This window comes from Acomys russatus, chromosome X (assembly GCF_903995435.1).
Source record: "Acomys russatus chromosome X, mAcoRus1.1, whole genome shotgun sequence".
NCBI classification, from domain to species: domain Eukaryota; kingdom Metazoa; phylum Chordata; class Mammalia; order Rodentia; family Muridae; genus Acomys; species Acomys russatus.
This window is the reverse complement of record NC_067169.1, coordinates 91205229-91277317: the sequence shown is the minus strand read 5'-3', so window position 1 is coordinate 91277317 and position 72089 is coordinate 91205229. Positions and strand designations below refer to the sequence as shown.

General features: G+C 37.5%; 2 protein-coding genes across 2 annotated transcripts; one reads left to right on the top strand and one right to left on the bottom strand.

Annotated features, from left to right (window-relative positions):
- Nucleotides 1–39085: 39085 nt before the first annotated feature.
- Nucleotides 39086–45132, bottom strand: L1td1 (LINE1 type transposase domain containing 1). Its single transcript, XM_051141870.1, is given in 4 exon segments — nt 39086–39120; nt 44401–44587; nt 44589–44658; nt 44660–45132. Coding segments are annotated over 4 exon segments (765 nt in total).
- A 3600-nt stretch (nt 45133–48732) lies between these two features.
- On the top strand, nt 48733–49703 carry LOC127185594 (Y-box-binding protein 1-like). The gene is given in 2 exon segments (XM_051142029.1): nt 48733–49324; nt 49327–49703. Coding segments are annotated over 2 exon segments (969 nt in total).
- The last annotated feature ends 22386 nt before the right edge of the window (nt 49704–72089 follow it).

Below are 72089 nucleotides of genomic sequence, written 5' to 3'. Positions count from 1 at the left end.
TATCTTAGCTGTCCTGGACTTGCTTTGTAGACCAGGCTGGCCTCGAACTTACAGTGATCCACCTGCCTTTGCTTCCCAAGTGCTGGAATTAAAGGCGTACACCACCACCGCCCTGCTGTGTGTGGAGGTTTTTGAAAGGATGAAATTAGAACTACAATATATCCAGATAAAGCATTCATGTGCATATAGCCAACAGGGTCTGTACCATAAGACACGGGTACCTGCATATCTATGTGTATTGCTGCCCTATTCATGACAGCTAGAAAATGAAATTAATTTAGAAGTCTACCAATTAATGAATGGATAATAAAATTTGGTATATGCGTTTTAATAGTATTCAAATCACTGATTTCCTTGGTGTTTGGCCTCTGTGTTAAATTGCTTTAATCCCTGCAATTCAAACTGCTTACATTAAATGTGCTCTATTTAGACAGGGTTTTTTTTATGCTGTGCCCATCACAAGCCCTCTACTTGTTCTATTGTGTACTGAAGTGTGTGCAGACATTGGTTCTGCTCCAGTTTCACTTGTATTTAATGACCCAGCCCTATGGCTTCCTTCACATCTGTGAGCTTACCCTTAATATTACTGTTGTTTATCTGCTAATGACTCTTGTCATCTCCCATCTCGAAACACTCAAGATTCTATCTCCTTTGTTTGTTCAAAGTAGATAGATAAAGCCATAACCACCTATATATTGGCTACATTTTTATGTGTGAAAACTAATTTTTCCTCCAATGAAGAGTTCTTTTCACCTAAAAATCTATCTACTTTCTGTTTTGCCCTTTCCTTGGGTGAAATGGCCTGAAGCTCTCTTTGTCCCACCTGATCAATAGCTTAGCTGGGTATTATATAAAATAAAGTTTGTATTCAATTGTTTCCATAGCAACCATCACACATAGGATTAGATATAAAACTACTTTCTGATATGAATGCTTTCTGATAAAAGACTTTAGAGTTGCCAAACTAAGCTTTCTAGAACAAAACTTTCAACAACACATTGAAACAGAATTTAGTATGGTTATGAAACAAGTCAAGAGAAAGCTCACTGTACTATATCCAAATGCAAATAACCTCAGGGGTATTTGTATTTTAATACTTTAAACCTTTTATCTAAGAAGAAAGCTAGATAGAGCTGCTATCTATGAAATGCTCCCTGCTTTTCAGAAGAGGCTGAGGCCATGTAACACCAACTCCTGAAAATTGCCTTGTCTCCACTTTGTGTTTTCTGACTCTATCCTATTTTTTCTTGAAAAACTACTCCTACATAGTAATTATTACCTTAAACATTTGGGGGTGTCCCTTGCTTGCTCTTGTTCCCTTCTTTGTTCTACCTAGCATCTCATTGTTCTTGCCCTCCTCTCTGCCTTCATAGCATCTCTTTGCCTCAGTCATCCAGTCATTGTTCTCCTTAGCACTGATTTTCCCCTTTGATAGTATACATATGCAAGTCTTCTTGGACAAAATAATTCCTTTCCTTATTCCCCACTTTTGTTTTCAAATTGTAGCTCCACTTTTCAACTTCCTTCAAGTTATTATGCATATATGACACTTGCTTCTGCTTCTTGAATTCCTCACCTCACATTCACCATTCAGAGACTTGCAATGTAGATTCTAGTTTAATTATTTTACTTGATTTACTCCATATTGAAATGTCTTCTATTATGTTTCCACTGAGAGACTATCCATGTTCCAGATGATAGTTCTACACCTTTGTGCATAGTAGCAATGCTAAGTGGACTCTGTGAATAAGAGAGAGACAGAGACACAGACCATGATGAAATGGAGGGGAGGGAGCGTAGGTGTAAACATAATCAAAACACATTATAGTAGGAAAACTATTCCCTTCACGATAGCCACAAACAATATAAAATATCTAGGAGTAACTCTAACCAAGCAAGTGAAGGACTTATTCGCAAAAAACTTCAAACCTCTGAAGAAAGAGATTGAAGATGACATGAGAACATGGAGGGATTTACCTTGTTCATGGATTGGGAGAATCAACATAGTAAAAATGCCCATCTTACCAAAAGCAATTTACAGATTCAACGCAATCCCTATCAAAATACCTACAAAATACTTTGAAGATATTGAAAGATCAATTCTAAAATTCATATGGAGAAATAAAAAACCCAGAATAGCAAAAACAATCCTATACAACAAAAGATCCTCTGGAGGAATCTCGATACCTGATCTCAAGCTGTATTACAGAGCAACAGTAATTAAAACAGCATGGTACTGGCAAAGCAATAGACTGGTGGATCAATGGAATCGAATCGAAGACCCAGAGATGAATCCACACACATTTTCTCACTTGATTTTTGACAAAGAAGCCAAATTTATTCAATGGAAAAAGGATAGCATCTTCAACATCTAACTGGATGTCTACATGTAGAAAAATGCAATTAGACCCTTATTTGTCACCATGCACAAAACTCAAGTCCAAGTGGATTAAAGACCTCAACCTAAAACCAGAGACATTAATTCAGTTAGAGGAAAAAGTGGGGAAGAGCCTGGGACACATAGGCACAGGAAACAACTTCCTGAACAGTACACCAACAGCCCAGGACTTAATGTCGACAATTAATAAATGGGACCTCATGAGGCTGAGAAGCTTCTGTAAGGCAGGAGACACTGTCAAGAGAACAAAGCAACAGCCTACAGAATGGGAAAAGATCTTCACCAACCCTTCATCTGACAAAGGTTTAATATCCAAAATATATAAAGAACTCAAGAAATTAAACACCACAAAACCAAACAACCCAGTTGCGAAATGGGGCTTGGAACTTAACAGAGAATTCTCAACAGAGGAATATCAAATGGCCGAGAAACACTTAAAGAAATGCTCGTCCTCGTTAGTCATCAGAGAAATGCAAATCAAAATGACACTGAGATTCCATCTTACACCCATCAGAATGGCTAAGATCAAAAACTCAAATGACACCACATGTTGGCGAGGATGTGGAGAGAGAGGAACACTCCTTCATTGCTGGTGGGAATGCAAACTAGTACAACCACTTTAGAAAGTTATCTGGCGCTTTCTCAGAAAAATGGGAATAGGGCTTCCTCAAGACCCAGCTATCCCACTCCTTGGAATATACCCAGAAAATGCCCCACCACACAACAGGGACATATGCTCAACCATGTTCATACCTGCTCTATACATAATAGCCAGAACATGGAAACAGCCTAAGTGTCCCTCAGTACAAGAATGGACTAAGAAACTGTGGTATATTTACACGATGGAATACTACTCAGTCATTAAAAACGAGGAATTCCCGAAATTTGTGGACAAATGGATTGATCAAGAAATTATCATAATGAGTGAGTACACCCAGAAGCAAAAAGAGACAAACGGTATATACTCACTTATATCAAAACACTAGTCCAAAGGATACGTACCATGAAAATCTTTACTTACCAAGAAAGTGGGTCAGAGGAGAGGATATCCGATTGAGACTTTAGGCAAGAGTAGCATGGAAGAAAGAGGAAATTGTAGGACCCACAGGGTCCTGGAAACCTACAAGAAGAACTTTATGACAGGCAGATCTGGATCCTGGGGTCCTCCTCAAACTAAGGCACCAGCCAAGGAGAATATAGGCAGTAAGCTTCGAACCCCTACCAAGACCTAGCGGACGAACATGATACTCTCCACCGTTGAGTGGAGAATGAGATCTGACTCTCACACGAACTCTGGTGCCCCTTTTCTGACCATGTCCCCCAGATGGAGAGACCTGGTGGCACTCAGAGGAAGGATAGCTAGTTACCAAGAAGAGACTTGATATTCTGAGAGCATATATAGGGGGAGGAGGTCTCCCTAGGTCACGGACATAGGGGAGGGGAGAAGGGGAGAAATGGTAGGGAGGGAAGAATGGGAGGAAACAGGGGAAGGGCTAACAATCGAGATGTAATATGAATAAATTAATAAAAAAATCTAAAAAAAAATAATAAATAATAAAAAAAACACATTATAGGAATGAAGAAAATTTTCACAAAAAAGTAAAACTTCTAATTAATGAGTCTAATGGTAACTTCTGTTCTTATCCTGTTTGTTCTATCAACTGTCAGTACAAATGGCTACTTCTGTCTGTCCTAGGTTCCTGTTCTCATCTCTGCATCCCTAATCACGTTGTGTCACTGTCATTGTAGGTTCACTCTATTGTCTGTTCCTCATGCTTTTTGCTGACCTCTCTTATCATTTCACATTTTTTCAACACTTTAGCCTCTCTCATGGCTTCACAGTCTTGATAATTCTTGCTTGGTATCTAATTTATCTAGTAAATTCAGACATGCTCATCTAAATGACTGCCACTTAGTAGGTCTACATATGTATCCCCAAAGCACTTTAGGCTCGAAATATTTTTCTGAATTTACAGTCTATCCAATTCACTTCATCCACCATACCAGCTTTGTTCCTTTGTGGCTTTTATTTTCTAAGCTAGTGCCAATATCAACCCTTGATGCACACTCAAGCTGAAATTCTAAGTTACTTTCAGCAATTCTTTTATTGATTACTCCCTTGCATCTAATCAGTATAAAATCATACTAATTATACACAAAAGGACAAATGATTTCCTCTTTCTACTTCCAATGAGGTTGTTTAAATCATTATCTCTTGGGAAGAAAAATTTTAGAAATAGATCCTAAATTCTTTTCCATACTCAATCCCTCCTGAGATTAAACCTATATGCCTATAAACCTATTCAGGATCACTTCCCTAAACAAAACTAATCATTACCTCATTCAAAACCAGCAGATATTACTTGTATTATGGTATATATGAAGTGCCTTCAGAACTCAAAGCAGTTATAAAACACTAGGGTATTTATAACAACCCAGATTCCAATATAGACACTGCTCTAGATATTGAGAATATAAATATAGCAGTGAAACAATCAATTAAAACACACCTTTTGTTTTCTTGGAGTTCTCAGTGTAGTGGTGAAAAATAACAGATAAGTGTGGTAATCAGATAACATTATCTCAAAACTAAAAAATTTTGATATCCTGTCACTAAAATAAGGAAAGCGATCATTTTTTATAATAAGGGTATCCATGTGTGTGATTAAAAGTCTTACCCTCTTCTGTGTGAGTTTTCTGTGCAATGCAGCCAAGCTAACACAATTCACTTAATTCTTCAATACATGTCTTACTCTATCCTATCATGCCCCTATATTTTTCTGCCCATCTTAATAACCTCCCATTTTAATTGTGTTCATATTCTAGCTACTTAAAAATCTACCTTAAAAGATATTTTCCAAAAGGTCTTTAATATTTCTATAGTTAACATATTCTATACTCACAAGGTACAGGTACATTTTTTAAAAATGGCCAAGAAGTGGTGGCACATGCCTTTAATCCCAGCACTTGGGAGACAGAGTTCGCATAGAGATCTCTATGAGTTAGAAGCCAGCCTGGTCTACAGAATGAATTCCAGGAAAGCCAGGCCTACACAGAGAAATCCTGTCTCAAAAATAAAAAAAAAAAAAGAAAACATAAGACATAGAAATTGATAGAACTAAGTGTGAATTTGAATTGTTTAAATAACACCTAAGACACTGGGACAGTGAATAAACCTCTTTGAGACCTATCTTTTTGTTTTGTTTGTTTGTTTGTTTTTCAAGACAGAGTTTCTCTGTGTAACCTTGGCTGGCCTGAACTTGCTCTGTAGACCAGGCTGCCTGGATCTGCCTGCCTCTCCCTTCCCTCCCTCGCTACTGGGATTACAGGCTTGTGCCACAGTGCCCAGCTGAGACCTCTGTTTTTTCTTTCTATTTTTTTCATTGTTGCTATGTGGGGTTTTTTGATAATTTATTTTTTATTTGAATAATTTATTCAGATTACATCTTAATTGTTATCCCCTCATTTGTATTTCCCATTTCTCCCTCCCTCCCTCTTTCATCCTATTCCTCTCCCATAGGCCTGTGACTGAAGGGGACCTCCTCCCCCACTATATGATCACAGCCTATCAGGTCTCATCCAGGTATTGCTATGTGTTTTTATATTACGTTTTTTAGATTTATTAACTTTACATCCTAATTGTAGCTCCCTTCCTACTCTCCTTTGGCTCTCACCCTCACTCCTTCTTTCTGTCCTCCCCCTTTACCTAGCCCTCAGAAAGGTAGAATCCTCCTCCTCTACCATCTGACCTCAGCCTCTCAAGTCTCATCAGGACTACCTGTATCCTCTTCCTCTGTGGCCTGACAAGGCAGCCCCACCAAAGGGAAGTGATCAACAAGTGGGCACCAGAGTCCATGTCAGAGGTAGCCACTACTCCCCATATTATGGCACCCACGATGAGACTGTGCTGCCTGTCTACTATGTCTGAGCAGAAGGTCTAGGTCCTCACCATGCATGGGCCTTGGTTGGTGCACCAGTCTCTATATGTCACCCTTGGCCTAGATTTGCTGGCTTTGTTGTTCTCCTTGTGGAGCTCCTCCTATCTGTCCCCTTCAGGTCCTTCTATCCCCCAACTCTTCCCTAAGTTACCTTGTTCTCTACTCCAAAGTTTGGCTGTGAGTGTCAGCATGTGCTTCGATCCTCTGCTGTATAGAGTCTATCCTGTTCCCTCTCTTCCAGCACTTCCAGTGTCTAGTCTGTCTTATTCTTTAATTCACTGTACACCCCAATGGTAGCCTCCTGCTTCCTCTCCTTCTGGTCCAATCCTCCCTTGCTCTTTCCTCTCCCCCTTCCCTATGCCTCAGAAAAGGGGCAATCTCCCACCCAACCCACTGTGGCAAGTACTACTCAGATATTAAAAACAAAGACATCTTGAAATTTGCATGCAAATAGATAGAACTAGAAATAATCATCTGGAATGAAGTAAGCCAAACCCAAAAAGATATGCATGGTATATACTCACAAGTGTATTATAGCCATATAGTACAGGATATCCATACTACTATTCACAGACCCAAAGGAGATAAGTAACAAGAAGACCTGTCTTAATTACAATTTTATTGCTGTGAAGAGACACCATGACCACTGCAACTCTGATAAAAAAAAAACATTTTATTGAGGCTGGCTTACAATTTTAGAGATTTTGTCCACTAATGTCTCTGGTGGAAAACATTGTGGCATGCAGGCAGAGATGGTGCTGGAGATATAGCTGAGAGTTCTACATCTTGATTTGTAGTCAGCAGGAGACTGTGAACCACACTGGATGTAGTTTGAATATACATGATCTCAAAGCCCACCTCCAAAGTGACACACTTCCTCCAACAAGGCCATACCTTGTAATAGTGTCACTCCATATGGCTAACCATTCAAACACATGAATCTATGAGGGCCATTCCTATTTAAACCACCACAGGACCACAAGACCTCAATTTCTTAATATGCATAATTGTGGTGAAAATATATCTTAAAATTTATAATACACACAGCATATGCATCAAGTGTGCAATAGCACTACTATGCATACTGCTGGTATTCAACATCAAGTGTAGAAATAGCACTAAGTATACAGCAAGCACTTAGCAATTGAGAATTATTTAGAAACTGATGGTGAAGGTTTCAAATGACACCCTCAGCTATTTAGAAACTGTGTAACATTGACCATGATCCCTAATCTTCCCTCTACTTCCAGAAATTCTGTCAGCTCATCCATACAGACAGTCACACATAAGTCTCATCTTGTCTTGAATTCAGCACAAAGGAGACATTGAAGAGAGGGGTCTTTACTGAGCTGTGACTGAAGTCATAATGGTTTCCATATGTGCATCTACATGTCGTCACCTCCCAACAGTCTATTTCTCCCACTTAATTATGGATTCCATTCTTCAGGTCCAGTACATTCACCCAGCTTTCTGTTGTCCACATTACTCCTTACAGTAGTTCAAACTTGGGAGTGTACTCCTTTTTGTTGTTTTTATGTTTCGTGCCCAAGTCCTCATTTTTTCACTAACCCTTTCTCTCATACTGTTGTCAGATAGGTTACTAGGTGTTTGAGTAACAGACATCATGGAGATAACTCTATTCCATTTCATCCCTGGAAAGAACCTTAAACTGAGAGCTTATGTAGTAGGGCGTCAATATTTTGGTTAATTTGAATTTAATTCTTATAACATAACATAAAGTCTTCATGAGAATCATAGCTAGAGTTAACCATAGGAAGTACAATGTCAGTAGATAATATAAAAAGTACACTTTGATAGAACAGATCAATCATTTGGACTCAAATATCCTGAGTATCTGTATGATAAGTGATCGTTTTCTTAAATATCTTATACAGCTCAACTGCACAGAAAAAAAATAAATGTTCGTGACATTTATTTCCACATTCCACAAGCCCAGATCTAAGAGAGTACTTTTGCTTTTGTCCATCAGCTCTAAGGTTCATTAAAGTGGTTACAGAAAAGATTATTCAGACAAAAGCCATTAATCTAACCGAGATATCAACTTCAAGATAAAGAATTGCAGTAGAATTTGATTATGCTCCAGCTCTCCTCTGCTTTCTTCCTCATGAGTTTTGATCATGGTGTTTTATATTAAATTCACGTCAAAAGTCACAAAGGTGACAGATTCTCATTTGGGCTTTACATCTAATATATAGTCTAAACTGCTTTGCTAAGATGCTCTGCACAGATCCATTTAAAGTCCCAGCCCACAACTGACAGATGTGCTGACATCTGATAAAAATGGCCCAATGTATTTTGCTTCATGTTACTTAGTTTTGTATTAGATGACAAAAGGACTAATGATTCTGCTTTGGTCAGCAATGAAGTTTATTGTGACATCCATTCTGTCCTCTCATAATAAAATAATAATAATAATTATTATTATTATTATACAACTCCAGGAGTCAGTGTGATGAAAACAGAAAAGGTCATGCTGAAGATTGTCAATGAAATAGAAAGTTAGCAGATGAGAAAGTGACCTGAGAATTCCATATCAAATCCTTTTATCTTGTCTTTATTTTATTGGATCTATGTAGATGGTAGAAAACCTAAATTCCATGCAATTGGATAGAATTTATATAAATGGTGATATATTCATAAAATGCTATGAAAACCTTAAAATGATATGTGTTTTCACAGAGAATTCAGTAAATAAAGTGGCATATACATATTATATATGCTCTATTTGCTGGTTTTGTGTTGAAAAGTAGATTTTTCTCTGCATGATTTTGTAACTGGAGCTTATGAAAGTTAAAGGCAATGAAGGGGAACTATTGAAACATGACCTGAAAATGAGATGAAGACAGAAGCTTTTCCCCTATTGTGTTTCCAAATGTTTTGTTGAGTTAGTTCTTTGACAATTCATACGTGTTTATAATATATTCTGGTCACTGTTTCCCCTCAGCCTGACTTCTCTTCCTCCATCAATAACCAAGCAAATCTGGAGGAGGGACTAAGGGGGATGCTAAACTCTCACTACAGAACTGTTTCTTTCTTTATTTTTCTTTTCTAAAAAATGTTTTTAATTAATTTATTCAGATTACGTCCTGATTGTTATCCCCTCACTTGTAATCTTCCTGTTCACCACTCCTTCCCTCTTTCACCTTATTCCCTTCCCCTAGAACTCTGACAGAAGGGGACCTCCTCTCCCACCATATGATCACTGCCTATTAAGTTTAATCCACATAGCCTGCTTCCCCTTCCTCTGAGATCCACCAGGCCTCCCCACCAAGGTAAAGTGGTCAAATAGGGGACACCATAGTTTCATGTCAGAGTCAGTCTCTGCTCTCTCCACACCATGGAGAATGAACTGTCTATGAGAAAGATCTGAATAGAGGGTCTAGGTTTACTGCATACACTGTCCTTGGTTGATACAACAGTTTGTGCAGGCCCTCCTGGGTCCAGATCAGCCAGCCTTGATGGTCTTCTTGTGTGGCTCCTGGACACTCTGGGTCCTTCTATCTCCCAATTCATCCATACTCCTCTCATGTGGAGAGCAACAGTGAGTCCTCTCAGCATCTATCCTGTTCCCCCACTGAGTGAACACTCTCAGAGGACATCCATGTTGGGCTAATATTCCAATTATAAGTGAGGATATACCACATGTATTTTTCTGGGTCTGGGTTATCTCATTCAGGATGATCATTTCTAGTTCCATCCATTTGCTTGCAAATTTCAAGATTTCCTTGTTTTTCATAGCTGAGTAGTATTCCATAGTGTAAATGTACCACCCTGATCTCAAACTGTACTATAGAGCAACAGTAATTAAACAGCATGGTACTAGCATAGAAATAGGCTGGTTGATCAATGGAATCAAATAGAAGACCCAGAAATAAATCGACACATCTATGGACACTTGATTTTTGACAAAAAAGCCAAATCTATACAACGGAGAAAGCATAGCATCTTCAACAAATGGTGCTGGCCTAACTGGACGTCTACATGTAGAGAAATGCAAGTAGATCCATATTTATCACCATGCACAAAAAAGTCCAAGTGAATTAAAGACCTCAGCATAAAACCAGATACACTAAATCTGTTAGAAGAAACAGTGGGGAAGAGCTTTGAACTCATTGGCACAGGAGACAACTTCCTGAGGAGAACACCAACAGTCCAGGCTCTAAGGTCAAAAATTAATGAGTGGGACCTGATGAAACTGGAAAGCTGATGTAAGGCAAAGGACACTGTCAACAGAACAAAATTACAGCATACAAACTGAGAAAAGATTTTCAACAACCCTACATCTGATAAAGACCTAATATGCAAAATATGTAAAGAATTCAAGAAATTAAACACTACCAAACCAAATAATCTAACTAAGAAATGGGGTTCAGAGTTAGACAGAGAATTCTCAACAGAGGAATATTGAATGGCTAAGAAAAATTTACAGAAGTGCTCTAAATCCTTAGTCATCAGAGAAATGCAAATCAAAACAACTCTGAGATTCCATCTTATATCTATCCAAATGGCAAAGATCAATAACTCAATTGAGTGTGCATGCTGGTAAGGATGTGGGCGAGAGGAGCACTCCTCCATTGCTAGTGGGAATGCAAACTTGTACAACCACTTTGGAAATCAATCTGGTGCTTTCTCAGAAAATTGGGAATAGGGCTTCCTCAAGACCCAGCTATTCCACTCCTGGTCATTATACCCAAAAGATGATCCACCACACAACAAGGACATTTGTTCAACTATGGTCATAGCAGCCTTATTTGTTATACCCAGAATCGGGAAACCTAGATGTCCCTAGTTGAAGAATGGATACAGAACTGTTTCTTAGTGAAAGATTCTGGGAAGGAAAAATCATTGCATTCATCCATGTAAGTACAAGGATCTAGAGGATAGTCACAAAATGGCCCTTGGGTTACATAACAAACCTAAAACTGGTTTTGTTACTATAAATTGCACAAGATAATGGGTTTCATTGTGACATTTTTATGCATGCATATAATGTATTTTGCTTTTACTCATACTATATTACCCTCTTTTGTCTCCTGTTCCCATTATCTTTCCCAAAATTGTTTCCCTTCTAGTTTCATTTTTTGTTTTTAAAAATCTAGATTTTTCTTTTGTTGTTTTAAATATTAAAAATAAAAGGAAATTTTTCTTTTTTATTATTTATAACAGATTTTTATTTTTAATTATATTTTACATATGCATGTATATTATCACATATAAATACAGTACATATAGCAAGAAGAACCATGAAACAATCAGGAATTATATAAATGTTACATTCATAGTGTTTGGTTATTTGTGTTTTGCAACACTGAAGAAAACATCTTCCCTATCTTATTGCATATGAAAACATACAGTGTTTTCCCTTCTATGTTTGAATTAATTGTTCTTTTCTTGAAGATGGCACACTTATCCTTTATGATAAAATAATATGCATTGTGTGTAAGTAGCACATCTTCTTTGTTTATTCATCTGTTTATAGATGTCTAGTTAATTTCCATGACTTCTCAATTAGACTAGGACAAAAATGAGTATACTGGTATTGATTCCTGACAGGAAATAGAATATGATAGTAGTATCATGATTTATTAGGCATACACTATCAGACTCTATGCCACCTTTATGATACAGTGCTGAAAGCAATAAACAGTCATATTAAACATTCAGTGAGTAACACATATAGTAACAGGTATAGTTTACTACTGAAAACATAACAAACATTTATTCTCTAGGAGTTCTATGTCAATATTCTTTGAAACAAAAAGTTAAATTTAAAGAAATTAAGTTTAGAAAAGGTAGCACACTAGCTCAAAGAGGCAGAAGTCAATCACAGCTGTTATTCCAAAACCAGTGTTCTCTGCAACACTTAGCTGCCACATTTAAATAATGGCAGCATCTGTGGAAAGCAGATAGAAACTTCAGCTAGCTATTTAGAGGCTTTGGAGAAACCTATGTTTAACACTTGGAAAATATGGCTATGAATATGTAAGTGGAATTTAAGTAATTCACAGCCACTAATTTTTACCTAACATAATAATTTGATAATTTGGCACAAAATTCAGTCTTTTTTAGTTTTATACAATGGCTTTATATTTTGGTCCCTATCAACTTGAAGAAACTATTCAATATTTCTATATACAATACTCATAGGTAGAGGCTTTTTCAGCCTTGCCACATTTAATCCATTCTTGTTTCAATGGCCATTGGGTAAAAAAGGGTATACTAGGTTGCCAATTTGATTCCTATTTCAAATACAATGTTCTCATCGAGTAACATTGTGTGCAGTATTTGTTTTGAAATATTAATGACATATAATTTTCACAACAAACTTATTCAATACATTTTTAGGAAAATAAGAGAGCTATGTAAATACCATCAAAACTATTTGCTGAACACTTTTATTTTTTCAAAACCAAACAAACCCATCTGTTGGCTGTTGGTCTCCTAACCCTGCTCACATGAGACTGTGGCCAATATTAATTTACTTTGTCTCTATGAATCAGAGTTTCATTGGTTCAATTTTAATTCTTTTCTGGCTTCCAAGAGCTCAGTCATTATAAGGAGAGCCATATGAAATTAATATCTGAATTGACCAACATTTGCCAAAGTGAAGAAAGAGGGAAAAGAGGAAAAGAAGGACCGCATTTTCTGGAGTCAAGACTTTTCAGTTTTCCTGTTTTAGTTAGTAGGCACCCTTTCTATAGGTTGTCTTTCAAGAACGTGTAGTGTTGACATGGGCAGAGTCATGACAATGACTAAAGCCTTAGACCCAAGGGAAATTGGCAAAGCTTTTCCCACGTGAATTAGACTCAACGTTACCAAAACCTTTTGATTCATGTGTGAATATTTACATATAATTCATCAGTGTGTACAAAAACTAGCAACTGGAACTTCTTCCTTGATGTTTATAGCCTTATCCTGCTGTTTTACAGCCTTCTCCCTGTGCTGTACTTAACAAACAAGAGATGGTGGTGATAACATGTGTGACTTCATCAGAGTGCAACAGTTCTCCTGACCTCATGTCCTTACCGTCCCTAGTCAGTATTTCAGACCCAAGCTGCTTAGGTCATGCCAGAACCCTTAGCCAGTGACAGTGGTCAGACCCATTGTTAAATTTGTGATATCACACTCATGGTTAGGCTGCTTTGCATGACAGATGAAAGGAGTTTTATTGACTTAAATATGGCTCCAAATAAGTTGATTTTGGGTTACTGAAAATACAATGTCCTGAATTGATGGAACCTCATCAGACTAATTTATTTGAAGAAGGTATAGACTTCAGAAAAAGTCAGAGAACACCTCTTGTTTGTATAAAGTAATAAACTTTTATAATTTTTTACATGTATGAAGAAATGAATCCCACATTTTACCAATAGCCATGTAAACCTGGAAGTGGAATGCTTGCTTCTGATCAGACCTCAGCTCTGACTAATATGTAGATTATAGCCTTGCAAATGATCAAAGTAAACCACACCCAGAAATTAAAGCCTTGAATAAAATGTTGTTTTACACTGATAAATCTGTGTGATTTTGTTAGGCAGAAATGTAGTACCAGCATGGTAGGTTGTTAGGAGACTACAAGCTGACTGCTGCTCTATATCTATATCTATATCTATATCTATATCTATATCTATATCTATACGTTTATCTATATCTATACCTTTATCTATATCTATACCTTTATCTATACCTATATCCTTATCTATATCTATACCTATATCCTTATCTATATCTATATCTTTATCTATATCCATATATATACATATACATATATCACATAAGTATGCCAAGATTCAGAATGAAAACATACTTAGACTCACACAGCAGAGTATTCTTTTATTAGGACTTCTTGAACTTTATGCAGTTTAATGACTCTTCATCCTTGGCTATGAACTCCATTTTCCAAATTTGATTCATAGATATCTTGTGGGAAATCTCCACTTACACTTCCAGATATGTATGTGTACTCCCAATTAGGATTTCACTCCCTTTGATTTTGCTATTCACACAGGAAAATTAAGTAGATTTTAATCAACTGTAAACACAGAGAGGTAATTACCATTTTATCAATTCAATCAAATCCTTTTTAACTACACTAGATATTCCTAGTAACAGGATTTTAATGGGTACACTTGAAAATGTTAAATAAGCCCAAAACTCATCTTGTTTCTTGGTTTTGTTCAACCTGCAGTATTATCAGAACAATTTTTCAGCATCTTATATTTTAAAACTACCTTATGAAGATATGAAAGTATAAACACTTTGAACATACATAGTTTTTATAAGTCAGGGAGTTTGGAGAGAACCACCACCATCAAGCCATAGTCATGTAGATTGATTTAAAGCAGTCTTGAGAATTATTGTTATTTTCATGATAGGACTATTTAGTGCTCTGATTTGATCACTACCCCTTGGCGGGGTGGCCTTTCAGCACACGGAGGAAAGGGAGGCAGGCTATCCTAATCAGACTTGATAGGCTGATGTCAGATGGTAGAGGATCAGGACAGATGTTGAGACTTGCTGCTGGACTTGCTGGTGGAAGAATAGGGGGATGTAAAGACACAGAGGGGTCAGGAGCCCAACAAGGAGATCAACAAGGCTAGTGGATCTGGACTCGGGGGCCTAGAAAAACTATTGCACCAACCAAGGACAATGCACAAAGTAAACCTAGACCCCTTGTTCAGATCTAGCCAATGGACAACTCATTATCCGTGGTTGTAGGGAAAGCAGAGACTGCCTCTGACATGAACTCTGGTGCCCTCTGTTTGATCACTTCTCCTTGGTGGGGAGACCTGACGGCACACAGAGGAAGGGAAAGCAGGCTATCTGGGTGAAACCTGATAGGCTGTGGTCATATGGTGAGGAAGGAGGTCCCCTTCTGTCATTAGTCTAGGGGAGGGGAATAGGGTGGAAGAGGGAGGGTGTGAATGGGAAGATACAAGTGAGAGAATAACAATCTGGATATGATCTGAATAAATTATAATAAATAAAAAATGTTAAAATATCTCCAAAAAATTACATATCCCATCCACTATTGTTAGGTATAGACATTCCATTTGATTGATGGAATTTATATTGCATAAATGTGCCTTATAACCCTTTGATCAACATCTTCCCATTTCTCTTACTTCAAGTCCCTAACAACCACAGCTTCTATAATTTGACTGTTTTGGAGTCTACACATGACTTATACCATGCAGAATTTATTTTTATATTTCTGTCTTATTTCATTTAGCACAATATTCCCCATGTCCATTAATGATGCTGCAAATAGCAGGAGTCCTTCCTTTTCTAAGTTAAATAGTTAATTGTGAGCACCATACTGTAGCTTATTGCCTGTATTCATCCATCAGAAGACAGAAGGAGTTTTTCCAGTATCATAGATGGTGGATATAGTTATCATGAAAATGGGTATACAGGCATCTCTTTGAGACCATCAATTTGAAATTGGGGAGTGTGGAAGTAGGCAGAGTGAAGAAAGGGAAAAATCATCACATTTGCTATAATGTCTGACTACTGAAATCTAAAAATCATTGATAAAATAAATGTATTGAAGAATACAATAAAAATGAAAAGAATTCTCACATTTACAGATAAGGTAGAGTAATAGTATGGAAATATTCATGTAACCCAAAGTAAACTACAGCCTCAAAGACAATGGCAATTTTCAGAGAAACAGGAAGAAGAATTACCTTTAAATTCACTATGGTGCCCCATATTTGACCACCTCCCCTTGGTCGAGAGGCCTGGTGTCATTCAAAGAAAGAATAAGCAGGCTACTAAGATGAGACTTGATAGCCTATTAACGTATAGGTGGGAGGAGGTCCCCCTCAGCCATTGACCTAGGGGAGAAGAATAGGATGAAAGTGGGAGGGAGGGCAGAACAGAAGGATACAAGTGATGGGATAATAATTGAGTTGTAATCTGAATAAATTGATTAAATAATAAAAAAGAAAAAATAAATTCACAATAAACACTGAATAGCTAAAGTTATCTTAACCAAGAAAAACAAAACGTGGATAATTCATTTTCTGGTTCTAGATTATATAACAAACTACAGTAAGCTACAGTATGATTCTCACATGAAAACAAACATAGCATGATAAGACTGAATAGGTATTCTTTCATCATGTACATATATAAATTGAAAGCAAAACAGACATTTGGTCTATAGACCAAAATCCTGAATCTGCAACCAAAGGAAAAGAAGTGATTATCTTGTGGTCATTAAATCCATCACTCAAAATGCTACAAATAAGAAAATAAATAAGAAAAAGGCTGTTTGCTGATGAGTAGAGGTCATGTGTGTACAGCAATATTGGAAAAACTGAAAACAGACATGCAACTGACTTCATAAAAATAAAGGCAAACTCAGTCAAATACACTTAAATACAAAATCTGAAACTGGTGAAACCACCAGGGGCAAACCTCATTGACATTTCCGTATATGATGAGAGTGTGTGTGTGTGTGTGTGTGTGTGTGTGTGTGTGTGTGTGTGTGGTGTTGTGTTATATGTATATCTGTGTCTGTGTATATGTTATTAGAGACAAACTGGGAGTGAGATTAAGTAAATTTTCTTCAATTCCATACCCTACAGTAATACTTTTTGGACATAATGATATAAACAAAGGCAGCAGCCAAGGATAATTACGTCAACTTAGAAGCTTTTTAAGCAAATTATCCTAACAATGAAATTGCAAGCCTGTTTGTGTCCTTTGGATCAAACATCACAGGATATTATCACTGTTCTTTGTTATCCTTCAGAACTTGACTGTATAACCCTATTACTGAAGACAACCCATACTTGCACCATAGCACATGGCAAAAAACAAGCTAATACAAACATGGCAGTGGCAGCCTACTGGCTAGAATTCATGGTGCTGGAAGATATTATGGAAACTATCAAAGGAGTAAAGAAATGTTTAGTCATATATCTGACTTTAAACACTATGCACTAAAATAGTGGCAAAACATACCTATTGGTGCCTTAGTGGTATGAACCTCATGAGGAAAAAGACAAAAAAAACAAAACAAACAACAACAAAAATTACTTTCTGGTGGAATATAAGTACTGCTCATAAGGTGACACCCATACATGGCAAAATTGCTGGACCAAGAACCTTTGACTAGACAGGTCATAGGCACCAGAGGACAACCTATTACTATTATGTTGTTAAATGGACATTATTACACTGATCCCCAATGATATAATATTATACACACAGATTAATTCATCTCTCATACTGCCTCTGAAAAATATCTATTTGCATTAAATGGTGATTAACATAGAAACTCACAACTGATTAGGGTGCGGAGAATAAAAGAATGCAGAATGATGAGACTTAAATGGAAAATACATTACATTCTTCCCTCCAACAACAAAGTGATCATTGTGGAAGAGGGTGTAGAAATAGTATAAGGGCCAGTGGCAAAGGATACAAGGAAACAGTATCTTCTGGACACATAAAGACAGCTGTATATGAGAATTCACACTGGTAATCATAGCATGTCCAAAACCTGTGCAAGCCCAAGCTAGACAATATCCCAGCACGGAGAGGGGAAATGGAGCCAAGGTTCCATCCCTTGCCAAGGAGCAACTGGTATCTTTAACCCTAACCCTAACCCTGAGTTAGCTGCTGGGAAACACAAGGTCAGTTTTCATTAGCTTCTGATAATTTGAATATGGCCCAACTTAAGACCACACATCCAGGAATAGGGAGGCAGAACACAGTGGTTTTCATGAGTGAAAAGCAAAAGGGCACAAAGGTGAGTAGGCAGGGATAAATTTGTGAAGAGTTAACGGTAGGGTGAATATGAGTAGAACACATTGTATAAAACTCAAAGGACTAATAAAAAAACAATTTATTTGTGGTAGAAAATATTTATAAGCTTACATCTAATAATGTGGAATGTTTACAAATAACATAATTGTAAATAATGACAAAATATGTGAATAAATATTCATTTCTGAAGACAAGATGTACAGATGACTAATACATAAACATATGTAAAACATTCTCAACTTCGCCAACATTCAGGGAAATGCAAATCAAGACTGTCATAAAATATAACTTCACATCCATTCTGATAGCTGTTCAGAAAACTAAGGTAACAGGTAATAGATCATAGGGGAAAGGAACCATGGGACACCATGGATAAGAAAATATGGGGTGTATATACCCTGTGAACCGATGGCCAAAATGCAGAGAATTTAAGGGAATATGAGGGGGTTGGCCCAGTTGATACATGTGAGGCTGAGGAACACTGTATAAGATAAGGTGGAAAGTCTGTAAGACCCAAAGGGTCAGGATACCTGCTGCAAGTTAGTGTCTTATAGACATGATATAAATGCTGAACCCATTAAATATCAACAATGTGTTTGCCTAAGAAAGATCTGCATAACGCAATATCAGTACACATGCCTATGAAGACATAGGAATTTAACAAGTCCCCACCCATAGATGAAGAGATAGCTGTTGAGAAAAAGATGGCTGTTGGGGGGGGGTCAGTTTTCTCTGATGATACAGATTATACAAATCCCTTACAGATTATACAAATCCATTAGATATTATACAAATCTCTTACAGATTATACAAATCCATTAGATATTATACAAATCCCTTACAGATTATACAAATCCATTAGATATTATACAAATCCCTTACAGATTATACAAACCCAAGTGGTCAAAACTGAATAAATAAGAATTAATGACTTTGAAACAGAATAGAGAGGACATGGGAGGAATTGGAGAGTGGAGATGAAAGGGTGACAATGAGGTAAGAACAGTAGTCATTTTAAAAAATATATAGAAAGGACATATTTATCTACATGTAACTAGAGAGTCAACATCCCTTATCCAAAATGTTTAGAATCAGAAGCATATATAATTTAGGGTGAAATATGATAGTGGATAGCTTTTCATTCTTTTTTTTTTTCAAATTTGAAATATTTGCATATGAATTACTAAGGAAAAACCAAGTTTAAAGATGACCTTCATTTTGTGTTTTATTTATAATATATACAAATAACGATGATGACTATATATAAAACACTTGATAAGTTTGTACATGAAGAAAAATATCATGACATAAATATGTCTGTGTGATTATGTCAGTGCTTAAAAAGATTCAGATATTTTCCAAGAACTGCAGCATTCTCAACCCTAAATGGGACATTTATAGCAGCGCCTTCTCCATGAGGTTTAAGAATCATAAGCAAAGAAGAAAGACTGTAAGATAAAGAGGTAGTAGAAGACATAAGCAAAACACTGCTTTTCAGACACAAGGAAATCATTGTACATATGAACTTACAGAACTGTGACTGCAAGCACAAGACATGCACAAAATGAAGCTGACGAAAATTTAAGCATGGAAAGAGGAAGGGCTCATAAATTCACAGCCCTAGCTGAGGAGCGTTGACAGTTGACAGATGCTGGGGGAAGGGAGAGGAAATTGTATTCAGCGCTGTGGACTGTGGTAGGCTTCCCATGCTCTAATAAATGGCCCTTATCTCCATTCACGTACTACTAGTAGCACTAAGTGAACTAACTCACTAGGCAGAAAAAGAAGGGCGTGGGAAACTGAGAAGACATGTGACAGAGAGTAATGAGAAGGGGGAGGTGAGGGGATGTGGGGTAGATGGTTTCAAAACACTTTATATAAGATGTTTTTCATATCTGTTATTCATGTAGGAAAATTTTCAAACAAAAAAGTTACAGATTTTGGAACATTTCAAATTTTAGAATTTTGGATTACGTATGCTCTCCTATACAGATTTCAGTATTGCATCTGCTGATGACTTCAGTTTTGGAGGAGTATTTGTCTGCAGCTGACCTCTGAATCATTGCAGGCAGAACAAAAGAATTAAATTGTTGCAGATCTCTTTTAAGGCATTTTATCTGAAAACAAGAAGTCATTTTCTCTCTGGAACCCTTACCTTGCACTTGTTAAATGGAGTGTACTGAACTTTCAGCTCAATTCACATTTGAAAACTATACATTCGGGGATATAGGGAGGAAATAGGAGGAGTAGAGGAAAAGGAAAGCATAACCAGAATATATTGCATGAAAAATGATGAATTTTATTGAAAAAATATTATCAATAAAAGAAAAGAAATAATTAAGAATGTTTATTGCTGGAGGGAGGGAAGAACGTGAGGATACATGTGATGGGATAACAAGTGAATTGCAATCTGCATAAATTAATAAAATAAAAAAACAAACAAAAAAAGAATGTTTATTGCATCATTGTCCTTAGTAAGTTAATAAGTTTGATAATTATAGTTATTGTTATCATTATATAAAATGATTACCTGTGGAGGTTGTTTGCACTAATGCCCTCATACAGTGAAGTACAATATTGCCAATAAAAAGTATAATTCATGCCATAGCCACTATCTCGAAGGTATTTCAATGAACTATTGTGAATAAACAAAACTATATAGCTATGTTTATAAAAAATAAAATTATCTGTTTGATAATAAATTGATTTCCTAACATATAGAAAAGCAGGCATTATGAATCACCTATTTTTCTTTCTTTTGCATGATTTTGATGTAGAGGGAATACACAATAAAACATGTAATTATGATATAATGTGATAATTATCGGATTAATACATGTCACTGAGTTACACGAATGAGACAAGTAGAGTGCTTTGCAACAGAAAGAAAAGTATATCCTATGTATGCAAGAGCAGAAAATAGAAAAGTCGGTGTGATTAAAGCATAGGTGCAAACAGAAAATAAAAGAAATCTAGTTTTTAAATTGTTATGGCTAATTAGCCACATAAAAGAGTTGAGACTTTAACCTAAGGCAGCACTTATAAATATATGGGTGAAAAGGCTATTCTTAACATGTTGGAGAAATCCAAAGAAGTTTTTGTATGTGTTATAAGTATCAATACTCTTCATACTAGAAATTCAACTTAGAATAAATTCAAAATACTGTTTGTTCAGGGAAAAATGTCCATTTCATTTCCATTACACATTAACAACCACAAAAGATGTACTCTATGCTTCTCTTTAATCTTTCTATATATCCCAATTCGAACATTTGAGAACTAAATTGATAATAACTTCACACTCTGGAACATTCAACTCCCAGGCAGTAAACTCCAAACCCCTACCCAGATCTAGCCAACGGACAGAACATTCTCTACAGTTGAGTGGAGAGTGGGGTATGACTTTCACACGTATTCTGGTGCCTCATATTTGACCACGGCCCCTGTGGGGGGGAGACCTGGTGGCACTCAGAGGAAGGATAGCAGGTTATCAAGAAGAGACTTGATACCCTATGAGCATATACAGGGGGAGGAGGTCCCCCTCAGTCACAGTCATGGGGGAGGGGAGTAGGGGAAAAGTGGGAGGGAGGGAAGAATGGGAGGATACAAGGGATGGGATAACCATTGAGATGTAACAAGAATAAATCAATAAAAAATTTAAAAAAAGAAAAAATGTACATGACAAAGAATGTCTTAATATATTATGAACATGCTCTTGACTTGTGAACCAAAATAATTTACAAACTTTTAGAGGTCACTGCAAGAACAATTTAAGAACAACATTATAAGCAGATTTGGGCGCAGGGGTCCAGCTCAAACTAAGGCACCAGCCTAGGACAATACAGGCAATAAACTTTAAACCCCTACCCAGATCTAGCCAATGGTCAGAACATTCTCCACAGTTGAGTGGAGAGTGGGATATGACTTTCTCATGTACTCTGGTGCCTCACATTTGACCATGTGCCCTGGAGGGGGAGACCTGGTGGCACTCAGAGGAAGGACAGCAGGTAGCCAAGAAGAGACTTGTTACCCTATGAGCATATACAGGGGAGGTAATCCCCCTCAGGAACAGTCATAGAGGAGGGGAGTAATGGGAAAATGGGAGGGAGGGAAGAATGGGAGGACACAAGGGATGGGATAACCATTGAGATCTAACAAGAATAAATTAATAAAAAAAAATAAGACAGAAAAAAATAAAGGGTTCAAAGAATGGAAGTAGACAATATCACAGTCATCTTTACAAACCTACTATATAGAGAACAAAGGCTATTATATGAGCTACTTCATATGCTGCTGTGACAAACACTGTGCAAGAACAGCTTAAAGAAGCAAATATTTATCTTGCTAAATAGATGAGTAGAATTAGTGACAAGTAAATAGTTTGTACTAAGGTAATTGTTACTTTGAGTGAAATAGTATTACTGTGGACCCTAAAACAAGACATTTGAAGGAATATAACTTGTTCTTAAGATGGTTAGCACTATTTTGAGTACATGTGTATCTTGATGATTACCAAACATACAACTGTTTATATTTTGGTTGTTGTTCAAAAGCTTTAATATACTCATTGCTAGTCAGTGGGACGCTACACAATAAAATCAAAATCTAAACATATAACTTTGAAATCCACCTCTCACTATATATGACTTCAAGTACATGATTATCCCTCCTATACATCATTTTCCAAACCTATAAAATGAAGGCAATGACAGCATCTAATTGAAATGGTGGTTTATTTAATCAAATTCTATTGCTATATCAAGTATTTATAACAAAAGATAGTACAAATCAAATGATTAAGCATGTTAATTACATAGTCAAATATCACTCAAAAATATTCTCATCACTTGTGGTGCTACTTAAGGACTACCTTTTTTTTCATAACTGGTTCCAAGAAGGATCATGGTGGCCATGATTTCCCAATCTTTAGCAACTGGCGCTACTAAAACTCTGTAATAAAGACCCTTGTCACCTATGCGACCACTTGATTACCGTGTCTGCTAGTCCTTGTTGATGCTTTCCTCTACTGATACAGCTCCACAACTAAGCTACTAGACCTTCTCTGAATCCAGAAATGACATGTCCAACAGCAGGCTGGCATGCATGAACACCCTCACAAGTGAAGTCTTTTTCTTAATCAAACCCAGCCCATAAAATCTGGAGGAGGTAATTGTTTTCTTCAAATATGCAGATACCAATGTAACACTTCAAGGAAAAATACAAGCTTGGTGCCACCATTGGAATATGACTAATTACAATGTATGATTTTTCCATGAACCCACTCCAAGGAAATGGATATCTAGTAATTTCAAATATAAAATTAAAGCAATTATTTTATTGAGGTCTGAAAGATATAATAAAATACAGATTCATAATGGAGTAAAATCAGGAAAGAATAAATAAAAATAGACATTCAGAAAAGAGATAAAAGCTACATAGAAGAAACCATTCAGAAATTTTAAATCATACAAATTCGGCGAAAAAACTAAAACACAGAAAAGAGATCATTGCTTAATTTTAAGTTTTATAAAGGAACCTGTAAACTAGAACAAAGCCATATATATGTGAACCAAGAGAAATAATAGTAGTGAACAAAAAGACATGAATAACAAGATACCATCAAATCAAATCATAATCACAATATAGAAAATCCCAAAGTAGTAGAATAAGAAACAGGGTGTTGAAAAGAATAATGTCAGAAAATTTACTAAAACTTAGAGACTATGGATCTCAAGATACACTGACTTCTACATTCTAATAAAATTTCAACTTAATTATAATTTTAGTGCAAAAAACATTACAATCCACCCAGCAAAAGTTAAGACAAAGAGAAATTTGAAAGCAGGGTGAGAAAAGGAGTTTATCTCATACAAGAGAATTATCACAAGTTTATTTCTCCGCAGGAATCTTACAGACCAGCAGAGAATAAATTTTATCTTTAAAGTAGTGAAATAGAGACTGCCAAGCCAGAATATATTACCAAGCAAGACTCTGCTTCAAAAATGAATAAAAGGTTCCTGGAGAGATGGCTTAGTGATTGAAGGCACTGGCTGTTCTCTCTGTGAACCTGAGCTCAAAGCCCAGCACTTGCATGATGGTTCTCAGCCATCTGTAACTCCAGTTCCTGTAGATTCAGTGTCCTCTTCTGACCTACATAGGCACTGCATATGTATGGTACAAACACATTACATGCAGGCATAACACCAGTTGACATAACAAATAATTTTTTAAATGCAGTAATGATAAAACAATGTTCAATAGTCAACAAAGACTGAGGAACCAGAAGCAGGAGATTCCAGAGTTAAACATTAGCCTGGGTTACATAGTGAGTCAAAAGCCAGTTTATGCTGCAAACCAACACCTGTGACAAACAAAGCCCTGTGCAATTCAGTCAGCTAAGAAATGTTAAAGAAGTCATACAAGTCAAAATAATGAGAGTGGTACCAGTAACACAAAACATTTGTAAAGATAATAAAATAAAAATTTCATTGATAAAGAGAAGGTATACAGTCAGATTCAGAACATTATGATTCTGCAATAATGGTGTATATATTAACTGCAGAATAAATGTTAAAAGACAAGAGTAGTAAAGATAACTACTATCACAATAATGTGTGTGTGTGTGTGTGTGTGTGTTTAGCACAGAAATGATTTGTTCCCTGCCCACTCTTTTTTGATCCATGGTTTGATGAACTCACAAATACATATAGGACTTGTGGCCACAAATGGCAGATGGCACAAAATTTTATTCATCAATTAAAAAGGCCAAAATAATGAGCCAATATTTTTAAAGGGCATATATTATAACACACCTAAGTAATGACACACAAAGAGGTGTGTAGTATTCATGGAAGGTTCAGGCTTCGATGGGGTTAGGGCAGCCTAAACACCCTGTGCTCCTCCTGCGTGGACACAATAGAAGCAGTGTCAAAATGATCAAAACATTCATTGAAATGAAAGTGGTGCAATTCTAAGACCAAACCGCAATCAGTGAAGGGACTAAAGTTTTGATAAAATGTACTGGAGATTTTGGTATAAAAAACAGGGACTAAATTTGGCAAGATGAGAATAATTTTTGAAGAACTTGAAATAGAATAGAATTTACTGAGAAGTGAACTCTGAATGTCAGGTAATATAATCTTCATCTTCCCTTCAACACTGGAAAAGTTGTTAACTTACAGAAACTCTTTTTTTTTTTAAGGAATACCTAATCATATATTTTGGAAAGATAATTTCTCCCAAATTTATAGACATGCATACATGTTCACATGTACACGTACCTCAGGTACCTGGTTCTTAACTGAGGATGGTATTTACTTTTCATATGTTGTACCTGAATCCATACATATGTAACTGTAGATTCTCTGATTTGTAGAATTTATGGGAGATAAAACATGTTATGTATATACTCATAACACAGATGTAGAAGTGAGATTATCTGGGGGATGGAAACAGTGAGGGGGAAAGAGGGAAGACGTTAGAGTGAAGGGTAATGCAGTCAAAATACATGATAAACTTCTAAGCAGACATCCTTATTTAATTCCTCATTATGTACAATGAGTACAAACCATGGACAAAGATGTAAAGTTTTCATCTTAATTTAGTTGATACTTATTTCACCAGTAAGTCAAGAATTATTTTCTGAGATGCAGTTGGAAGGAACTGAGCCATATGCAAACCTGAAATAAATGTGTTCCTGTTAATATATTCAAATAAAAAACTAAAATCTATTTTAAAAGATTTTCTTAAGAAAATAAAAGTGGAATGAGCACATCAGGCACATGCCTTCAATTCCAGTGCTATAGTAGGCAGAGGCAGGAGCATCCCTGATTTTGAGGCCAGCCTGGTCTATAGAGCCAGTTCCAGGACAGCAAGAGCTACGCAGAGAAACTCTCAAAGAACAAAAAAAAAAAAAAAAAAAAAAAAAAAAAAAAAAAAAAAAAAAAAAAAAAAACAGTTCACAAAAAGATAAACAGAGCCAACTAACTAGAGGGGCTTTCTGAGAGTGAAGCACCAATCAAGTGCCATTCATGAACTGGAGCTAGGTCCTGTACATAAATGTAGCCAATGGGCAGCTCAGGCTTCATGTGGTTCCCCTAGTAAGGGGAGCAGGGGCTGTCTCTGACATGGACACTGTTGCCTGTTTTTTGATCATTTCCCCCTGGCGGGGCTGCCTTGCCAGGCCACAGGGGACATAGACATGCTCAGTTCTGATGCGACTTGCTGAGCTGGGGTGGATGTGAAGGATGGCTCTTCATTTCTGAGGGAAAGGAAGCAAGGGTGGAACTAGGAGGTGAAAAGGGATAGGGCTAGGACCAGGAAGTAAGGTAAATAATAAACAAACAAACAAACAAGCCAGTCAAAAGAAAGAAGGAAAAGAAAAAGCAAAAGAGGGTGGAAGGGAGAGAGAAATAAAGCAAGGAGTCCAAGGAAGCTAATGTGTGTAGAGCTCACAAGGGAGACCAGCACTAAGTATACAGAGCGACTGGAGAAATATTTACTTATATCATATATAAGGCTTTACTCTAAATATATGTTACAGAGGCTTGCTTATACCTCTACAAACTATGGCAAGCAGTCCATTCAAAGGTTGTTGATAATACTTGAAGGAACACATCTCAAAAGCAAATGAATGAACAATAACAAAATAAGATATTTAACATCAGGGGTCATAAAAGTAAAGAACAATTAAAATATCAATAATCCTAGTGCTTAAAATAAAAAATGACTGTCAGTTCAAGGATATTGGAGACTGTATGGGACAATTTGAATATTCCTGATGAGGATGTATAATTTTACAACTATGACAAACTTATTTTTTCTTACACAAAGAAATGATATTCATTGCTCCATGTTAATAAATATATGCAATTATTCTATGTTCTTATTCATTTCTTATTACCCTTCCTTGTTCTTCCTCTAAACCTCTTAATGGTCTTTCTCCCTCAAAAAAGTTCTTCCATTCTTCTTTCACAGTCCCTGTGATACATAATATCTATTGTCAAGTTGATAAGATCTGGAATCAGTTGGGAGACAGATCCCTGAGAATGCCTATAAGGAATTACTTTAATTATGTTAAATGAGGTGAGAAAATCTGTCCACTGTGGGTGACTCCATTCCTTTGGGAAGACTGTATAAAAAGGAGAAAGCTAGCTGAACACAAGCACTCATTGGTCTCTTTTTACTGACTGTGCATGCAACAAGACCAGCTGTCTTAAGCTCATGCTGGTATGAATTCCATCTCATGAAGGAATGCAATCTTGAACTGCAAGTCAAAATGGCCCTTGCTCCTTCTAGCTCCTTATGTTAGGGTATTGCATCACAGCAGCAGAAAAACAACCAACACAGTTCTCTTTCTGTTTGCATACCATCCATATAATAAATAAATAGTAAAACCCAAACTCAACACATGACAGAAACATGATATCTGTTTTTATAGGTCTGCCTTATTTTGCTTAACATAAGGATCTCCTGATTCATGCATTTTCCTGAAATTTTCATTTTCTTCTTGGTTGAATAAAATTCCATTGTTTGTATGACATTGTCTTTATCTATTTATCTTTGATGACTACCTATTCTGCTTTTGTATTCTGGCAAATGTGAGTGATGCAGTAACAAACATGGACATGTGGAGGCTTCCTCAAGGATATTGAGCATCCTTCCCTGCAAGAAGCCACATTGCACCTATTGTACCAATGTGTACATCTTCTCTGGCAGATTATTATTGTAAGTATTACTGTAGTATTGTAAGACCACTGATGCCTTCCATACCCCAGCAGCATAATGAAAACTAGCCAGCAGGAATTTAATATCCTGCGTCAATTCATTATTTATCTAAGTGTTGCACTTGAAGTATACAGTTTGTTCAGCAAAGGATCTTACTCTCTAGTTATGCCGTGCAAACTAATAACAAGGCAATAGCCTGTCTTGTTTTGGAGGCCTCTAAGATTTCACTGACAAACAACTTGTAGGGAGGTAACTTGTGCATGGCACTGAGGTTTTCATTTAAAACCCCATTTCTTCAGGGAGTGGCATTCATCCCATGTGAAACACCTCTTTTCAAACTCCTTTTTAGAAGAAACCATGGCTTAATTAGCTTAGGAAATGATAGGGTTTCAGAAGGATTCATCATACATCTTTAGCTCTGGTAAACTCACCCCCATTTCAGCACTCCTTTCCCCCACCATCAGAAAATCTTTACTTACCAGTATCCCCATAACTCTGCCTTATCATATCACATACGTTCTACTATCACATTTTTGTATTATTTAACTGTGTTACAAAGCCATAGGATCCCATATAAGTTCTTCGTGCATATTATATTTTTTCAGCCTCTTGCTTTCTCTTCCTGATCACTTCAGTACCTTATTGAACATTTCCACCCCCAATATTATCTCTATTACTTTCCTTTCACCTCAACCATAATTTACTATCCTCACTCTAAGTTCCTGATGAGCACATGTGCTCTGAGATAAACACACAAAACACACAACTTGAGGTTAGCATATACATTTTTTCTAATTGCTATTCTTTAATGAAATCAGTATTTATAGTTTCTCATCAACAAAACATCTTTTTTAATTAAACATTTTTCGTTTCTTACATATACATTTATATTATTACACATATATACAATAAACTACCTATAGCAAGAAGAACCACGAACAATCAGAAATTATATAAATGTTACATTCTTAGTGTTTTGGCTATTTGTATTTGACAACCTTGAAGAAAACATCTTTCCTATCTTGGTGGGTTTAAAATCTCAATATAAATCACTCTCCATTTGAAAGAGAACACTGTATTTGTCTTTGGGGTTCTGCACGACTTCACTAAGAATAATTCATTTTGACTTCCAACAATTTGCTTGTGGATTTCATGATTACATTTTTCTTTACAGGCAATATTATAATATGCATATCTAACACACTGAACTTTTTGAGGACACTGCAATAGAACAGAAAATAATTATAAGACCTGAGAAATGGGAATACATGAGATGAAAGAGATGCCCAAGTGGCAACAGGAACAATAATCAAAATCTGGAGGCAGGAGTCCTTTCTTTTAAACCGTTATCATACAATCTAAAACTTTCATCACTGTGTACATTTTAATATAGTGAAACATATATATACTAATATTTCTAAATAAATATTAATGACAGATTTATTAAAAAATAACCAAATTTTCTTTCAAATGGTAATGGGTAAAAATTGTTCCCATCCAAAGAGCAGATTACTACTGGGCAAGAAAAAGGGAAAAGAAAAATAATTCCCAATTTAATAATAAGAGAAAATAACAGAGACAGTTTGCCGCCTGAACAGTCACCCATAGCTCTCTAAAATGTTGAAGCATCATCTTTAGTCTTCTTGTCCAATATATATTACAGACAAATTTGTGAGGCAGGAACTATTGAGGACTTCATTACCTTGTCTTGGCAGAGTTTGGCCATCATCAACTCTGCCTGCATCAAAACTTGCCAAGTTTTAGGCAGAATTCTGTCACTGGTCAAAATGAGGATATTTTGCCCCGTGACTGGTTTGCCATATTTGAATCCACCTCCATGAGGAGGTTCTTTGGTACTCATCATCCTCTTTGAGGTAGGCTGGGTGTTCTCAGGAGTTAAAATGTTTTGTTGTCAAATAATCATTTTAGCAATATAGACATATTTAAGCCGTATTCTGTAGGACTCTGAGGTTTTTGAAGACCTTAACTATTTTTCCTTATCTGTCTATAAAATCATACCTATCTGTTACACCTAGGGTGAATATTCTTGTGGTATAAATAGACTAGTAATTGACATGACCATGATTTGATCAATTGACAATTAACTTGTCTAACTTATTTATCCTAAACAGCCTGCAGTAGCATTTTCAAAGTATTGGAGGTAAATCTTGTATTCTACTTGAGTGGTATGGGTACAATACCTCACATTAGAGTAGAAATATGTATAATGTGTGTGAAGAATAATCTTAAATTTGAATTCTAAACCAATGTATCAAAATTAAACTTATTTTGCATTGATATATAAATTTCTATACCAATGAATTATAAATAACCTTGTGTGCACAGTTAAGGCCTAAAAGTTGTGGGGTTTACTCAACAATCCATTTTTTGTCACATCTTCCCCACACACCTCCACCTTTCTTTCCCCTTCTTTCTTTTCAGTCCCCATCTCCAAATCCAAGAAAGAATGATAAAGGAACAAAGAGAGATCTCTGAGTCCAACCTCATTATAGCAACTTATAACCAACTCCCAGTGAAAACAAACACCTAAAGCCCAAGAAAGCATCCAAAAACCTACCCAACCACCATTAAGGGGAAATGGGGTGTCGTTCTCTTAGGGTTTCTTCCAGCTGATTTGGGACAAATAATATCCCCCATTTGGGGAAAATGGTTAAACAAAGTAGGAATATCATTTGTGGTCCAGTTTCTAAATGTTGAGAACTTCCAGGCTTAATAAAAGTCCTGTGTGGGACAGTCTGAAATGCTGGACCAATTGGGTACAGAACCTTTCTTCGAAGCTGTCTTGGGAGCTGTCCTGATGGAGACCAACAACTGACATACTTGAGTTTGAAAATTAAGCCTAGTTGTTTAGGGATTAAGATATCTTTAGGTATAGATAAATGTTTTAAGTTGATAGAGATGAGATATAATAGATATTGAGTTACATTCAGAATTTTAGACTCAACAACATATGAAAATGTTTTATTCAAGGTTGCCAAATACAAACAACCAAAACACTATGAATGCAACATGAATGTAATTCCTGAATGTTCTGTGGTTCTTTTTCTGTATGTATTTTATTTTATATAAGTGTAATAATATAAATCAACATATAAAAATGTAAAAAATTAATTAAAAAAAAAGAAAACTAATTCCTGTACTGGTATATGCAATAGCTTTGAATGAGTCTCACAAAAATTTTGTGACCAAACACATCAGACACAAAAACAAAATTACTGGCTTTTAGAAGCCAAAGAAAAATTAATCTAAGCTTTAATACTATCAAATGAATTACTGTTCATCTTGGACCACCACTTAAGGTAGGAAATGAAAGAAAAACCTATCAGAAGACCCTCAGAAGTGGTGTTATGTTATGTGGAGGCCAGTTGTATACTTGTATTTCTACCTTTTCACAATCACGGACAACATGATCAACTTGAAAGTTAATGTTTTCCTCATGAAGAACCATGTGCTAAACATTTTCAGTAATATCACTGTTTTAGGGAATTCCTTTCCTGAGGAGAAATAAACAGTGCCTACTCCTTATACTCTAACAATCAAGTGAAGTCCAATTTGGATAAAGAATCTCAGTAGGGAAGAAGAGTTTATTGGGTGTATTTACCCATGCTCTCACTGGTGTGGTGCTGCTTACAGGAATGCAAGGGACATCAAAACAGCTGCTCCAGAAAGTCTATACCCAGCACCAATAATGGCTTACCCATAACAGCTTATATGGGGTTCCCCTTCAGTTAACTTGTCAGACCCTCTACTACTGTAACTCTTGAAACCCTAAGACCAAATAGCAAAGAACATATGTCTGGAACATACAAAAGATAGTCCTGGAACTCCCTAACTCTGTCCCTACTTCTATAATGGAATATCAGTGGTCCATAGTCTTTACCTTAAGGGTCTCTTAAATGAGGGCACAACTGATCTGATGAGAATGGCAGCTGTTTCATTATGATAACCACATACTGTATAGAAAGTAAAAGAATATACTATATCCGGACTTAATTTTTGGTGACATTGTTACAAGAAATTGTCCAAACTCCTACTATATACTTATAATGTATATATTATTATATTGTGACTTTTTCAAAAGAAGCAACATTTACAACAACCACATCATAAAAAGGAGTCAAGTCACTTCAAAAATGCTCAATAACATCAGTCATGAGTAATACGTAAATTGAACACATAATCTGATAACACTTTCCATTATGACTGTCTCAAACTTAAGTTATGCCTCCAATTATATGTCCTGCCCAGAATATGGAGCAGTTAGAACCATCTTATGTTACTCTGTGGAATGAAAAAATGAGGTCATCTTTTAAAAACTGTCTGACCATGTCTTATAAAGCTATAGCTACACCTATCCAAAGTATATGTAAATATGGATAACCCTCACTAACATTTTGATGAGTTGCAGAAGCTAGATGAGAAAGAGTATAGCCTATGTGCTTGCACTTACAGCAAGAGCTAAAAGAAGCCAAAATAATTTATGATAAAAGATATCAGATATTTTCCTCAGGGAAAGGAGTCTCTCAGATAGTAAATTTGCCAAAATTAATGGTGCTTTATGTTGAGTGAACTTTACTGTGTAAAAATTAAAGCTCATTAATGAAATCAACAAAGGAAATTTCACTGAATTAAAAATTTTCAAACATCAACAATGTTATAATTTTATTAACACATTATAAATGCTTGAGAATTTTTAAGATATGCAGTCTTGTGCACTATTGCCAAATATTGAGAACTATTGGACTGCTGCACAACCATTCTTTTATTAACTGGAGAATATTGGCATAATGAGATAGTTTCAAGGAACCAGTCAGAACACAAATCAATCTCCATGCTCAACTATACTGTTTAATGCCTTCTTTAAACTGATTTGATACTAGTGGAAATTTATATAGTAGTTAAAAACTGGGATTGAAGAGATGGATCACTGGTTAACAACACTGGATGCTCTTGAAGAGGCCAAGGTTCAACTCCCAGAACTACATGGCAGCCTTGAAACCAATAGTTACTCCAGTTCCATGGGATCCAATGGCCTCTTCTGGCCTCTGCCAAGATCTGAACATATACAGAAAGAACAGCAATAAGAAGTAAAAAAAAAAAAAAACACTTTTTAATTAAAAATTTGTATCACATATTCCAGAAACTGTCTAGTCTACAACAGTTAGTTATAAAACCAAAATATGGCCTTTATTCATTTTATTTTCTTCTAATGGCACATAAGAAATACTGCCAAAATAGCAACAGTGGTCATTAGCAAGATTTTTGAATAGAGAGAAATAGTTGAAAAAAATATACTGGATTCTAAAGGATGAAAAAGGAGGTGACCATAAGAGAAGGAAGCAAAAACAAATAGGAAACTGGATTGGAAGTTAATATTCTTTGGCTAGTAAAGGTCATTAAGGCCTAGGAATGATACTCAGAGCTCATTATTAAAGCAAACTGAGCTACAATAGCAAAAGCTATATAATTTAAATAAGTAGTGTAGGAGAAAGAACCTATGACTAATTCTCTAACAATCTAAGTCAAAGACTAATTCAAACTACTTTTGGAAAATTCCTTTCCTTCTTTAGACAGCTTCACCTTAATGAAGTAAAAGGTTAGAATTTTATGACTTCTAAGCCTGGACTCCTTAAGCATTTGTTACTTAATTTTAAGTATAGGACATAATATATTCCAGGATGTAGGAGATCTTACAAGGGCATATTTCAGGATTCTGAGAATCAGAAATTTCCAGAACTAGAAAGGCCAAAAACTTTTATTTTATGTATCAGGAGCAAAAGAAGCTAAACAACCACGGAACAAATGAATGTCATCTCCAGTTCAACTTGTTTATTTATCATCATTCTCTGTGTCTTGCACCTATGAATTTCTCACAATCAAAATGATTGTGTCCACTTATGGTCTGTGTTAAAGCTTTGCTCAATCCATTTCTGTCTGTACCTTCCTCTCAGGGGTTATTAGTGTGCTTGAGAAGAAGTGATGCTACACATTCACTAGAGAATATTCTAGCATCACATTCTGGCATGTATTTAAGAATATTAGCATTTTTATTGGATAAAAGTATGTATTAAAGATAAAGAACATTTTATGCTCTGACTGAGGACCTGGGTTCAGTTGCCCCCAACTCATATTGTCTTATAGCCAGTCCCAAAGGATCTGACATCCTCTTCCAACCTCAGTGGCTGTCAGGCATTTGCATGGTACACTGGAACACATGCAAACAAACACACAAATATATAAGAAGAAAGTATAGCCTTTGGGGTAGACTTATTGTCAAAGTTCCAATTAGACTTAAATGTGATATGAACCTTACTGTGATAGTGAAAACTATCTCTACAGCTGATTGACACAGCTTTAAAATTATAAAAGGAACAATTGTGTTTGCACTTTGTAATCAGAACTTCCACATCAAAAGATCAGACTTGTTGCAGTTAAATTAGTAACAATTGTGCTATTTAAGTAATCTAAAATTATTTCCTACCCAGAAATACTAGGCTAAGTAAGTATATTTACTACCATCACTTAATGATCTTAGCTCAAAGGAGATCTTAAGCTTGTCCTGAAACATGGGCTGTAGAAGAAAATCAATGAATTAAAAATAAAGCAAGGCTGAGGATATGTCTCAATTGTTAAGAGTCATTCACACATCATGAACAGTGAAAAAAATGTGATTTCTCTTTCTCTTGTTGCATGTTTAAAAAAAATATTCCATATAAGTCAATAACATCCTACACACAAAGATTTCATTCATCTAAAACAGTGATAAGTAAAAAAGAGTCTCCAACCTGTGCAAAGAGATCCAACAAAAAAGATGGGTGTGTTGCTACATGCTTGTAATCTCAACTATTCAGAAGGTTGTTGTAGTCCTTGAACTTTTTCAAACCTACTTTATTTGGAGTTTTTTAATGGTTATACCTCCCTACCAACCCACCTACCCTTGAAAAAAGACAAAATAAACTAATGGGAACAGGAGAAGTAGACTTTTTTAGACTCAGATCCTTGGAGCAATTCCACTCTTCGTAGTCAGGATTTCAGCAGACAAATGTTAAACAGCCAAACATCAATTCAGCAAAGATGATTTCAAACACAGCCACCAGAACATGGAGCAACAACCAGAACCCAGAGCACCAGCCAGAACCTCCGAAGCCTTCACTGGAACAGTTCTCTCTAGGATCATCTCAAAGGGGAGTGATGAACAGCCAAACAGTAGAAAATGATGCCAAGACCAAAATCCCAGCCTCTTGTTTCTTGTTTTGGGCAGAGACCATGCCTCCGAAAGAGGCAGTTCCTCTTCTAGTGGACAAACTTCACCTGTTCTCTCACAAGTGTGTTTCCAGTGGAAAATCACCGTACACCTGTACACCCTCACACAAGTCGGTTTTGCATCCCACACTTGGGATCAAAACAAAAACATATTTACATCCACTACAGGTTGTAGCAGGAGTAAACTACTTCAGGTCCTGCCTTTATTACATAGTGAGACCTTGTCAAAAACAAAAACAAACAACATAAACAGCACCAAAATTGTGATCAAATAAACACAAACAAACAATTAAAACAACAACTAAAAACTCAGTTAAAAGAACATGTAGAAATAGCTCATAAACACATATATAAACATATAAAGCATCAGAAACACCGAGAAAAGAAAATCCACAATTAAATAGTATAGTGAAAGTGGAGCTTAACCGGAGACATGTAAGGGCTAAAAAGAAATCCATATTGGCTAGACCATCATTGACTAAGTAGAAACATTCCACTAGTATGTTAGTGGTTGGTGTGCAAATTCTGGGCAGTAATCATGCTACAGACCAGGCACAGAACACTCAACTAGCCAGGAGGCTATGCAGGAAAGCTCTGGGCTGTCTAAATGAGAGACTGCATGACTACAAATATTCATTCTCAACTGGCAAACACGATTCCTTTCCATTGGAATGAATGAGGCTCGTAAAGCCAAGAGTTTGATTATACACAAGGAGATTGCTTGGGTGTTGATCCACAACTTAGATTCCTCTTACGTAAATGAGGAATTTGCCTGAGTTGCTGACAGTGCTGATAAAAAATAGCCTCTAGCTATAGAGAGCTGCCTTTATTCAAGGACACACCCTTTACTGGGCGGCCTGCATCGAATGAACCACTCAGTAATATTAAGGCATAGTAAAAATCTTGACCAACTAGGAGGTTGAGAGTACAAGATGTTTGGAGTACATTACAATTAGATTTATCTTATCTTGCCATTCCATTATTCATTGCTTCTAACAACTCTCATTAATAAACATCCTACCTACTAAGGTAAACCAAGTATTAGAGTCAGCACCTAGAAAAGCCTAACCTATTGCAAACTTTGAAAAATGTTAGTAAAACTGAAAAAAATTGAAAACATTAGATGTGAGATACATATTAACTATAAAGAGGAGATATTGAGTAGGTACTATGCACAATGAAGGACTCATTTTTTTTTTTTTGGAGCAGCTCAGTAGGTGAGTGTACCTTACTTAAAATTGCTATCACCTATATGGAAAACTGAGTGCAGAGGTCAAATGTATCACCCCAATTTTCTGGGTGGGACATGGAGACAGGTGGGCCTTTACAGTGCATTAGCCTGGCAATCTAGCTCAATTAGTGAACTCTAAATTAAATGAGAGTTTGATGTCCCTCAAAATAATATGGACAGAGGTAAAGAAAGATACCTAATGTTAATCTTTGGTCTTCACACATATGCTTGTAGATGAACACACTAGTGGCCTCCAGAATACACAAACAACAATAATAGCACTAGTACTAATAAAGAGAATAATGTGCACAGACATTTTGGATGGTCACAGATATAGACTCCTCTTTCCCTTTCAGAGAATATGAATGATCAGTAGAGTCCATGAGAAGAAATCCCATAATAATCCCAGATGATTTATCCAGGTTGTTATGTGAATCAATCTTTCATTGACTTTATTCATCTACCAAGACTCCCACAAAAAGTAGTCCAAGCCTCCCTTCATCTGTACAGATAAAGGATCTGCAAAGCAAGCTGTGGATCTAGGAGCCACTTTCAGACCCCCAAGGATAAAAGGTATCCTACAAGCTCCTAGATAGAAGCAAACTTTATTACAGTGAGCCACAAAGCCTTTTAAGGGCACCCTCCTTTAAGGGTACCAGAAGACTCAAACTGAAGGACAGCCTTCTATTGCCTCAAGGTAGCACTAGCAGAGGCTGGTTCTACCAGATAAACCAAACACACTAAAATAGTTATACAACATCCATAAAAATGATTATATCATTAAATCTACAATATACTAACTCAAATCATTAACAGGGGGACTGCATTTTCTAAAATCAAACATTTTAAAAGATCTGGACTTTCCAGGTTTTATTAGATTATTTGTTCAGAACACAGCAAAACAATTAAGAAAATAACAATAAGAAAAAAGTTGAAATCAATACTAAAATGAATCAAAACCTAAATATTTCATGTTTGTTTAACTAGGAAATGTGAAGGAATAAAATTTTAAAAATTCATGCCTATGACTCAGAAGGGAACTCAGAAAAATCATAGGGTACAGGCTAGTAAAAACAAATCACATTTTTATCTTTAACAGTATGCAAAACAAAACTTTAAAAACTAGTATCAGTTCAAATTACCCAAACCTGGAAGCAAACTCCATTTCCTTGATCAGTTCTTTACTGATGGAGACATTGTTCAAATGTCATCAATCATGATTATTAAATACTAAATTACCTTCTCTATCATCACATGTTTTCTTGAAAGAAAATACTTTGTTCATTGCTGTCATACCAGAACCTACAGTAATACCTACCACATAGCCATAATAAATAAAAGTTGGTTTAGGAAATTAATTTAAGAAGGGATTTCATTTTTATTAGAGTTAGATATCTCTACTTTACCACTAATTTATTAAAAAACTGAAAAAAAACTTGCATAGTTAAAGGAACTATTACCATTTTAAGCACACCTTTGTACCCAAAAGTAATAATAGTTAACTTATTTCTGAAAATAGAAGTGTCTTGAGAAGGATCTCACTGAGAATATATCAAGAGAAGAATGAACATGTGTTTCCAACTCTGGGTATGACATGAAATTGTGGATTAAATTACCCATGTTAGCCACTGGAACCTACTATATAGTGTCCAGTTCCAAATGAAGTGCATAGGATAGAACCTTGTTATTTAATGCATACAAACCTTCCTAGAGTACTAGAATCTTCCTCATAGACCCAAATTGAATCTCCTTCTATGGGTCACCAAACATGCTTTGCTTGGAACATGTATAATGCTGAAGGAAGCCACATCCATCAGAGAAGCTTTTCAAAGCATATGAAGATTTCCCATTATTATGGTCATTTTTAGACATGCTACAGATTCTGTGGTCAATGTAGTGACTGGTAATAGGTAATTTATTGTAGCATTAGTTAATATAGATTGGCGCATCACTTCCACGCTCTTCTCCTTACATATGCTGTTGGATCTAGAGGAGATAAATCATGCCTTACTATACATTGAGAAGTAGAAAGAAGGAAACTTACATTATACAGTAAGTCAACTGCTAGTTGTTTCTGGGGGAAAAAGTCAAGTCCAGCCATATGCCAGTATATTACCCCCAAGAATAAGCTATTAGAGTTGAGATAAGATAGATATTGAATCTCATTTGGAAATCTAGACCCAACAAGACAGGAAAAACACTTACTTCAAAGGAGACAAATGCAGATGGCCAAGTCACTATGAGTGTAACATATATAGTACTCAGTATTCTCATGATTGTCACATGATTCTTCCTGCTGTATGTAGTTTGTTTTACACATGTGTAATAAAATAAAAGTATATAAAAAAAGAAATCTTTAGTGTGCTTCATGAATAACACTTAAGGTAAAAATCTCAACCACTTATAATTGATTATAAACCATGAGTGTCTTTCTGGGTCTGGGTTACCTCACTCAGGATGATCATTTCTAGTTCCATCCATTTGCCTTCCAATTTCATGATATTCTTGTTTTGATTAACTGAATAGTATTCCATTGTGTAAATGTACCACAGTTTCTTTATCCATTCCTCAGTTCGGGTACACCTAGGTTGTTTCCAGGTTCTGGCTATTACGAATAAAGCTGCTATAAACATAGTTGAGCATATGTCCCTGTTGTATGATGGAGCATCTCTCAAGTATATGCTCAGGAGTAGAGTATCTGGATCTCTAGGTAGCAGTTTTCTGAGAAAGTTCCAGAGTGACTTCCAAAGTCATTGTACAAGTTTCACTCCCACCAGCAGTGGAGGAGTGTTCCCCTTTCTCTACATCCTCACCAACATGTGCTGTCACTTAGGTTTTTTATCTTAGCCTTTCACATAAGTGTAAAATGGAATCTCAGAGTTGTTTTGATTTGCATTTCCCTCATGTCTAGGAATGTTGAGCATATCCTTAAGTGTTTCTCAGCCACTCAATATTCCTCTGTCAAGAATTCTCTGTTTAGCTCTGTACCCCATGTTTTAATTGGGTTATTTGGTTTGGTGGTATTTAATTTCTTGAGTTCTTTATATGTTGTGGATGTTAGCACTTTGTCAGATGTGAGGATCTTTTCCCAGTCTGTAGGCTGTCACTTTGTTCTCTTGACAGTGTCCTTTGGCTTAGAGATGCTTTTGAGTGCCATGAGATCCCATTTATTAAATGTTGATCATAGAGGCTGAGCTGTTGGTATTCTGTTCATGAAGTTGTCTCCTATGCCAATGAACTCAAGGTTTTTTCCCACTTTTTTTTTCTAACAGATTTAGTGTGTCTGGTTTTATGTTGAGGTCTTCAGTCCATTTGGACTGTAGTTTATTGCATGGTGATAAATATGAATTTATTTGCATTTTTCTACATGTAGCCATCTAGTTAGACCAACAATCACTTATTAAAGATGCCATCTATTTTTCATTGTAGGAATTTGGTTTTTTTGTCATCAATCAAGTGTCCATAGGTGTGTGGGTTTATTTCTTGGTCTTTGATTCGAGTCTACTGATCAACCAGCCTATTTCTATGCCAGTACCATGCTATTTTTATTGCTGTTGTTCCATAGTACAGCTTCAGATCCAGGATGGAGATTTCTCTGGATGATCTTCTATTGCTCAGATTTTTTTTTAGCTATTCTGGGTTTTTTGTTTTTCCATGTAAAGTTTAGAATTGATTTTCAAGGTCTGTAAAGGATTGTGTAGGATTTTTTGTTTGTTTGTTTGTTTTGGGATAGGGTCTCTCTGTGTAGCCCTCGCTCTCCTAGACTCATTTTGTAGACCAGGCTGGCCTCAAACTCACAAAGACTCACCTGTCTATGCTTCCCAAGTCCTAGGATCAAAAGCATGTGCCACCATGCCTGGCTTTTTGTAGGAATTTTTATGGGTATTGCGTTGAATCTGTAGATTGCTTTTGGTAAGATGGCTATTTTTACTATGTTGATCCTCCTGATCCATGAACATGAGATATCTCTCCATCTTCTGATATCTTGTTCAGTTTCTTTCTTTAGAAATTGGAAGCTTTTTTCACACATTTTTTTTCACTTGCTTGGTTAGTATTACACCAAGATACTTTATATAATTTGTGGCTATTGAGAAGAGTGTACTTTCCCAAATTTCTTCCTCAGCCCAGTTGTTATTTGTATGCAGCAGGGATATTAATTGTCTTTTTAGTTGATTTTGTATATAGCCACTTTGCTGAAGGTATTTATCAGCTGTAAGAGTTCCTTGGTAGAATTTTTTGGGTCACTTAAGTATACTATCATATCATCCCCAAATAGTGATAATTTGACTTCTTCCTTTCTAGTTTGTATCCCCTTGGTCTCCTTTAGTCTTCTTGTTGTTCTACCAAGGACATCAAGTACTATATTGAAGAGATATGGAAAGAGTGGGCAACCTTATCTTGTCCCTGATTTCAGTGGAATTGATTTAATTTTCTCTCCGTTTAGTTTGATGTTGGCAATTGGCTTGCTGGATATTGCCTTTATTATGTTTAGGTATATACCTTGTATCCCTGATCTCTCCAAGACTTTAAAAATGAATAGATATTCTGTTTTGCCAAATGTTTTTCTGACATCTGATGAGATGATCATGAGGTTATTTTTTTCCTTTCAGTTTGTTTATATGATGTATTACATTGATGGATTTCTGTATATTGCACTTCCCCTGCATGCTTGGGATAAAACCTACTTGGTCATGGTGAATGATATATTTTTCCAACAATAGGTAACTTATTTTTTTAATTTTATTAATGTATTCAGATTAAAACTCAATTGTTATACCATCACTTGTATCCTCCTGTTCCTTCCTCTCTTCTGCTTTCACCCTATTTCCCTCCCTTAGGTCTAAGACCAAAGGGGACCTCCTACCCCACTATATAGTCATAGGCTACCAAGTCTCATCTTGGTAGCCTGCTTATTCTTTCTTTGAGTGCCACCCAGCATCCCCACCAAGGGGAGGTGGTCAAATATGGGGCACCAGAGTTCATGTCAAAGTCAGTCCCTCCTCTCCACATAACTGTGGAGAATGTCCTGTCCATTGGTAGATCCAAGTAGGGGTTCGATGTTTACTACTTGTATTGTCCTTGGTTAGTGCAATAGTTTGAGCAGAACCCCCTGGGTCCTTTAATTTCCCCATCTCCTATATTTGTCTTACCTAGAGTCCCAGTGGGATGTCCTCACATCTATCCTAATCTCCTGGTAAGTGAAGGCTTTTATGGGACATGTCTTTTGGGCTAGTGCCCAATTATAAGTGAGTATATACCATGTGAGTCTTTCTGCTTCTGGGTTAACTCACTCAGTATGATCATTTCTAGTTCAATCCATTTGTCCACAAATTCCAGGAATTCTTTGTTTTTAATAGCTGAGTAGTATTCCATAGTGTAAATGTACTGCAGTTTCTTTATCCATTCTTCAACTGAGTGACATTTAGGCTGTTTCCAGGTTCTGCCTATTATGAATAAGGCTATTATGAACATAGTTGAGCATATGTCCATGGTGGATGATATTTTTGATGTTTTCTTGGATTCAGTTTGTGAGTATTTTACTGAATATTTTTGCATCTATGTTCATAAGAGAAATTGGTCTGAAATTTTCTTTCTTTGTTGGGTCTTTGTGTGGCTTAGGTATCAAGGTGACTGTGGCCTCATATAAACAGTTTTCTAATGTTCCTTCTGATTCTATTTTGTGGAATAGTTTGGAAAGAATTGGTAGTAGGTCTCCTTTAAAGTTCTGGTAGAGTTCACTGCTGAATCCATCTTGGCCCTGGGCTTTTTTGTTTGGGAGACCTTTGATGACTGTCTCTTTCCTTAGAACTATTCAATTTGTTTACCTGATCTTGACTCAATTTTGGTAGTTGGTACCTATCAAGAAAATTGCCCATTTCATTCCAATTTTCAAATTCTGTGGCACATGGGCTTTTGAAGTAAGCCCTAATAATTCTTTGGATTTCCTCAGTATCTGTCATTAGGTCTCTTTTTCATTCCTGATTTTGTTGATTTGAGTACTCTCCCTCTGCCTTTTAGTAAGTTTGCCTAAAGGTTTGTGTATTTGTTGATTTTCTCAATGAACTAGCTCTTGGCTTCATTGGTTCTTTGAATTATTCTCTTTGTTTCAGACTTATTGATACCTGCCCTGACTTTCGTGATTTCCAGCAGTCTACTCCTCTTCAGTGTGTCCACTTCTTTTGTTCTAGAGCTTTCATGTTATCTGTTAAGTTTCTAGTATGGGATCTTTTCAAATTCTTTATAAAGGCACTTAGTGCTATGAACTTTTCTATTAGAACTCCTTTCATTGTGTCCCACAAGTTTGAATATGTTGTGCCTTCATTATCATTGATTTCTAGGAAGGTTTTAATTTCTGTTTTTATTTCATCCCTCACCAAGATGTCATTGAGTAGGGCATTGTTCAGTTTCCATGTGCTTGTAGACTTTCTGTTCTTTCTATTGTTGTTGAGTTCCAGCTTTAATCCATGGTGATCTGATAAAATGCAAAGGATTTTTTCAATCTTTTTGTGTCTATAGAGGTTTTCTTTGTGATCAAATATATGATCAATTTTGAGGGAAGTTATGTGAGGTGCTGAGAAGAAAGTATATTCCTTTTTGTTTGGGTGAAATGTTCTGTTGGTATCAGTTGGGTCCATTTGATGCATGACGTCTATCAGTTTCATTTTTTCTCCATTTAGTTTCTGTCTTGATGATCTGTCTACTGTGGAGAGTGGAGTGTTGAAGTCTCCCACTATTAATGTGTGGGGCTTGATGTGTTAAATTTTAGTAATGTTTCTTTTATGAATGTGGATGCTGCCACATTGGGGGCATAGACATTCAGGATTGAGACATCATCTTGGTGTATTTTTCCTTTGATGAGTATGAAGTGTCCTTCCCCATATCTTTTCATTAGCTGAGGTTGAAAGTCTGTTTCATCAAAAAACCCAGAATAGCTAAAACAATCTTGTACAATAAAAGATCCTCCAGAGGAATCTCCATACCTGATCTCAAGCTGTACTATAAAGCAACAGTAATTAAAAGAGCATGGTACTGGCACAGCAACAGGCTGGTTGATCAGTGGAATCGAATTGAAGACCCAGATATGAATCCACACACATATGGTCACTTGGTTTTTGACAAAGAAGCGAAATCTATTTAATGGAAAAAGGATAGCATCTTCAACGAATGGTGCTGGTCTAACTGGATGTCTATGTGTAAAAAAATGCAATTGGACACATATTTGTCACCATGTACGAAACTCAAGTCCAAGTGGAAGGATCCAGAGGGTGCTAAAAATCTACAAGAAGAACATGATAGGCAGATTTGTGCCCAGGGTTCCTGTTCAAACTATGGCTCCAGCCAAGGACAATACAGGCCGTAAACTTCAAACCCCTACCCAGATCTAGCCAACGGACAGGACATTCTCCACAGTTGAGTGGAGAGTGGGATATGACTTTCACAGGTGCTCTGGTGCCTCATATTTGACCACGTCCCCTGGAAGGGGAGATGTGGTGGCACTCAGAGGAAGGATAGCAGGCTACCAAGAAGAGACTTGATACCCTATGAGCATATACAGGGGGAGGAAGTCCTCCTCAGTCACAGCCATAGGGGAGGCGAGTAAGTGGAAAGTGGGAGTGAGGGAGGGAGGAATGGGAGGATACAAGGGATGGGATAACCATTGAGATGTAATAAGAATAAATTAATAAAATAAAATAAAAAGAATGTCTGTTTCATTGGATACTGGAATGGCTACTCCAGCTTGTTTCTTGGATGCATTTGCTCTAAGGTAATGTTTATCTTTATTGCTGAGGTGTGTTTCTAATATACAGCAGATTGATGGGTCCTGCTTTCCCATCCATTCTGTCTGCCTGTGTCTCTTTATTGGGTACATAGGCTATTGATGTTAAGAGATATTAATAATCAGTGGTTGTAGGTTCCTTTTTTAATGTTGGTTAGTGGTAAAATGTGTGTGTGTAGGTTTCCTTTCTTTTGGTTTTGTCAACGTGGGGTTATTTACTTATGCCCTTTGTTTTCATGGGGACAATTACCCTCCTTGGGTTGGTGTTTTCCCTCCAGTATCTTCTGTAGGGCTCTATTTGTGGCTAGGTACTGTTTAAACTTCATTTTGTAGTGAATTATCTTGTTTTCTCCATCTATGGTGATTGAAAGCGTTACTGGGTATAGTAGTCTGGGTTGGTTTCTGTGGTCTCTTAGCATCTGCATGACATTTGTCTGTCTAGGCCCTTCTGGCTTTTATAGTCTCTGTTGAGAAGTCAGGTGTAATTCTGATAGGTTTGCCTATATGTTACTTGGCCTTTTTTCTCTTGCAGCTTTAATATTCTTTCTTTGTTCTGTATTTTTAGTGTTTTAATTATTATGTGTCTGGAGGATTTTCCTTTCTTAGGCAATCTACTAGGAGTTCTGTAGGCTTCTTGTACGTTTGTGGTCATTTCCTTTTTTAGGTTGGGGAAGTTTTCTCTTATGATTTTGTTGAAAATATTTTCTGGGCATTAGAGCTGGGAGTCTCCTTTTTCTTCTATTCTTATTATTCTTACATTTGGACTTTTCATAGTGTCATAGATTCTACATTTTCTATGACTGTTGTATCTCCTATCCCTGAGACTTTTTTCTTCCGTTTCTTGTACTCTGTTGGTGATGCTTGTGTTTGTAGATCCTGTCCTCTTCCCCAGGTTTTCTATTTCCAGGATTGTGTCATAGTGTGTTTCCTTCATTGCTTCTATCTCCATTTTTAGGTCTTGAATCCTTTCATCCATTTACTTCTCCTTTTTGATTGTAGTTTCTTCCACTAATTTCTTTAAGCGATATGTTCAATTCTTTCATCTCTTTGTGTATTCCTGTTCTAGTTTGAGAGATCCATTTTCCTCCTTTAAGGCTTCTATCATTTTCGTAACCACAGATTTGAATCCTTTCTCCTGTGCTTCATATGTAATAGTACCTCCAGCGTTTGTTGTGGTGGCCTGACTGTTGGTTTCTGGTGGTATCAAATGTTCCTGGTAGTTGTTACTTGTGTTCTCATGCTGACTTCATGGTGATATATCTGGTGTTAGCTGGTTTGGTGGTCTATGATGGTCAGAGAGTTTGGTGGTAGGTATAGACAACTGGGATTTGGTCCTATACCCTACTTACTTCTGCAGAGATGATTGTCTCTTTGCTTGCTCTTTATGACCCAGGGAGGTCAGGTGCATCTATTTGGTTCACTATCTCTGTTGGCTCCCTGATTGTGTACCAGGTAAGCTGGGGAGCAGGTGGAAAGGGATCGGAGCTCAGAGCTGCTATGGGCCAGCTTGCCTCTAGGAGTCAGAGGGCAATGTGTGACCCTGGTGCGTGAGCAGACCACAGTTCCCTCTGAGTACAGAAAATCAGAGATTGCACTCAGGCTAGGCATGATGCCGCCAGTCCCTGGTGCATGCTACTGCCTGGCTGGACCAGAGAACTTTCTATGAATTAGTCTGGGGATCTGAGGTCAGATCAGCTTGTTTGCTAGGCTGTGCAGTCTCCAGTGAAACAACAGACACAGATGCTGGCCTTTCTGTAGCACACAGTTCCCTCTGGGCCCAGGAGGTCAGAGATTGCACTCAGGCCAGGAGTGCGGCCTCAAGTCCCTGGGGCGCATCCACGCCTGCTGAGATCATGGAAGCTTCTGTGGGTTGGCCTCGGGATCTGATGTCAGATCAACCTGTTTTCTAGGCTATGTGGTCTCCAGTGGACCATCAATGGCAGATGCTGGAGTTTCCACAGCACACAGCACCATCTGGGCCCCAGAGGTCAGAAATTACACTTTCACAAGGCCTGCTGTGGCTACACCCTGGAGTGGGTTGACTTTCCCTGCATGGACTCAGGGAGTTTTCTGTGGATTCTCTGGGTAGCTTGAGGCCAGACCCGCCCATGCTCTGCACAGTTTGCAACCCATCTCACCTGGGGATCAACAGTACTGGTGTTCTGTATTTTTCAGATCTGTCCTTAGGTGGCTGTACAGTCACTGCTATCCTGCTATTCAAACAAGGTTGTGTTCTGATCATCATCTTGGATCCACCAGCACATTTATTGTCTTAATATGTATCCATGTCTCTCCCTATGTCTTTTCTCTCCTCTCCCTTTACATGCATACACATAAAAATATATCAGGTATTAAATAATATCATTCTTCATACTATTGTGTTAACTGCTCTTTCATGTCAATAGGCCACCATTTTCGTGGTTTGGAGATTTCATTCTATTGGTAGAGTGCTTGCATAAGTGGCCCAAAGCCCTGATTTTATCCCCAGCACTGTATAGAGCCAGCCATAATGGCACATCCCTGTAATCCCAGCCCTCCAGAGGTGAAAGCAGGGGGAATAAGACATTCAAAAAGTCATCCTGAGCTACATAGTGAGTTGAAGGCCAACCTCAGATATGAGACCCTGTCTTAAAAACACCACTTTGTTCTATACTCTCACGCCCTGTACCACTATGCTACACACCCATCAGCTTTCAGTAAGTTTCTATAAATCCTGTCATTGGAGCATTTTAGGTCCATATTGCAGGCACTAGTCTGTTATCACAGCACTTGAGAGTCAGAGGCAGGCGAATCTGTGACTTTGTTGACAACCTGGCCTACAAAGAGATGTACAGGACAGCCATAAGAACAGAGGCTGGAACAATGAGATTGTGTGAATACACAGATACTCCAGCCTAGACTTCCTGAGATCCCACCCCCTTTCTCTGACGCTCTGTCTTTCTCTGAATCTCTGTCTCTGTCTCTGTGTCTGTCTGTCTGTCTGTCTGTCTGTCTGTCTCTCTCTCTCTCTCTCTCTCTCTCTCTCTCTCTTAAATAGGAGTAAAACCACTCCTATTACAAAACAGGCCTATTCAGCTGATGTTCTCAAATCCTGGAAACCAAGGAGTTATGAGTGTCTCACAGGGATGCAGGAGTGCACAGGGGGCATGCAAGTCATGTGATGATGGCTGTTAATGCCCAAGGTATCAGAACATCAGACCCACAACTTCCATCTCCTCTTCCTGGAGAGACCATGAGCTCTCTGGGGGGCAAGATTGGGAGGCCTGAATCATTCTTCCATTTATTCTTTGAAATGTGTTGTTTGTCATATAATAGTTACTCTTAATTATGGAGGATGGCTATACTTTGATATATGTTCTCAGATATGTAAAGATCAAATCAAGGTAGTTAGTATTGACATCGATTCAGTGTTTAGTACACCTCCATGCTAGGAAACTTCAAACTCTACTCTCAATCTGCTGCTTCTTTCTCTAGCACACAGATAGCTCAGCATCTGTCTGTTGTAGGCAGAGGCCATGAGTCTGGAGATCAGAGAAGCACATCACAGTGTGTACCACAGAGAGGGAGAGGGCACTGTTGCAGTAGCATTGGTCAATAATCAGTAAATGTTTCATTCATTCCTTCCATTGATATTTACTGAGTAAGCATCTATTGCATTACTAGGAAGTGTACGAGGCTCTAACTACACACACACACACACACACACACACACACACACACACACACACACACATACTGTCCTTATTTTTACTAAAATCTGAGCTTTTTAATATTTATTTGCTTATTTATTTACATTTGGTTTTTCTCAATAGAGTTTCTCTATGTACTAGCCCTGGCTGTTCTGGACTCATTTTGTAGATGAGGCTGGCCTCTAACTTATAGAGATCTGCCTGCCTTTGCCTCCCAAGTGCTGCATTAAAGGCATGTACCATCATAATGCCCAGTTCTGAGCTTTTTTAAAAAGTACTTATTTTTATTTATGTGCATGGTGTCTGCATGTATGTCTGTGTGAGGGTGTCAGTTCATAGAGTTACAGAGCTGCAATGTAGGTGCTGGGAATTGAACTCAGGTCCTCTGGAGAAGCAGAACCTAATTCATTTGTCAGTCAGTCAATCTTTATCCTCTAATTATCTTAGATATCCTAGATACACAGCCATATTTTCTACAAATAGGGCGTGATGGTATGATTTCTTTCCTCCCAAGTGGTGGAATTAAAGGTGTGCACCACCACGGTCTGGCAAAGGAGACCCCTAATAGTATTAATAGCAAGGACAGCAGGCAACCTCACCTTGTTTATGACGTGAATGGAAATGATTCTAGAACTGAACTCTATTTAGAACTTTCGTCCGTATCCAGGATCTTTATGTCTGTATTTGTGAGACTTCTTACCTTCGTTTCCTTCTGTGAGAGTCGGAGTTGTGACATCAATTTGCCATTATCGAGTTAGTTCGATTGGTAGTGGGAGCCAAGAGCGAGACACAGTGAGCCCTGAGGGCCCCAAGGTCTCAGGTGGCCTGGTCAACATCACACCCAGGAGGAGCCTTGGCCTTAACTGTAGGCCGCAGTTGCCACCACCATGAGAAGAAAGGCCAAGACACAGCAGCTGCTGCCTGCCACCCTCACCGCCGCCCTCAGCTCAGCAGCCACCAAGCCCAGGTCCCAGGGGAGCGGCACAGACAGTGGAGGCACAGGGGACGCCGGATCAGAGGCGGCCGCCCTCCAGGACAAGAAGAAGGTCATCCAGACCAAGGTTTTGGGAACAGTAAAATGGTTCAATCTAAGGAACGGATACGGTTTCATCACAAGGAATGACACCGGGGAAGACATATTTGTGCACCATAAGGCCATAAAGATGAACAACCCAAGGAACTCCTTTTGCGGTGTAGGAGATGGAGAGACCGTAGAGTTTGATATTGTTGAAGGAGAAAAGGGCTCGGAGGCAGCAAATGTTACAGGCCCTGGTGGAATCGCTGTTCAAGGCAGTAAATACGCGGCAGACCGGAACACACGCTGTGCAGATCAGAGGGGTCCTCCATGTCATCACCAGCAAAACTACAAGAACAGCCAGAGTAAGGAAAAGAGTGAGGAAGTGAAAAGCTCTACTGAAGACCAGGCCCCACCGTGCTGGCCATTTCTTCAGCGAGGGTTTGAACCTTTTGCTATGCAGAGATGTATGGGCGTCGACCACAGTATTCCAGCCAGCCTGTACAAGGAAAAGCGATGGAGGGTGCTGACAAGCAGGGTGCAGGAGAGCAAGGCAGACCTGTGAGACCAAATATGTATCAGGGCTACACACCAAGATTCCGCAGGGGCCCTCCTAGCCAAAGACAACCTAGCGAGGACCACAAGGAAGAGGACAAGGAACATCAAGGAGCCTCTGAGACCCAAGGTCAGCAGCCACCTCAAGGTCGGCGTGGCCGCAACTTCACGTACAGATGCAGATACCCAGAGATCCGTAAACCACAAGAAGGCAAAGAGACAAAGGCAGCAGATCCACCAGCTGAGAATCCGCAGGCTACCCAGGCTGATCAGGGCGGGGCTGACTAAATGCAGGCTAACCATCTCTACCATCAGCCGGCTTGGTCATCCAACAAGGAAAAATGAAAATGAAATTTTAGCCATAAGAAGAGAACAATGATTAGATCTGAAGACCTTAAACGTGCTTGCTTTTTCCCCGTTGACCATATACTCTAGAACTATCTGCATTGTCTATGCAGAATGGGTTTTTATTATTTTTCATAACGATATCCCTTTTTTGTAATGACAAACATGATTTTTTTCAAAGCCTGGTTTTTCTCGATACAACTTTAGTGGTGTTTAAATTGTTAAATATTAGGTCAAGTTCAGATTTTTAAGAACTTTATTTTTACAACCTTATTTTTAAAAAGTCAATGCACTGCAAGCACATGTAAATAAAGGTCTTAAAATATATAAATATATATATATATATATATAAAGTTGTCATTCTCTGTTATTTGAAACAAATTCTGAGAAGTCATGCTAGAACTCCATGCCACACTCTGCTTACCCACACATCAGAAAGAAAGAGAGAGAGAGAGAGAGAGAGAGAGAGAGAGAGAGAGAGAGAGAGAGAGGAGTGATGGAGGGAGGGATGGAGGGAGGGAGGGAGGGAGGGAAGGAGGGAGGGAGGGAAGGGGAGAGAGGGAGGGGGAGGGAGAGACAGAGAACATCCTGAGGGTCTTACTGTGTTTTCCAGGCTAATCTTAGTTCCTGAGCTGAAGCAATCGCCCAGCCTCAGCCATGTGATTTCTGGGATAATACAAGTGCACCACCACTCCTGCTTGAGACCACTGTCTTCTTTCTTTGGTTGTGTAAGGCAGGCTTATGTGATATAGATCTGCCTGTCTTTGAGCTCCTGACTTTTCTGCGTCTACCTCCTGGGTGCTGGGATTACAGATATGTACAGGATCATGCCTGGTTCTGACATCACATTTATTGTCTTTTTAAAAAAATTTTTATTATTACTGTAATTTATTCACATTACATCTCGGTTGTAATCGGGTCCCCTACCCCCTGCTCTTATCTTACTGTTCTCACCCTCCCTCCCTTTTCCATTTTATTCCCCTCCCCATAACCTATTACAGGTGGGGTCAGCCTCCCCCATTGTCCAATCACAGCCAATCAGGTCTCATCTGGATAGCTTGCATTCCCTTGCTCTGTGTTTGACAGGACCTCTCCCCTAAGGAGCAGTGATAAAATCAAAGGTGCCTGAGTTCTTCTCAGAGGAAGTCCCCTGTGCACCTACCCACCTTGTGCAGAATGACCTGTCCATTAGCTACATCTGATCAAGGTCCTCTGCCTGCAATGTTCTTGATTGGTGCCTCAGTTTGCACAGGCCCCTCTAGGTGCAGATCCAGCAGCCTTGGAAGTCTCCTTGTGGATCTCTGGAAAACTCTCACTCCTCCCCTATATCTTTCCTTCCCCTAGTTCTTGCATATAACTCACAGCTGATCACCCAGAGTCTAGCTGCATGTCCCAGTATCTCTCCCTATCCCCCGCTAGGTGGAATCTCTCTCAGAGGATGTCTCTGTTTGGACAATATCCACTTCTAAATGAGCATATACCATGTGTGTCTCCTGAGTCTGGGTTACCTCACTTCGGAAGATCATTTCCAGCTTCATCCATTTGCCTACATATTTTAAGATTTTCTTGTTTTTAATAGCTGAGTAGCACTCCATTGTTTAAATGTACCACAGTTTCTTTATCCATTCTTCAGTTTAGGGACATCTAAATTGTGTCCAGATTCTGGCTATTACGAATAAAGATGCTATGAACATAGTTGAGCAAATGTCCTTGTTGTATGGTGAAGCATCTTTCTGGTATATTCCAAGGAATGGAATAGCTGAGTCTTGAGGTAGCACTATTCCCGATTTTCTGAGAATGTGCCAGACTGATTTCCAAAGTAGTTGTACAAGTTTGCACTCCCACTATCAATGGAGGGAACCTCTTTCTCCACATCTGTGACACCATGTACTGTCACTTGAGACAACACCCACTGGGGGATCAGGACAGATACTGGGACTCACAACCAGACTCTGGCCTAAGAGTTGGGGGATGGAAGGACTAGGGTGGGGTGTTGTCAGGAGCTCCACAAGGAGATCATCAAGGCTGGCAGATCTGGATCCAGGGATGCCTGTTCAAACTGATGCACCAACCAAGGGCATTGCAAGCAGAGAACCTAGATCCCCTCTTCAGATGTAGCCAATGGACAGCTCATTCTCCACATGGAGAAAGAGAGGGAGAGTGGGGAATTGCCTCTGACAAGAACACTGGTGCCCACTATTTGATCACTGCCCCTTGGCAGAGAAGCCCTGTGGGAACACAAAGAAAGGAAATGCAGGCTACCTCGATGAGACCTGATAGGCTGTGATCAGATGGTGTGAGAAGAGGACCCCACCTGTCAAGAGGTCTAAGGGAGGGGAATAGGGAAGGAAAGGGAGAGAGGGTGGGAACAGAAAGATAAGAGCAAGGGGATTACAATTGGCATGTAATGTGAATAAATTATAATATAAAAGTTTAAAAATCCCAGTCACTTAGCAAGGTTATTTTGAAGGAAAAAAAAAATGGAAGTGACTTCATAATTTTGAGTTTAGGTTTTCACTGACAAAATAAGAGATTTCAAATATACTCTTCACATTTGTGCAATGAATGGGGAAGTTGACAGCACATACTGAAGGGGACTGAATCACAGTCAAATAAAAGAAGAGAAAGAGGATGATATTAGAAGTGCTAGTTGCCTTACCATACCATGAGGCAGCATCTTTTAAATGCATAGCTTCTTCAGTATGTGCACAAGGATCATCAGGACCCATGAATCAATCTAAAACCTTCTCCATTCAGTCCTTCCAGAGTGAAATTTAAGGACTCGTGTTTTATTTGATCTCTGCCATGTTGGCATGGCTCAGTATTGTTTGCCAAACACTAGGCTAAACTTCCTAGGTTCCTTCTCTTCTCTGGTACTGATTCTCTAGTATACAAACAGTCAATGATTTATCATGTATTCCCAGGTTAGCCTTAGTGAATCTTCGGCAAGATTCTTCTGGAAATAAAGCACCATTTATACATCAGTCTTCAACCTCGTAGGAAAGGAAGTCCAAACAAATGTTCTCATATGGAAGAGAATTTGGTAAATATCTGAAGCAGTAAACGGCTCAAGGATGTCTCCAGAAAGCAGAAAGAACCAGGCAAATCCAGCGATCCTCTCAAGCCTCAAAGAATTCAGACCATACAGAAAAGCATTTTATCCAATATCACATTTTTTTCTTCACATGGGCAAAATCAAATATTTGGCATTATAATAGATATGAAAAGAACTGAGATGACTTTGTGCATTAAAGAACTCTCTGTTCAGCTCCTTGGTATCCATCTAAAAGCCAATTGTGCTACATGCTTGCCTCAATCTCCAGCACAGTGACCGGCAGAGACAGGGGAATTACTGGGGCTTTCCAGCATGCAGACTAGCTCCAGATTCAGGAAAAGACCTGGTGAAAGAGAACATTCACAGTCCTCCTCTGGACTCTATAAGAATGGCTGGGTACACACATAAAAAATACGTGTATTTACAACACACACACACACACACACTATACACCAAAAAGAAAAACAAAAGATAAAGGTTAAATTTAGCAGTGCAGGGAAAATTATAGGACTCCTCCGTAAATTTGAATTTCAGGTAATGAATAATTTTAGTTTAAGCATACTTGTGCAATAAATGGTACTTTTAAAAATACTAAACATGTCTATTTTCTAAACTTGACAAACTCATCTCACTAAATGATCAAAAGACTGAAGAACTGCCTCTAATTTGTTCATATAGCAATCTCACCAGCAGGGAAATAGTAGCATGACTTAAAAGGAAAAATTAAAATTAACCAAGAATTAAACCATTAAACCAAGAATAAATAAAGGCCTTCAAGAAAGAATGCTTGACCTCAGTTTCTTCCTCTGCAAAATAATAGAATTAAACTTAAAATTTTCTTCTTCTTAGCATCTTGTGTTTTTTCTATTTTTGGAAAAGAGTCCATTCATACTTCCTAGACATGTTTGAGATGTTTGTGTCCTATAGTAGATCTCTCAATTGGGGATGTTGCCTATACTTATAATTTGTCAGTATTTCTCATGGTAATAGATAGAAAAGAACCGTTCATAATAACAGTAACACTTGAAGCTATAATGTAGATAGGAACATTTCTTCATCATGCTTTCAAGGTATATGTGACCTGAGAGAAGGCCACACAAAATCATTAGAAACTTTTTCTTTATTAGCATTAACTATTGCAGTTTCTTCCTTAAAAAAAAAAAAATCCTGGCCTTCCATTGGATTAATAGATTGTGCTGTTTTTCTCTGTCCTTTGTTCCGAACAGGCTTTAGCTGAATCTTATTATTATTATTATCTGGGTGTGAAATTTACACATTGGTCCCCATCCTTTTATGCAACCAAGCTAATGAGGAAAGAAAGGTGTCACATTATCTAGATTCATTTTCACTCTATCCTTAGAGAGAAGGATGCTCGAACTCTCATCTTTGGTCTCCTGCTCATTTGCAATTCTTTCCCTAAAACAATTTATCTAATAAGCCACAAGATCCACAGTTCCAGTCTGTACTAATTGATTTTCCCTACATAGATCTGATGAGGCTGGGAGAGCTTTTCCTCCAACAAGGTAGATTTCAATGTTAAGTCTTCACTGTAGGCATCATGCTGACAGCCAGCTCCTCCAGTCCACATGAAGAGCTCTGCTCTCTAACGCTTTCCTATTAATTAATCACTATCTTTATAAATGTAATAAATAGCATGACTGCCAGCTAAAAGACAAGAACATTAGTCCTAAAATACAGGGGGGTTCCCCACTGAGCACCACTCCAGACAGCATAAATATTAGCCTCGGTGAGATATTTTGCCATATAAATAACAGAAATTGTCTTAACTGGTTATTTTCAAGCACTAGTTTAAAAAGGCAGTGAAAGTGAATCTTTTGACAAGATTCTAATGCAAGATTGTGTACAAAATGTCATAATTACCAGCACCTGTTAATTACCATCTTATCTACATTTGTCATGAATTATAATTATTCAGCTCAATTGAAGATATTTTATATATCTAGGAGGTAGCAATTTTTAAAGATCATCTCTGGTTTGACAAATGTAAGCTGCATTCATTTTATTATATTTTTGATGTATCTCATTTGTATTAGTGTTTTGGAAATTCCATACATTTTAAATCCTATTCACCCCTTGCCCTCACATTTCCCAGGTCTATTGGCCCTTTCCTATCCATCCAAGTTTGTGTCTACTTTTAAAAACATTATAACCCATCAAGTTCAGTATACTCTGGAGTGTGTAGCCATCCAGGGGAGTGTGGAAGAGGATGTTGTTGGCCTGAGAATTTTTTTCAGAGATAAATGCAGACAAGATGTTGCTAGGATACAAGAGGTAATTACATGATGAGAAGCTGTTGTGCTGGTGAGATTGATTCTTCCCTTTTGACAGTCCTTTGTTTTCCTTAACTCAGCTCTACCCTGCCTATGCTGCATGTCATGTTTCCACCACCTCTATTCTTTAAAGGTTGGCAGTGCTATTGTTAAAGTGGTAAGTTCATTGGCTACCTTATGTGACCAAATGATTTCCCTAAGCCTGTAACTAGACAGACAAAATCCAGCATCACCAATAAATTTCTTGTCTTTATTTTGCTGAGGATAAGTAAAGAAATTCAATTGTTTCCTCCATAGAGTCCTTTACTCCAAAATTCTATATTGTTGAACCAGGATGTCCTTAACCAGAGCACATCAACCTACAAGCAGCTTCCTCTTATTCTAGATATTCTGTAATACCATAGCCTACTTTTTTATACAAAGAAATTAAAGTCTGAAATATATAATGGCTATTTGTGTAATTGTGTGCTGGTTTTCTACTTTGACAGACTGTCAGTAACATGAGATCAGGCAGTCATGGGAGTGCTTATGCTCAAAGAACATGATGTACTTGAGAAAAAATGTAAGAATAAAACCCACCATTTTGAACAATAAATATACACTAATAAAAATTTTACAAAATGCAATTCTGAAGAATTGTACAGTGTTTTTGCAATGTGTGTATACTGTAGGATGACTAAATTGAACCAATTTAATTATATTAAGTACATACTTATTGTGGTGAGGGCATTTGAAATCTATTATTTTAGGAAATTTTAATGTACTACATTACAATTAAGTTTAGTCACTAATTTCAGGAATTCCTTGTTTTTAATAGCTGAGTAGTATTCCATAGTGTAAATGTACCTCAGTTTCTTTATCCATTCTTCTACTGAGGGACACTTAGGCTGTTTCCATGTTCTGGCTATTATGAATAAGGCTGCTATGAACATGGTTGAGCATATGTCCCTGTTGTGTGGTGGAGTATCTTCTGGGTATATTCCAATCCTATTGGGACTCTATATGAGAGAAGCATGGGAGAATGGCAAAGTTGAAGGATCCAGAGGATCCTAGAAACCTACAAAAAGAACATTATGATAGGCTGATGTGGGCCCAGGGGTCCCGCTCAAACTATGGCACCAGCCAAGGACACTACAGGCCGTAAACTTCAAACCCCTACCCAGATCTAGCCAATGGACAGGATATTCTCCACAGTTGAGTGGAGAGTGGGGTCTGACTTTCACACGTACTCTGGTGTCTCATATTTGACCACGTCCCCTGAATGGGGAGACCTGGTGGCACTCAGAGGAAGGATAGCAGGCTACCAAGAAGAGACTTGATACCCTATGAGCATATACAGGGGGAGGAAGTCCCCCTCAGTCACAGTCATAGGGGAGGGGAGTAAGGGAAAAATGGGAGAGAGGGAGGAATGGGAGGATACAAGGGAGGGGATAACCATTGAGATGTAATATGAATAAATTAATAAAAAAAATAATAAAAAATAAAATAAAAATTTAAAAACGTTTAGTCACTAAAATAGGAAAGAACCCTTTAATTTATTTCTTCTACTGAGTCAAAATGCTATATTCTGTCTATGCTTTGTCTTTGCATGTATATACCTCTACTCTGTGTGTGTGTGTGTGTGTGTGTGTGTGTGTGTGTGTGTGCGCGCACACACACGCACATGGACAAGAATGTGTAGGTACATGTCCAGATGTGTGCACATCAGTGGAGGCCTGACATTGACCTGAGAGCTCTTCTTGGATGACTCTTCCATTTCATTTATAGAAACAGAGTCTTTCGATCAAACTTAGAAATCATATATAAGTTGATCTTGCTAGCCAGTTGGCTTCAGGAATTCCTAGTTTCCATGTTTGGATTCTATAAATATACATACTAAATATGATTCTATGAACACCTGAAATTTATATGAGATCCAGTGAACTGAACTCCAGTCTTCTTGCTTATATGGCAAGTAATTTAATGACTGAACCATCTCCTCACACCTAAGATTGTGAACTCTTGGACAAAATCTTCTGACTCTCATTAACACCCTCCTTCTGTTGTCTGCTCCCATGGGGGTCAAAAATTTTAGATTACAAACATTGAAATTACATAATACCTGTCTTTCTGTGCCTATTTTTAATTGTTTGTTGGGTTGTGTGTGTGTGTGTGTGTGTGTGTGTGTGTGTGTGTGTGTGTGTTCCTAAATAAATAAGTGCAATCTGCTTACTCCGTATATTGTACAAACATGCATTCAGAACTGAGCACTTGGTATTGGCTAACCCACTGGGGTGCTTCCCTGGGAAAGGTTATTTCTTTTTATCTCAGAATTCATGAATTGCCTGTAATTCTTTGTCTAGAACTGAGGCCATTGAGATTTCTGTCTTCCATGATAGCATGTCTATTGGTGTTGTCTTTGTTCAGATCTTCTTAGGTAGTTATGTCAATGAGAGTTAACAGGTGTAGTTTCGCTGACATTTCTGGGAGATGCAATCTCACTGCAAGCAGCATATGCCTCTGGTTCTATAATCTTTCCACACCCCCCTGATTTCCTTGATTTCCACCTCTATAGTTCCTGAATCCTAAGTTTGGAATTGTGTTGTAGATATATCAATTAGAGCTGGTCATCAAATAATCGATTGTTCTCTGTATTTTCATCAGCTGTGGTTTTCTGCAATGGTTTCTGTTACAAAGAGAAGTGAGAACTACAGTTATCTGAGGACCTAAGGATGACTACTTAGAATGCACTTAGGGATTATAATTTAACAAAAGGGGTTCACCTACAAGATCCTTTCCTAGCCCCAGGGAGATGGCTAGAAAAGTACCTACTGAAACTGAAATGTACCAGATATGATTTCTTTCTTGTCGACTGTTTCTTAAGACCAACTAGAGAACTTGGTGGCTAGTTATCACCAAGGTATGCTTAGGGTTATTGTGCAATGTTTTTTTAATTGCTTACAGGCATTGTAGCTGAGTAGGACTATTGGTTGTTTACTTCTTTTGATATGTTGCATGGTACCTTCTGGTACAATGAAAACTAGTCCTCATGTCAGTTTCAGCTCAGATCCTGAGTCCTACGTCCAAAGTATGTGATGTACTCAACAATAGGGACTTATCTTCCACCTCTAGAGTCCACAGAACTAGAAAAATATTCTAGAATACATATTGAACCACAGAAGATCACAAATAAACAAAGCTATTTCAATGAAAAGGAACATAGTTGGATTTCACAAAACCTAACCTCAAACTACAAAGCTACTGGCAGAAAAACAGATAAGCAGACCAACAGAATAGCAGACCTACAAATGGAATAACAAAGATACAGCTACCTATGGCATGTTGGCACATGCCTTTCATCTTAGCATTGGGGAGGCAGAGGCAGATGGATCACTGAGTTAGAGGGAACCTTGGTCTTCAGAGTGCATTCCAGGATATCCAGGGCTACAAAGAGAAAGTCTAGTTCTTGATAAACCTGTCAAAAACACACAGTGGAAATAAGACGGCCTATTCAACAAAGGATCCTCCCAAAGCTGCATATGCAGCAGCAGAATGAAAATAGATCCATTTCATTCACCCTATAGAAAAAATCAACTCAAAGTTGATTGATAAAATAAAATCTTATTTTAAAACCTGAAATGCTGAAACTGCTAGAAGAAAACAGAAATGGATCTTGTATGCACTTCAAGATCTAGACTTATGGAAGAATTTTTGAAGCAAAATCAGTAACAAATGAACGGCCCCTCAAAAATCATGAAATGAGATTATGTAAAAATTTTTAAATTGTGCACAGCAAAATAAACTATCAATATAGTGAAGACCCTATGAGATCGGAGGAACTATTTCCCAATTATACTTCAGACAGAAAGACACTATATTGGTTTTTCTAATAAATTTTTAAAATTAAAACCCAAATATCAAAACTGCCAGTAAACCAATGGACTAATGAAATGTATAGACAGTTCTCAAAAGGAGAAACAGAAAAGGTCAATAATTTTTAAAATAATCAATAGCTCTAGTCATAAGAGAAATGCAAAATCAATGTGGATGTTTTCGACAAACTTAAAAATAGAAATATTATATTACTTAGGTATGTCATTCCTGGATAGGTACCCAAAATACTCTATATCCAAGTCCACCTAGATTTATTATTGATCTATTAGTGATAATAAGTAAATAGAAACAACCTAATTGTCCATTAACAGACAAATGGCTAGTGTAAATTTGGTACATAAACACAATAGAGACATAATAGTTAAAAAGAAAAGAAAAAATTTAAATTATCTTGTTTTCTTAGAGTTTTTTCACATGACTCTATTCTTGGACTATGTTCCAACAAAGACATATAAATTTCTTTTAAAAAAAAACCTAGTTTACTACTTAAATGTTCAGGCTGGTAATAGATTGTGTTTATGTTGAACAAAAGTAAAATGTGAAGGGCGAAGGTGGTAGATTTGGAAAGTACAATATTAAGCAAAATATCTCAAACTCAGAGATGTGACAAACACATGTACTCTCTCATGGGGATCCTAAACTGTATAGTATGCATACATATATGTAAATGTATGTAAATATAGAAAAGCTTAAAAATCTAGAAAGGTATGAATGAATGCCAAGAAAGTACAGAGGATGGTGTTGGGTGGCATGAAATAAGAAAAGAAATTGGGAGGATGTCACAAAAGAAAATGGATACAGTGTAGGTTGTAAATGAGGGAGGAGAATCTATAATCACACACATTGTTCAAAATGCCTTAATGATGGTTCATATCCTCTATGCTACTGAAACAAATGAAAGATTTTTTTAAAGATGAAATTTAATGTTAGATTAGACCAGCATCAGGGCAGTGTCTCCTCTACCAGTTATATTCAAGTCAGTATTTCTGTCTCAGTTTCTAATTCTATAAAATGGAGCTGTTATATAATATGGGGAGTCGCTGTTGTGATTATTTTAAGGATGAAACAAAGTTCCATAATTTCTCTAAGAGGATGTATATTGTTGCAACTCACAAGACTTGGGTCCTAGAACCTTAACTAGGGGCAGTGAGGGAATGAACAAAAGACAGACACATGTACAGGAGAGCTAGAGTTGGGTAAGGGGTGTGCGCTGATGGAGAAGTACCTACTCCTGCTAACAACCTGGAACCTTGGCATGTTTATTAGTTATAATATAGGTGGGCTGGTAAGCTAGCCTAAGTAGACAGTCTATGCATGGGAGCAGTCTCTGGCTGTAATATGTGATAGAAGGAGGAAGCTACAATTCCTAGTTTTTGTACATACTGATCAATCCTCCATAAATATTCATACTCTGACCAGAAGAAAGTGGTTTTAACAACTTCTATCCTAGTTCACATTGAAAAATAGCTTTCGAGGTTTTGATTTTTGCTATTGCTGTTCCCATATCATCAAATAGAATTTTGTTCACTCAAGGTTTCCTCTGCGTCCTAACCTATCTATCTATCAATCATTTATCTATCTATATCATATATAATATGATATACTAGATATATACTTATGTATGAAAACATATTGTAAACAGATTGATTGATTGAGGTTATAAAACAATGAGGGTAAACCAGGATAGGGATATGATATTATAAAAACTAAAGGTTTTTAGTGAGTATAACATAATTAATTATATTCATAATCTAACAAGGTAAAGGTATTAGAAGCTATATGGTAGATTTTTAGCATAGTCCATTTCCATATAAGTCATTTTTAGCCCATTCTAAATTATATGTGTTAAAAGGATGCATGAATTCATTAAATTATTTTTAACTCGGCTCATTATTACACTCAGCTTGACATCTCAGACAGTTGCTAATTTTTAACCAATTTAAGAAAATGTCCTTTGTTAGGAATTAAGTAGTAATGTTTCTAACTTATTACAGCTGAAATACAAGTGTTTAAGAAAAGAAGGTATATTGTTTATAGAACCTTAGGAAACTAGAAAGGCACTAGGAGTAATTTAGCTCAGCCCCTTATTAGACAGATGTAGAAACAGAGCAATTTTTGATAGTCATAATTAAATGATTAAATATAGTAAATGGGCAATGAACCAATCACCTATTAAGACTACAACAAAGAATTTTTCTACAAGTTAAAAAAATTGAATAACTTGTAAAGTCTTACTGTAGGACCTTAAAATCTTATGGTATATCCTATAGACTAATCATGTGCTCATGTAGCAATTATATTAGGTAACCTATTATAAACCATGAAAATCCTGTAGAAATTAAGTTGGGAAGTTCTCTTTAGAATATATTATATTGAAAGGACTCTTAGGTAAAGTGACACTTCATTTGTTGCTTTTGTCCCTACTGTGATTTTATATCAGTTCATTTATTTAAAATGTTTATGAAAGTAGAAATAAAAGCAACGTTCATACAACTATTAGGAACTAAGGAAATATTTTGTTTCAAAAGTAGTCATGATGCATGCACTGTTATGCTTATAAGTATGAATGTTTATTTATTTCATCAATATTTACTAAATGGTGATTACAGGCTATGAAGAGTGCATGAAACAATGAAGGTATAGGAGAAAATAGTAGTGGAATACATCTCTAAATCTCATTCCTGTGCAGAAACACAACTTGAGTAATGAAGCAAGTGAGAGATAATGGTTCTTGTATGTGACACACACACACAAATGAAGAAAACTTACTGAAAGAGGGTAAGGACATTTTAAAAAACAGATTTATTTATTATTATGTATGTGAGTGCTCTTCCTGCATGTACACCCACAGGCCAGAAGAGGGCATCAGATCACACTATAGATGGTTGTGAGCCATCATGCGGTTGCTGGAAATTGAACTCAGGACCTCTGGATGCACAGTCAGTGATCCTAACTACTAAGCCATCTCTCCAGCCTAGGGTTAAAGACATTTTTAATAATTCCTCCTCCTCCATTGCCAGACAGTAACACACGGGAAAGATACCATTCCTATAAGAAAAAGAGAGGGAATTCAGAACATTGATTCAGATTCAAAATTTATTCCTGTCCAAATTAAAGCCAGTGCAGGACAGACTCCTGGCCTCAGACTCAAGGCATGACTGACTTTGTCTCCAGACTATCCAGCTATCATCAGACCACCATCAACTACCTCATACTCTAGACCAGTCATTCTCAACCTTCTTAATACTGCAACTCTTTTCATATAATTCCCGATGTTATGGTGACCTCTTACTATACAGTTATTTTTGTTGCCACTTCATCATTACACATTTTCTTACTGTTATGAATCATAGTGTAAATATCTAATACACAACTCTTGTGAAAGGGTCCTTCAACCCCCGAAGAAGTCACCATCCACATGTTGAGAACGACTATTCTAAACTCCTTCCAATAGTAGACTTGATTCTATGGCTACATGAGAAAGCTGGTAAGCAAAATAAGCACTCTAAGACCAAGCATTTAGGCTGGTGCCTACAGAAACATTGTATCTCTAAACCTATGACATTAGGCAGAATCTTGTAGGCTCAGGTTTTATATCTACCATTCAGGCAGAGTCTATAGGACCACAATAAATTCAAAGTAACCCAAGAATCTGAAACATCTAATTGGCCCTGGTAACATACCAGCACCAACAGAACCAAACTCTGATCACTATCACGGGAAATGAGATTTTGACCAGTCTCAGTATCAGGAAGGCCACAAATTCTAGGAGACTCAAATTCCTGGAGTACTCTAACTGACCCAGGGTCTATGCCTTTCCCAATAGATCCCAGCAGTGGATAAGGCCAGACAGTCCTATATCTCGTACCTTATCTCCTGTGTTTGAGTCCAATACTAGCCCTTAAAGCCCTAACACTGAACATCTGGGCCAACACAAGAATATCTTGGATTTAGACTTCAGACTCCATCCTGGTCCTAGTACCAAGAAAGTCCTAGCCTCAAGGTAGATCCCTATGGCCACAGCATCAGCTGACCCAGGGACCAGGACCCACTTAAATAGACTCTAATGTCACGCTAGACCTTGGATTGAGGCTCCAAGACAAGTCCCACAAGCCCAGAATCCACAGCTATTCTTATATAAGCAAGACCCAAACCCTACAGCCTTCAGTGCCACCATCAAGCTACACCTTCCCAGGGACCATACTCCTAAGCCTATCTAAGAGTAAACATTATGAATACAAATTTCCTACTCCAAATACCAACCAGTTCGAAGCCTGCAGGAAAACAAATCTGGCCACTGGGGGAACATGAAATTTCTCTGGGCATTGTGTTACATACCTTTAATCTTAGCACTTGGGAAGCTGAGACAGGTGGATCTCTGAGTTCAAGGTCACCCTGGTGTGCAACGTGAGCTCCAGGACACCTAGGGCTACAGAGAGAAACTCGGTCTCCTAAAAATCAAAAAAAGAAAAAATAAGATTTTATCAAGGTATGTATTTTAAGCACAAAAAATATCATGTAAATACCCAACCTACCAAAATGGAAAAATATTTTTATAAACCTAAAAGTGATAAGGGGTCAAAATGTAAAAACACATATGGACCTCTAACTGCTCTATAGGACAAAAAAACACCAAAACTATTCACTTACAATTCTCTACAGGACTTGAAGAAACAAACTTCAAAATAAGATAAAAGGCTATTATGTATGAAAATATGAAAAAATAGGACTAATAATCAGGAAATATGACTTAAATGCACAACAAATTATTATCTCATGAGTTGTAGAATATATATCATTAGAAAAGATTGAAGCCAACATGCTGTAGTTGCTGTAGAGAAAAAGAACACTTGAAAATTGCTAGTATAGATATAAATTCGTACAGAAAATTTAAAATATAGCATGGAAATTCTTGGCACAGAAAAAGCCTCTTGTGACTAAGTAGTCTCATTTTTGGGAATATATATAAAAGAGAAGTAAAAAAAAAAAACAGTATTTTGGAGACATCATCATTACCAGGTTCATTAAAACATTATACGCAATAGCGAAGACCTGCAAGTGAATGTTTACAAAATACATATTCTGATATCACATCTGTTAGAATGCTATTTAGTCTGTAAAAGGAGGGGAAGATTGTCACATCCTAGTTTAATATAAATGAACACAGAGAAAATTATGTTAAAGGAAAAGACAAAAGAACTAGTGCCACAGTACTATAAAGATTTAGAATCTAGAAATTCCATAGTTATGAAGGGGAAAAGAAACTGAGACTGAGAAAATATTGTTTTAATACTAAATTTTCAAGTGATGGGAAGAAGCTCAAGAAATATATAGAGTAACATGAGTAATATAATAAAGAATGTGTTTTTAAAAGAGAGTAGAATTTGTGTTTACACAACTGGAAAATAATATGTAAATTAACCTCTTTGGAAATTAACTTAATTTTTCCATCAATGTGAGTAGCTTCGAAAAACTCATGTTATACATAAGCGATGTGAAACTCTGATAATTATCAACTACTTAGACTATGTAGTTACACTATATAGAGTATAATTAATTTCATTAATTTCTCACACACTATATTTTGATCAATTTTTTTCTTCTCCTTGAATACCTGTCAGATCTCCACCTCCTTAATTGCTCTTTCACTCTCAAAAATATAAATGTTATGTTTCCAAAGAAATTTAACTTGATAGATCCATTAAACTAAACTTGATTTTTTGGAAGATAGACAAGCCTGATAATAAATTTATTTTGCATACATGAAGGGAAGAAGAATAGAAAGGCTATAAATAAAAGCCCATCAGTGCTTTACTCTGAATTGTAAGCTTATATGTCCTGTTTTTGTATATTTCCCCACTTTAAGACTTTCATCACAAAGTACTTACTAAGATTTTTTTTTATTAAAGATAAAATATGCTGACTTCATAGGCACATTGACTATAGGCATTTATCTTCTCTACCTCCAAGTACTCTATTAAAATGACAAAAATGAAAAACTATGTATAAACACATGTCAAATACAAAATCAGATCAAATTGAAAAATTGTAGAAGTTTATTATGAATACAAAAGAGCCACATACAAAATAGTGGGGGGAAAATTCAGCTCACAGCTGAAACAGGGCAGCCAACAAAGTACTAAAGAAAAGGATTGTGATCTTGTCAGTGATTAGCCACTCTATATTAACATCCTGTTTAGACCAAGTATAGCTATTGATTCAGATCCTCTGGTGCTGATTAATTTAGTTTTGCTGAATTGTGTTGACAAGTCTCTAAAACTTCCATTGGATGTTTCATGTATCAAGAGGTCAAGATGGCTTATATTTGGTACATGGTTCTAGACATTTGATCATATGTGCAATCTGAGACCTCTAGTTTTATTTTCTAAGTCCTTTTAGACTACAGAGGGATGAAAAGGTGGTGTCAGCAAGTCAGCACTATCAACATGTTCCTAGTATGTGACAGAGAAGTCGTAAGGTTGTCCCTCAGAGTTCATGGGAGACTCTTTGTAGGAGTCCTGCCAATTCCAACATATATGGATGCTCAAGGTTCTTGTAGGAAATGTCAGAGGATTTGTATATGATCTACACATATCTTCCACTCTATTTTAATGTCCAGATTATTTATAATACCAGTTTGGATATAGATGCTGCATAAAATATTTTTATGTGCAATTGTCCTGAGACTGATGAGAAGAAAGATAAATTCATTAAAATATATATAAAAGAAACAATGCTTCTATTCTTCCAAGATCAGATGAGATCAGGCACATTCGGGTGGTATGATCATAGACAATGCTTCTTACTCTTATTTGGATGTTCATACAGATTTCAGACAACTAGGCTATATCTTCACACAGACCATTCAGGAGGCTTACTCCTTGAGAAATTACACACACACACACACACACACACACACACACACACACAAGCACACAAATGCACGCAAACACAGCAGTCTTTTAAACTCACCTGGTAATCTAGTTTAAAAGAAAAAGAGGAGCCAGGAATGATGCTACATGCCTTGAATCCCAGCACTCAGGAGGGAGAAGCAGGTGGATCTCTGTGTGTTTAAGACCAGCCTAGTCTACAAAGTAAGTTCCAGAACAGCCAGAGCAACATAATAGAGACCCTCTGATAGCTATTCCTGGGTCAATTTAACTATATCTGGAATTAACCTAAACCCAAACTGATAGGTACACCTGTGAGGGATTTTATTTGATTGAATCATTTGAAATTGGAAGGCACACCCTAAATGCAGGGCCACACCTTCTTAGTAGCACATGTATCGAAAATGGATGCCTTGGCACTGCCTGCTTGACTCACTGACATTAGAGACTACTTATTTGGGATTCCAATGTCTACTGATGATCAGCTGAGAGATATTCAGGCCCATGGACTGAATCAATATCTATTGGATTCTTAGACTTTTCATTGGTAGAGAGCCATTGTTAGACTAAAAGGAACACATTCTGTAAGCCACAATAATAAATAAACCCCCATATGAATATATACTCTCTCTGTTGTGTTCCTCTAGAGCACCCTGACTAAGGCATCCTCCCCATACTAGCCTTCACAGTTCCATAGATACTGCTCTTCTGGCTGATAAAAGAAAAAAGTTACCAAGTCTTACTTTTTGTTTTGTTTAATAATTTTGTTTTGTTGAGACAAGGTATCTCTGTGTAGTTTTGGTTATCTTAGAACTTGCTCTCTAGACCAAGCTGGCCTAGAACTCAAAGATTCACCTGTCTCTGCCTTGTGAGTGCTGGGATTGAAGGCGAGAGCCACCACCACCAGGCTGAGCCAGAGTAACACATAGCTGTTACTTCTGTGAGTTTAAGTAATGATCTGAACCTCTAAGTATGCCTGCATGTGCAGCAGTGGAATGACTGATGTGGGGATGTCTTAGTTTACTTTCTATTGCTGCGATAAACACCATGAAAAAAGCAATTTAGTGAAGAAAGGGTTTATTTGGCTTATAGGTTAGAGTCCATCTTTGGGGAAAGCCAAGGCAAAGTGAAGAAGAAACCACAAAAGAACGTTGCTTTTAGCTCATTCCTCCTAGTTTGTTTAGTCTGCTTTATAATACACACCACAACCACTTACCCAGGCATGGCTTTCCCAAAGTGGCCTGAAGACTTTCACATTAATCGTCAATCAAGAAACAATGTCCTGGTTTAATAAACTACTTTTACATAGTTGTCATAAAACCATAGAGAGATCACCTATAAATGTAATAATATTTGTTAAAGGAAGATGTGTCCAAAGCTAACATTTGTTGTAATTTCACTTTGGTTTCTTTTTATTCTCTTAAATTCAGGAGACACATTATTATAAATGAACCAAGATGCCTCTCATGAGAAATACATTAAATAACAGGAGCTATCAGAGGGTGATGCCCTGGAGGGAGCTTCAGGACAAACTATGAGTTTGTAACCTTACAGAGAAGAGGCAGAAAGAAAGGAAGTTGGTCCATAAGGATCTGAATATACAATCTATGCCTGAATACCTAGAGAGAACACTAGTGAAAAAATGTAGCTAAACTCACCTTGTCAACAGGAAGTGAAAGGATCAAGGTTGTCTGGGGTGGAGTAGTCAGAATCCTGAAAGCGAAGACAGAAGAAAAGCGAAATCTAGGTTGCAATGAGAAGGCCAAAGCATCAGAATGAGCAGATCTGCTAGTGTCCCTATAAACTTGGCCATTTTAATCCACTGTGCATATATTTCCATTTCTCCAATACATATCTTCATTCTCATGAATATTGGGAGTGTTTTTAATACTACAAAGAGAAAATCAATTAAAAAGTAGTCTGCCCTCACTCATATTCTAACTTCTTATCTCTGATAAACTATTTGGCTGATAAACTATATGGTTTGTGTCCTGCCCATAGTGAGTGGTAATTTCTAAACCTAAGAGCATTTATTTAACACACTATTTCTATTTCAAGTAACCTTTTTAAATAATAGGTACTGGTATCTACAACTCCATGTTCTTGACCCACACACACAACTTATAGTAGGTACACCCACATTTATTAGTCTACTATCTCTATTGCAAAAGTTCCCAGGTTCCTCACAACTAAGTCCGTAGGTTTTTTTTTTTTTTTTCTTTAAAACTGATACAACCTTTAAAATCTGTTTGGATTGCAACTTGTTATGCTTTGTTTGGTTGATGTCCCTGGGAGGCCAGTCCTTGTCTGAGGGGAGGGGTATAGATCTGGGGGAGAGGAAAGTTAAGAAGAGTGACTGTGGGGAGGGGAGGGAAGGGAAACTAGGATGGAATATATGGGAGATAAAAAATTTAAAAAGCAGTGTTTGGGTCATTTTCTTTCAACTTAAAACAACCATGAGATGTGTGTACCTTAGCAAAACTATACCACAAAAGTCATAGTAAATCACACAGTATATGAAGAATAAGAGAAAAATGCAATCCTCAGTACAGTGATGTTGCCTTTTGGCTTGGTTGGTCTTTTTTAAACTCTTCTCTCATATAGTGCACCCCAACTTCAATTTCCCCTCTCTCCCCTCTTCCCAGTCCCTCAACTCCAAATCCCATCTCCTCCAGACACACTGCTCTTTATTTTCCTTCAGAAAAGGCCAGGCCTCGCAGGGATATCAACCAAACACAGCATAACAGGAAACAGGAAGACTAGGCACAAACCCTCACATCAGGGTTGGAGGAGGCAACCCAGGAGAAGGAAAAAGGTTCCAAGAGCTGGCAAAAGAGTCAGAGACACACCCACTCCCACTGTTAGGAGTCCCACAAGAACTCTAAACTAACTTCCTTCCAATGCTTTGAATTGAGATCATAAGGCCATTTTGTTTCTCCCTAGAGATACTGCAAATTGGAACAAACACTGCCAAGTAAATGATGATACAAAGTCATGTTTATATGGCCCAAGCTGGCTTTTCCTATAAAAGAAAACATAAGAAGTAGCAAATATACTCTGTACTTCAAATAAATTTTTGAAGCGAACATTTCCATCACAAAATCCACCATAAAACACAAAACATAAAGTAGTTCACAGGAACAGGCCAGAGGCAAAATCATCGCCCTTATCCAATCTAAATTGTTAGGTCTGTCCATATAATCTCAGTGTGTCAGTTTGTGCTACAGTAACAAGGCAACACAGGCTGGATAGCTTCCAAGGAAGACCCTCGTTTCTCCTGTTCCTCCAGGAGGAGAAGGAAGTTTCCTGTGTCTGCTTTCTTCTTAAAAGGATACTGCTTCATTGTAAAACTAAGCTACTTGTTCTTCAACTCCATCAGAGACTGGAGAAAGAATAAACTTGATTACATGAATATGCAGAGGGTGCAGGTTAGTAGCTTTCCAAATGAGAAGATGAAGTCTCTGATGGAGTTGAAGACCAGGTATCTTACTTTTACAATGAAGCTTGTTTAGGGGTTAAGATGATTTTTGGTCTAGATAGATGTTTTAAGTTGATAATGTTAAGATGTGATGAAGATTGATTTACATTCAGAATTTTAGACACACCAATACAGGAAGGATGTTTTCTTTTCTTTTTTTCTCTTTCTTTTTTTAAATTTAATTAATTTATTCAGATTACATCTCAATTATTTTTTTTCACTTTTACCCTCCCATTCTTCCCTCCCTTGCTCTTTCACCCTACTCCCCTCCTCTAGGTCTGTGACAGAAGAGGACCTCTTTCCCCACCATATGGTCACAGTCTATTAAGTCTCATCCTGGTAGCCTGCTTACCCTTCCTCTGAGTGTCACTAGGCCTCCCCACCAAAGGGAAGTCATCAAATATGAGACACCAGAGTTCATGTCAAAGTCAGTACCCACTGTCACACAAGTGTGGACAATGTCCTGTCCATTGGCTAGATCTGAATAGGGGTCAATGTTTACTGCATATATTGTCCTTGGTTGGTGCAGTAGGTTGAACAGACCCCTCTCAGTACAGATCCTCACATCATGAAATTCTCCTTGTGGGTTTCTAGGGCCTTCTGGATCCTTCTATTTCCCCATTCTTCCATATTTCCCTCACCTAGAGTCCCAAAAGGAAGTCCCTGCATCTATCCCGATCTCCTGGTAAGTGAAGACTTTCATTGGGCATCTCTTCTTGGCTACTGTCCAATTATAAGTGAGTATATACCATATGAGTCTTTTGGGGTCTAGGATAACTTATTCAGAATGATCACTTCTAGCTCCATCCATTTGCCCATAAATTTCAGTATTTCCTTGTTTTTATTTTTAATATAGTTTATTAATTTATTCATATTACATCTCAATTGTTATTTCATCCCTTGTATCCTCCCATTCCTCCCTCCCTCCCATTTTCCCTTTATTCTCCTCCCCTATGACTGTGACTGAGGGAGACTTCTTCCCCCTGTATATGCTCATAGGGTATCAAGCCTCTTCTTGGTAGCCTACTATCCTTCCTCTAAGTACTATGAGGCCTCCCCATCCAGGGGATGTGGTCAAATATGGGGCACCAGAGTTCGTGTGAAAGTTAGTCCCTACTCTCCACTCAACTGTGAAGAATGTCCTGTCCATTGGGTAGATCTGGGTAGGGGTTTTAAGTTTACTGCACATATTGCCCTTGGCTAGTGCTATAGTGTGAGCAGGACCCCTGGGCACAAATCTGCCCATCATAATGTTCTTCTAGTAGGTTTCTAGGGCCCTCTGGATCCTTCTATTTCCCTATTCTCCCATGCTTCTCTCACCTAGATTCCCAATAAGATGTCCTCCCCTCTGTCCCACTTTCCTGGTAAGTGAAGACTTTCATGGGGCATGCCCCTTGGGCTAGTATGCAGATATAAGTGAGTATATACCATTTGACTCTTTCTGCTTTTGGGTTAACTCACTCATGATCATTTCTAGTTCAATCCATTTGTCCACAAACTTCAGGAATTCTTTGTTTTTAATAGCTGAGTAGTATTCCATAATGTAAATGTACCATAGTTTCTTTATGCATTCTTCGACAGAGGGACACTTAAACTGTTTCCATGTTCTGGTTATTATGAATAACGCTGCTATGAACATGGTTGAGCAAATTTTCTTGTTGTGTGCTGGAGCATCTTCTGGGTATATTCCAAGGAGTGGAATAGCTGCTGGGTCTTGAGGAAGCCTTATTCCCAGTTTTCTGAGAAAGCACCAGATAGATTTCCAAAGTGGCTGTACTAGTTTGCATTCCCACCAGCAATGAAGGAGTGTTCCTCTCTCTCCACATCCTCACCAGCATGTAGTGTCACTTGAATTTTTGATCTTATCCATTCTGATGGGTGTAAGATGGAATCTCAGTGTCGTTTTAATTTGCATTTCTCTGATGACTAAGGACATGGAGCATTACTTTAAGTGTTTCTCAGCTATTCGATATTCCTCTGTTGAGAATTCTCTGTTTAGTTCTGAGCCCCATCTCTCAATTGGGTTATTTGGTTTGGTGGTGTTTAATTTCTTGAGTTCTTTATATATTTTGGATATTAGACCTTTGTCAGATGCAAGGTTGGTGAAGATCATTTCCCAGTCTATAGGCTGTCGCTTTGTTCTTTTGACAGTGTCTTCTGCCTTACAGAAGTTTCTCAGACTCATAAGGTCCCGTTTATTAAATGTTGACCTTAAGGCCTGGGCTGTTGGTGTTCTTTGTCTCCTGTGCCAATGTGTTCCAGGATCTTCCCCACTTTTTCTTCTAACTGATTTAGTTTCTCTGGTTTTATTTTGAAGTCTTTAATCCACTTGGACTTGAGTTTCGTACATGGTGACAAATATGTGTCCAATTGCATTTTTTTACACATAGACATCCAGTTAGACCAGCACCATTCGTTGAAGATGCTATCCTTTTTCCATTAAATAGATTTCGCTTCTTTGTCAAAAACCAAGTGACCATATGTGTGTGGATTCATATCTGGGTCTTCAATTCGATTCCACTGATCAACCAGCCTGTTGCTGTGCCAGTACCATGCTCTTTTAATTACTGTTGCTTTATAGTACAGCTTGAGATCAGGTATGGTGATTCCTCTGGGGGATCTTTTATTGTACAAGATTGTTTTAGCTATTCTGGGTTTTTTGTTTTTCCATATGAAGTTCAGAATTGAGTGTTCAATGTCTTTTTAAAAATGTGTAGGTATTTTGATAGGGATTGCATTGAA